This window comes from Vombatus ursinus, unplaced genomic scaffold, assembly GCF_900497805.2.
Source record: "Vombatus ursinus unplaced genomic scaffold, bare-nosed wombat genome assembly UNPS02015175.1, whole genome shotgun sequence".
Lineage (NCBI taxonomy): Eukaryota > Metazoa > Chordata > Mammalia > Diprotodontia > Vombatidae > Vombatus > Vombatus ursinus.
Genome location: NW_020954953.1, coordinates 970,148 through 1,042,236, shown reverse-complemented (window position 1 = coordinate 1,042,236; position 72,089 = coordinate 970,148).

Genomic DNA, 72,089 nt, shown 5'->3' with positions numbered 1-72,089 from the left:
GATAATCAAATGACAGTGCATGGAATTACAATGAAAGAAACATCATTATTTCTCTTTTTCATTTGGAATAACAGTCACAGGGGAAAAGAAGTCTTATTTTGTCTTATTAATTCAAACACAAGTTAATACAGTGACATTTACACTGAAAGTACTGCTCAGGACAAGAGATCTATTCCTATTGACCCCATGGGAGCCAAAACCCATTGTTTTAAAAAGCATTTGCAAGTGTACATAGAAGGAAATAAGATGCAACGAGTCCAGCAGCAAATTCTTATGAAAAGACAGAACAAAGTCTTCTTGCTTCCTTACTAAGATAAACACAGCCTAAAATCAACTTAAAGTTGATTTACAATTTTTCTCCCTTTAATATAATACAGTAAACATTTAACTTCTCTAGTAATCATCAGTGAATGAGAGTTCCTCATAAATGAACTTCCCAGGTGATTGAAGCTATTAAGCAAAGAAATTCTTTTAGTTTCACCATTTTGGATAACAGCCTTTCTAGAAAGATATTATATGCCCCCTTGCCTTCTCAAACAGGGAATAATAGAAATTATTTTACTCTTTAAAATGTTATTACTGAGTCATTATTGTAAATTAGTATCCTGTCCTATAATATGGTGGAAATATTAAAATACAGTGGAGTCAAGGTCCAGTGAGGTGTACAAAGTTATTTAGCCTTTGACTAAATGGCCCCAGCTTGCTGCACTGTTTAAGGTCTTATGCCTGCTTTTTTGTAGTCCTTCTGTCACTTTTAACTGCTGTCATCATTCCAGTCTCTAGTAGCTACATTTTTATTGCTTGCTTCCTTCTAATCTATGGAGAATAAAATAAGACAGTGCATTAGAATGAAGAGAAATATTAATAAATAGCATCTAAGTAAGAGTTCAAGAGGTTCTAGTAATAGGAAGGTGCATGGATTTAATAACTGAAAGTCTGTTTTTCAGGAAAAGGACCCACATGTACAAAAGCATTTATAGCAGCTCTTTCTTGGGTGGCAAAGAATTGGAAATTGAGGGGATGCCCATCAATTGGGGAATGGCTAAACAAGTTGTGGTATATGAATGTAATGGAATATTATTGCGCAATAAGAAATGATGAGCAGTCAGACTTCAGAAAAACCTGGAAAGACTTATATGGTCTGTTGCTGAGTGAAATGAGCAGAATCAGGAGAACATTGTACATAGAAACAGCCACACTGTGCAATGACTGACTTTGATAGACTTGGACCTTCTCAGCAATGCAAGGATCTAAGACAGCTACAAAGATTCATGATGGAAAATGCTATCCACAACCAGAGAAAGAACTATGAAGTCTGAATGCAGATGGAAGCGTATTACTTGCTCTCCTTTTCCTTTGTTGTTTTGTTTTATTACTTCATTCTCATGGTTCCTCCCATTAGTTCTAATTGTTCTTTAGATCATAACTAATGGGAAAATGTGCTTGATGTGAATGTATAAGTACAGCCTATATCAAATTGCATGCTGTCTTAGGGCTGGGGGAGGATATGGAGGGGAAGAAAATTTAAAACTCAAAATCTTATGGAAGTGAATGTTGGAAGCTAGAAAAAAATAAATTATTATACAAAATAAAACTGATTTACAAAAAAAAAAATGGAGGTCTGTTTTAGCTATTCTAAGACCTTCATGGTTTGCTTTCTGGTTGTTAGCTGCCTTCCAGACTACAGAGTTGTCATATCATGACGCTTTGGGCTCACTGTACCCTGTAACATCACACATTTTTCCTTCCTTAAGAAATCTTGGGTCAGAGAGGTGATGCAGTGGATAGAGCTCTGGCCTTGGAGTCAAGAGGACCTGAGTTCAAGTCCAGTCTCAAACACATAAGACTTACTAGCTGTGTGACCCTGGGCAAGTCACTTAACCCCAAATGCCTCACCAAAAAGAAAAAAAAAGAAATCCCAAGATCTACCTAATTGTTGGTGCTCCCTCTGTATTGTTGATGCTGTACACGCTGTTGTTGTTGTTAAGCTTTTCTTTTGCTCTGACTCTGTGAGGCAGAAACAGTATATCAACTTTCTGATTCTCAGTATGCCTGTTTGAAGGCTTGAAGCTTTAAAACATGTTATAGAGAAACCAAAAAGAAAACAAATTACAAAAGTATTGTATGTTAATACTTGTCTTACAATCTAACTGTAGACAAGTAGTCCTGATTCTGTCTTAGTTGTTTCTTCCTTCCTCACTGAGACCTTTCTCATGTGTCTTCTCATTCCTGTCTGAGCTAAGTGGTAGATCAATTTAAGGGTTCACCCTGCTTGATTCAGTTTGGAAAAAATGTTGGTAATCTCAGCCTGATTAGGATTTATTTCCCCATCTATTGCTTTAAGTAGGACAGTCATATCTATCCTTATCATCTATTCCTTCCCTACTAAGATATACCCTTTCTTTAACTTCACATCCATTCAGCCAACCATTCTGACCATCTTGGCTTATGTTATGCCCCACCACTGATGCAAATATCCACTCTACCCTTCATCTCACCAACTCTCAGTTTCTATCTCTTCTGCTGAGAACTGCAACTAAAGCATTATTACCATTTTTTGCTCAAAAGGCTGTGTCAATTGCCCTGTGAATTAAGTCACTATGCCTGTGAGTCCCCAAATATTCCCTTCCCTAGCTAGTACTCCTATATATGCATTGTCTTTGCGCAAGGGTGGGGAACCTGTGGCCTCAAGGTGACATGTGACCTTCTAGGTCCTTGGGTGCAACCTTTTGACTGAGTCCAAGTTTTATAGAACAAATTCTTTTATTAAGGAGTTTTATTCTATGAAGTTTGGATTCAGTCAGAGGGCCACACTTGAGGACCTAGAGGGCCACAGGTGACCTCGAGGCCAGAGGTTCTCCACCCCTGATCTTGCCTTATTACAATATAAACTCCTAGAGGATTAAGAATAGTTTTATTTCTTAATTCAGCTCCCTGGCAAATAGTAAGAATTTAGTAATTAAGACATATAGCTAATATAATGAATGGAGTGCTGAGCCTGGAGTCAGGAAGTTGTTGTTGGTGTTCAGTCATTTCAGTCATGTCTGAGTCTTCGTGACCCCATTTGGGGTTTTCTTGGCAAAGATACTGGAATGATTTGCCATTTCTTTCTCCAGCTCATTTTACAAAGAGGAAACTAAGATGAACAAAGTTAAGTGGCTTGCCCAGGGTCACACAGCTAGCAAATGTCTGAGGCCAGATTTGAACTCAAGTCTTCCTGACTCCAGAACTGACACTCTGTCCACTATACCACCTAGCTGTCCATGGAGCCAGAAGACCTGAGTTCTCAGATACTTATTACCTGTGTGACCCTGAGTAAGTCATTTAACCTCTGTCTTAGTTTCCCATCTGCAAAATGGGGATAATAATAACACCTCCCTCCCTTGGTTGTTGTGAGGATTAAATGAGACTTTTTATAGTGAAGTTTTTCCTATACCTCTTTCTTTCCCTATAATGATATCTGGATATTCCCATCTCTAGACATTATATGATTGGAAATATAGGAAAGGAAGCCAGCCTTCATGATTCCCTCCCCTGGATCAGGCATTCCATAGGCCCTCAGCTCAGAGCCCCTTAATAGACTTACTTATTTCTCTACTCTGACCATACACCTTTTCACTGACTTCCTTTGACTCCCATTTCACTGATACAGCTAAAATGACAGATGTCTTGAACACTTTCCCTAGACTGGTTATTACATCCATCTACTTCTCAGATATCAAGTTGCTCCATATAAACCACTTGTGCCCCACCTGTGGTAGAGCCTTTTGAGCTTATATTGGTCTGATCAGCCACAGTCAGAAACATTATATTTTGACCCCCAATATAGTGATGTCATTCTGGTCCTTTTGAGAATGAAGGACAACAACCAACCAATCAAGCTGCTAAGTGAACATGTCTCATAGCCTCCTTCCCCAGGGGAATAGGTGTCTATAAAATTCAGACTTGAAACATGAAAAAAGTACTAAGATAGTAGATATTAATGGAAAATCCTTTCTTTTCTCCTAATTTCAATAAAAGCCGCATGTGACACGATGCATATAAAAAGAGTAGGTAACTGATTTATCAATCATTATGATTATAGACCAGTGTAATTGAAATACTGGACTAAAATGGATTCTACCCTAATGAACCATTCAATAATTATAGCAGGATTCTTTGTTACTGAGTCAATTAATAACCATAATAGCTATTTTACTTTAATGGAACAATAAAATAATTATAGTAGAAAGTTAAAATTTTGATCTATGTCATTGAATCCATCAAAGATTACTGAAATATAGAATTTTAAGAGATCTGTGAAGTACATACATATATACATACATATATGCATATGCATACACACATTGTTTCTTATTGTGGTCTGTATGTATATATCTATGGAAGGTGCCAAGGAAGAAAGAAAAAGACCAAAGCCAGCACATTAAGCAATCCAATACATCAGGCTATTTGCTATCTGGACATTTATTGGCAGATAGATAAAGAGAAGAAACTACACTGGGAGATAGATAGAACTTCAAATGGGGAAGGGAAGATTGTGGTGGAGGTTGATTGACCCAAATGAAGTAGAACACAGATAAAGCATTTAACATGACACAGAAGAATATTTTACCTGCCAAGGCTCAAAGTAAACCCTTGGCAATAGTTACCTGAAAGGACCAGGCAAGTAGAATTACTATTCAGGGTTATATCATAACTATAAAAGTAGTCAAAGTGAGAAGTAATGAGGTTGAAGTTTGGGGAGTAAATATGGGACTAAAAAAGAAATTGACGTAGAATATTAGTCCTGGAAGGGGGTCTCAGTCTGACCTGTTAAATTTACAGATGAAGAAATCTAGCCCTAGAATTGCTCAAAGTCATATTAAATTCACACAACTTTTACCTTTTATAGAGTGTATACAATTAAACTTTGATAATATCAATCATCTCAATTTCACTGTATCTCATCATTAGAAGGGAAAACAATTTTATGAGTTCTTGGGAAATGTTTTTAAAACATAGGTGGGGGAAGAAAATAGAAATAATATATAAATGAAATATTGTAAATATCACCCAAGCAGCCACTGCATGGTGAGGTTTGGCAATACACTAAAAGGAGGGACTTTTCTATTCTATTTCCATTACAGAAGGAGGAAAGAGTATTTTGTGTTTGCTTTGTTGGGGGTCCAAAATTGAAGCTCTTAACATTAATTGTATGTGTGAGGGAGATTATTTCTCCAGTGCAAAATTTGGGACCATTCAGTTTCAGAAATTGACTCCCAAGTGGCTTTAAAATACTGACCCTTTCTAAGAATATGATATAAACTACCTTTACATTTCTTCTTTTTTATTTATTTTAAATATATTTATTTCATTAAATATTTCCCAATTACATGAAAAAATTTAACAATCATTTTAAAAATTTTGAATTCCAAATTCCCTTCCTTCTCCTCACCCCTCCTCTCTCCTTGAGAAAGCAAACATTATAATGTTATACATATGAAATCATGCAGCCGTTGACCTCAGAATGGTAGAATAGACAGTGTTTCCCTATAAAAGCACTCAGCTGTGCCTGTGAAGCACCAAGTCAGAAAACTGAATTGGAAGAGGTAAGATTTCAGATCTAGTTAGAAGCAACAGTATTCTTCTTCTGGGAAAGTTTAATGTCGTTATTGTCCATTTCATATTCATGATGGTAAAGAGACTGGAGGAGTTGAGATACTATGTCCTGGATTTCTATTTTGTTCATTTCTATTCTGCTTTAATAAAATGCCTTCTAGTCTCATGTGTGAGTAATCATTTTGGGGAAATACAAATTGGGAAGGTTGGAATTTCAATGTGATGGGCATAAATAAGTTATATATTATAGTCAAGAATATGTATACGGAAAATGTTGGCCTCATTCATGCATGGTCTGAGAAACTAAAAGAGGATTTTGGGACATAGAGTAACAGGTCCTATAGGTACCCATGCAGATGAAAGAAATTAGAGTAACTTGAACTTGAAGCATCATCTGGTATTGATTTATGCAAAGATTGTACCCTTATATTTTAGCTCTATACCAGTGTAAAGGATAGGGGCTCCCATCAACATGAGCAACACCCTTAGAAGGTACATGAAGAACTAGTTGTCCCTGTCTGGGTATACATATTCTTTGCCTCTTGCTCTTTATACACAGAGAATAGGAATCCTTTGAGGGCCTTTTAACAGAGATTAACATGATTAGAGCCATAACTAGACTTTTCTTTCTTGGAAGAAAAACAGCTGGGGTAGGATAACAGGGAATGGGTCAATTCCACCATTGGTTTGATCATACAAGAAGAAAAGAAGGTCTGTTCCTTCTGACTCTACCAAATCACCTCCCTCCACTCTTCCCCATTCCCATATTAGGAGAGAGGTTGGGTTCAGGAGAGGGACCCTGAGGAGTGCTGTCTATACCATGTATAAGTTGATGCAGGGTGGTTGTTACTGTGGGAAGGAAAGTCCCTCTCTCCTCCCCCCAACAAGAAAACATAACCTCCCTACCCCCTGGAAATAGCCTTTGTTCACCAAAATGGCTCTGGACATCATCACAATTGTGCATTAGGAGCATTAATCTGGTAGTGGAATAAAGGATGAATTGGAGAGGAGAGATGCTGAAGATAAAGAGCACATTTAGAAGACTATTGTAAGAATCTAGGTGTGAGGCAATAAAGACCTGAACTAGAGCATTGGAACTGGAATGAAAGGGAAAGGAAGGAGGAGAAACTGCAAAGGAATAATTAAAAAGACTTGGCAGCTAATTAGGCAGAAGAGATTACTCATCTGTTATCATAATTTGTAAGGTATAATTGTCACTCCTATTTCAAAGGATAACCATCTGTACTATTTGTACCTATCCTATTTTATCACATTTTCTATCTTTATAGTCCATTTTTATAAACATTAAACAAATTAAAATGAATTCCCCACAAACCTGATTTCTGGCAATTAAGAAAAATTACGGAACAGTGAAATTTTATTTGAGCAATCAGCTTCACTGAGCTGACTGGAAGAGTTGAAAAGGGAATGCATACTTTACCTAAATAAATCATTTGTCATTTTGAAATAGTATATTGACTGTTAAACTGAAAAGTCATAAACAAACAAAAGAAAAGAAAGTCAGCATTTTGAAAAGACATGTAGTTCTTGCTCCAGAGGGGAAAAAAAGCAATAACACTTGGCCTTCAATAGCAAGTTCAATAACACTCCAATAGTTCTTGCTATATTATTGTTTATTATTTGTTAAGACTCAAGCTATGAAATGTTTTTTTCATTATTCATAACATTTATTATTGGCATAGGATGCAAGAAATACAACATCAAAGGCAAGTTCTAAAATCTGTTTAAAAGTAAAAGGCAGTAGAGCAAAATGGGCATTTTTTAGGTGTTTCATTACATTTTGTGTTTAACTTGAAAATTGTTATTTATAGCCTTACCAATTATGTTCTAAATTAGAATAAAATATAATAGAGTGTCCTGGATGACCTCCTCAAATTCAAAGATTCATGCAATTTGTCCAAATGCCCAATTTTGTTTCCAAAATAACCACAAGAAAAAGTAATGGCCAACTTTATTAAAGGGCCAGCACTTATGTTGCATGGCTTCAAGAACAGGGGAAATATGACATTTAGAAACAGGAGAGGGAGAGTCTACAGAGAAAAATGACACAAAATTGATTTGAAAGTGAAGAGTTCCAAATCAGAGTGTTTTTATAGAAAGTTTCAAATAAGGAAAGGTTTGTTTATTTTTATTTTTTCCTTGATATTATTCCATGAATCTGCTATTAAAGTGATATTTCTGAATATATATTACATGAAATGTATATATTTATAATAACAATATTACACTTTGGGGAGATATATTTCAGGAGTTAATACTTATTTAAATGTTCTTCATGCATAGTTCAAATGAATCATATAAGTGACTGAAGAGTCATCTTTAATTATGCTTTAAGTTTTGTGAAATTACTAATTTTTGGACAGATCTAGACAAACCAAAAATATTCATCAGGACATATAAATGAGTGAAGTTAATCAACATGGGCTTAGGCACACAGAAGAGGTTCTCAGCACTTCTATCTAATCATTCACCTAATTGATCAAAGTAGAAAGAGTTATTATAGAGGAAAACAAATGAATAATTCACTCTGCATATGTTTAAAAAGAAAAATCATTTCAAAAATAAATTTCTTCTGCCAAAATAAATCAAAAGGAAAAGGACTGCTTTTATTCATGAATAAAAGCAATATAAGCAATCTTCAAAATGTATTAGCTGCTTATGAAAAATATTTCTCTAAAATTTAGCCATGGTGGTTAAGTCAAATAGCTGTTTCAAAGTTATACAGAGAGATCTGGAAGGATACTTAGAGGTCATCTGATTCAACACCTTCATTTTACAAATGCAGAAACTAGGGCCCAAGTCTTGAGTAGCTTACCAAAGGTCACACAGGTAGTAAGTGCAAATCTGGGATTTGAATCCTTGTTCTCTGACCCCAAATACAGTGGAATGGAAAACTTACTACCCCTAAATGTCATTTTGGTTAAACATTTTTTTTTAATTTAAACTTTAAAAAGCAAGGTGGTTCCCTGCCTTTTTCAAAGAGATGGGGGACTTTTTGTTTGGAGTCTTGCACATAATCTCAGACTCAGTTGCTCTTTGGGTTCATTTTGATGAACTGCTTTTTATCTTGCTTTTTTTATTCTTTATGACTCAATAAGCATGAGGTTGGGAAGGGATACATACAGAAATGAAGCTAACATGAAAACAAAATATTTCAACAAAATGTCAACATAAAAATTATTTTAATCATTTTTTATATCAACACTAGGATAGTAGCAAATATTTCTTTCAATACGTTTGTCACTCAGAGAAGTTTATAAGTTTGACTAGATCACCTTTCACTGTTTGGACTGGTAATCTTATTAGAGCTTTATGAAAGTCTCTCGATTACCTCTGGGCAATACACACACACACACACACACACGTATGTATGTATGTATATATATGTATATATGCCCATATAGGTTTTCTTTATTCAACAAATGCTTTAAGTGGCTCAGTCAAATCTCTAAAATTATAAATAACAAATGAATTGCCCATATGCATTTTTAGAGAGAAGTTCTTTCTAGGACGTTCTCAATACCAATGAAATAATAGGTTGAGACCAAATAGGTATGCACGTGTGTGTGTGTGTGCAAGCATACATATGAGCTATATTAATAAACCTTCACATTTTAAGTTTATAAAGAATTTTATAGGGATCATTTCATTTAAGCCTCACATCAACCTTTTAAGATACATGAAAATTATTATTATATGCATTTTACAAATGAGGAAACTGAGGTTCAGAGAAGTTAAGTGACTCACTCAAGGTCACATTGCTAATATATGTCAAAAGGCAGGATTGAAATATAGGTCTTCCCAATTCCAAGTGTATTATTTTATATATTTGGTTATTAACTTTGACTGTGATGCTCCCTTTACAGGAAAGAATGTGAATCAGTTTTTAGGATGACTTTTTCTTAATAAGTGGCTTGCCTTGAATATTTCGTTGAAAATGTCTGCTTCTCCATATTTGAGACACATCTATGGTTGCAGCTATAGACAAGCCACCTTTGGGGCCCTTTCTCCATTGATGAGTTCATCCTGAAATGTCCATTTTGAGGAAAGATCCAGATTAGCCATCCCTCATTCTCTAGAATTCATCACAATGACTCAATCACCTCCTTTCTGCTAGACACTTCTCCTATTGGTGAGCTTTGCCCAGAACCTCAATTTTGAAGAAGGGTTCAGACTAGCCATCTTTCTCTCCTTCATTCTCCTCCCTTCCATCTCCCACCCTCCCTTTAACTCACCTTTTATGCACTGTCTTCTTTTATTTGAATATATGTTCATTGAGGACAATGACCGTCTTTCTTCTATCTTATATTTGTGTCCCCAGAGTTTAGTATAGTGACTGACACTTAGTAAGCATTTAATAAATGCTGGCTGGTTGATTGATTGAATGAATTAATATGACTCATAAAGAGGCTGAAAGACAAATTATTAATTTGATAAAGGTTCAGGACTCATCTGGTTAGGAAGCAACATAAAAGTCTGTAGCCTAGCATAGGTCTCTTGACCAACACACCAGCAATATTTCAAAGGGCACCAAATGAAATGGTTACGGATAAATCACTGTTGAACTCCTTTACTCAGACAAAGACTTTACAAGACATGGCCAACAACCTGTGGGCACTCTAAATGATGATACACCAGAAAGTCATAAAGCCAGTTTGATGTCTTGGGACCTGTAGCCACAATAAGGGGGGAAAAAACAAATTTCTGGATAGGCCACTAAGAGGAAGACAAAAGCCACTCTGCCTCTAAGAAGGCATTCATGCCCCAAAAACCTCTAAGCAGCCTAAAACCAGCATGGCTCCTAGTAGGGTGATGGCCTAAGGAAAAGAAAAGGACAGAACCAAAGCATCTCACTCTTGGGTTGCCCTCCATGAAGCCTGAAACCAGCACATTCTCTGATATTCAGTGATTGTACCAAGGGATCATGAAGATAAAGATTAGAGTTGACTAGAGTCTTCCACAAGGAGTGAAAGAAGATTGATCTCTGATATCTAATTGGGACCAATCAAAGCTAAAATAAAAAAAACTTCTACTTGATGATTATGCAAAGAGAAGGAGACAAATGGGACCAAGACCAGAACCAGCATTGAGCCACTAGGTGACAGAAGCAGAAGAAGTCAAAGTTACAGCAGATAGTGGGAACTGGTACTGTCCATCCTTTCTTTCTTTTTTTTTTTTTTTGGTGTGGCATTTAGGGTTAAGTGACTTTCCCAGTTACACAGCTAGTGAGTATTGTGTGTCTAAGACTGGATTTGAACTCACCTGCCCCTATCCATCCCTTCTTGAAATGAGGTGGTATGATACAGTGGCATCCAGACAAGGCTAGTCAGGGCCTGCTTAGTCTATTCAAGAGATCGGTAAGGGGTGGAACTTACTCATAACACAAAATCCCAATTCAAGAACTGAGGCTGAAAGAAGTAAATAAAAGAAAATTCAAGTATACAATAAAGAAATACTACTAATTGAGAGAAGTCCAAGAACAAAACTCAGATTAAGAGAGTAACACTGCAATACTCACAAATAGAGCAGCCTTGGGGAAAATAATGGCTTGGTCAAAAATATTTCCAGAATGAATGGAACATGTGAAATAAGGGAAAAAATTAAAGTACTTATAGTACTTGTATAGAAATAATGTACTTAGAGGATGAATAGCATTGAACAAAGGGTAGAAAAGATTACCTGATTAGTAGACTCCCTAAAAAATTAGAATGGAACAAATAGAGTTCAGTGCTTTAATGAATTAAAAAGAAATATTAAAATAAAGTTAAAAGACTGAGAAATTACAAAAATATATGTGGTATGTATTGTCCTTCAGTATATAGCCAGAGTCCAGTTTGATTTTTTGTCTTCCTCAGTTTTCCTGTTTTTCATTTTTCAGCTTGCTTCATCAACAAGTGATGTAGAAGGGGGGGGTAGAGAAAGAAAGAGGTAGAGAAAGAGAGAGGCAGAGAAAGAGAGAGTAGAGAGAGGGAGAGGTAGAGAGAGAACTAAATTTGGAGTCAGAATACTTGAATTTGAACCTCTGACATTTACTATCCATGTGACAAAGGCACAAACTCTACAGGACCTGGTTTCCTCAACTACAAAATAAACACTATATTCTAGGATCCAATGTGTTTTTTCTCCAAGTTCTATTCCAGCTCTCTCCATTGTCTCCTGGATTCTGATGCCTGGTGTCCAAAGAATAGGTATTTCTAAATATTTGCCACCTTGCTGTAAGCTCCTGCCTGGTAAACAATGACATGTTGAATCTAAGACCGACTAGAATATTAAATTAAATTGTGGTTTGGTGACTTGATTAGAGGCTCATCCACATTTTAGATTTTAATTTTGGCTCAGTCACTGAGTGACATTAAGTTATTTAACCTCTCTGGGTCTCAGTTTCCTCTCCTGTAAAACTGGGAGCAAGGAAATGTGGACAGATGATTTCTAGTGTCCATTTTAGGTCAAACATTGCATAACTCTTTTATTTCCTATAGGAGTTTCTGTTTACTATTAGGATTCAGTGTATCATATTTCCCCTCCATTAGGACTATGGAATTATCCCTATTAATGAAGTACTTTAAGGTTTGCAAAATACCATCCTCACAACAATGCTGTGAAACAGGTAAGGTCATTATTGTTAACTCTATTTTACAGAAAAGGAAACTGAGGTTCAGAGATACAAAGCATTTGTCAAATTCACAGAGCTAGTAAGTGCTAGGAATCATGACTTAAACTTGGATTAACTAACTCTAAACCTGCTACTCTTTCTACCATATCATAGTTCTCATACAAAAAGAAGATTAATGTCCCCTACCTTAGGAGACCTTAAACTCTTTGAAGGTAGAAGTTATCATAGTTTTGTCTTTTCATGCCCAGTGCCCACCATACTGTATTTTATATACTAGGTGCTTAATAACTGCTTGTGAATGGAACTGTTAAAATAATATTTTCCAGAAGCAATTTATCTTAAACTCTTCACACAGCAATGTACACATCCTTAAGTCCTAAGGTTTAATTTTTTAAATAGATATAACCAATAAATTGCCAAAGACAGCTATGTAATACCTAATTTGTGTACTTTAGAACAAGAAAATGAGAAAATTAATTTTCATTATGAAGGAACAACATTCCCATGCATAGTATCAATTTTCTCAGAAACAATTAGTATACAATCCCTGATGATTTTTAAATCTCAAGATATAGACTCATATAGTGACTACAAACAATGTAACAATTCTAATGTTATTAAGAAATTGCCCACAATCTCCAACCAGGTGAACGAGGACCAATTCTACATCTCAATTTAATTTCTGTCACTCTTTGAAAGGATTAAATTACCATATTGTTACCAAAATCCAATTGCCTTACACAAAGGCCAAAATTGATATTAAAATCCATTTGTTTCTAGCATAAACAGGAAAGAAAAACAACATATTCCCTTGGCTCTCTCACCATCTGCATGAGAAGCCTAATAGGAGAGGACTTGTCTTTCAAAATCAATCTCCTAACATTAGAGATGAAATTAAGAAACTTCTGTCAGATCACAGCTGTTTGCATTTGATGAGAGTTGTTGTGATAAGGCATGAAATTAAAAGTAGTCAATACTGTCTAGAATTATGGTTCAAATACTGCCATTGAGACTGACAATAAGGGTTTGATGATGAAAATATTTGTTAGAGTGGATACTCCTGACAAAGTAGAACAGACCTGTAGACATGCATTTACTAGGTGAATTCATGTAAATATTAGCTATTTTTATTGTTATTTTTGCTATTCTTGTTCTTTCTCAGTCTAAGCCTGGGCTTGACAGTATATAAAACAATATAACAAGATAATAATAAAATGTCAACTAAATGTCCAAAGATAGATGTAAACTTATTAAATAGATATAAATCTACCAACTAGGCATAGATATCAATTTGTCAAATAGACATAGATATAAATCTATCAAATGAATATCAATATAAATCTAATCTAGGTGTTGTCCTCTGGAGATATAATAGCATACTTTATATATGTGTCAGGATACTGATCTCAGATGTTAGGGTGAGAGATAGATAGCACCCAACCTCTTCATACTTTCCATAAAAACAACCACCAGAAGGAAGACAACATCAACAACAATAATAATAAACATAAAAGAAAATAGAAATGGCCTAATACATAGATAAGAAAAACTTTTAAACAAACATAATTTAAAATGAGCAAATGGGAAAAAGAGTATATAATTTTAAAATATGAAGAGAAAGGAAATCAGCCAAAGTGTTAAAAACAATGGAAATTGAAAAAGAAAGTTCACAAGATATTCCAAAAGGTCCTAAATGAATAAATGAAACATTAAAAAGAATTAAGCAAAAATTAACAGAACTAAGAAAGTAAGAAGAAATAAAAGCACTCAAAGAGTAAAAAAAAAAAGATCAAATTAGGCAATCAAGGCAAAATGTAAAACTATGAAAAAGAGCAAAAAGAAATAGCCAAAAAAAGTGACCATGACAAATACAATAGAAAATAAAAAAGAAGATATCAATTCAACAAACATTAATAAAACACTTACAATGTGTCAGGCACTGTGCTCAACACTGCAGATACAAAGACAAACAAAAACCATTTACCCTAAAAATTACATTTTCCTAGAAAGAAGGTATAGGTGTATCGATAAATGCATACCAAATATATAGAAAACAAATTCAAAGTAATCTTGGGAGGTGAGGGCACCAGCTTCTAGGACAAATGGGAAAGGTATTGTCTAGAAAGCAGAACTTGATCTGAACCTTGAGGCTATTTTGGAGGTTCCAAGATGTAAAGATGGAGACAGAGGCATGGGAGATATCCTGAGCAAAGGCAAGGTGAGAGGACATGGGTGCCCTGTATGGGGAAGAGCAAGCAGGGCCAGTATGCATAAAATACAGCGTATGTGAGGAAGAGTAAGGGGAAATTAGTCTTAAAGATAGGTTAGATTGTGAAAAGTAATACATGACAAACACAGGACTTTTTACTGTATTCTAGAGACACTAGGCCAGATTAAAGCTTTTTGATTAAAGTCCTGACATCATCAGACCTATGTTTTAGGAATATAAATTTGACACTTGTGTAGAGGATGGATTGAAGGACAGAGAAACCAAATGAAGGAAGATCAATTAGGAAGGCATTTTAATAGCATGGGCAAAAGGTAATGAGTCTTGAACTAGGGTGTATGACATGTGAGTGAAGTGGCAATGATGAAATTTGGCAAATGATTAGATGTGAGGGATAAAAGAAAGTAAAAATTCAAAGGTAACTCCAAAGTAACAAGCCTAAGTTACATGTAACAGTGGTGGCCTTGATGTAATAAAAGGGAAGTTAGGGAAAGGGGTGGGTTTAGAATGAAATAAAATTAATTCACTTTTTGAGCCACTGAGTTTGAGATGAGTATGGGACATCCAGGTGTTGTTCATCAGGAAGTTGTCAATCCAGGAGTGGAACTCAAGAGATTAGAAGGAATGTGGAAAAATTGGGATATTAATTCATTGTTGGTGGAATTATGAACTGATCCAACCCTTTTGGAAATCAGCCTGGAATTATAACCAAGGAGTTATTAAACTGCCTATATCCTTTGCCTAAGCAATACCACTCCTAGGTCTATTCCCAAATGTGATTGAGAAAAAAAGAAAAGGACCTATATGTTCGAAAATATTTATAGCAGCTTTCTTTGTGGTAGCAAAGAACTGGAAATTATGGGGATACGTATCAATTAGTAAATGACTGAACAAGTAGTGGTATATGATTGTGATGGAATACTACTGTGCTATAATAAATGATGAGTTCGATGATCTTAGAAAAACATGAACAGACTTGCATGAAATAATGAAAAGCAAAGTGAGCAGAACCATGAGAATGCTGTATAGAGTAACAGCAGTATTGTTTTAAAAACAACTTTGAGCAAATAAGTACTTTTGAAATAATACCAAAATCATCTACAAAAGATATATGATACCTGGATACCTGTATCCAGAGAAAGAACTGAAAATAGATATGTAGAGAATGATTTTACACACACACACACACATTTATGTCTAATGATAGCAATCTCTAGGGAAGGGTAGGGAAGAAAAAAGGAAAAAAAGAAATTTACATGATTACTTCATTATATATTTAAAAGGAATAGCAAGTTTTACATAATAGATTTGCAGTTTCATATGCAATCATCTTTTTAAATTATACTATGTTATGGAAATGCTTGTTTTATTTCATAAATTAAAATGAGATAAGTGAAAATTGTCTTAAAAGAGATCAGGGACTGGATTTATAGGTTTAGGAATCACCTGCATAGTGACAACTGAACCCTTAGGAGAGTAGGAAATTACCAAAAGAGAGAGTATAGAGTGAGAAGAGATTACAAGACATAAGAGACAGTACCTGAATGGTGATTCAGCAAGGAGGACTGAGAAGGAGCAGTCAGACAGTTAAAAGAAACCCAGTATTTGACATTGTAGAGAGGTTAAGAAATATGGAAAGTGAAGAAAAGTCTTTGGATTAGAAACAACAAAAAGAAAATTAACTAAAAACTGAAATAGAATTGCATGCATTTCAGCTTAGCAGGAAGTTCAGTATCAAAAGATAAATGAACTACAGAAACTATTGAAAAAATATAAATTTAAATGACAGACTTGGAAGCTAGATCAAAATGCAGCAATTTCAGTTTTGCTGAAATTCCAAAGAACTTAGAAAAACAAAAGAATCTGAACATTACATTTAATGAAATCTTCAAATAAAATTTCCCAGATTTGGTGAAAACAACTGGAAAATGAAAACAGAAAGATTATAAAGGATTTCTACAACAATTCAAGATTTAACAAACCTAGACACTTCAGAGTTAAATGTCAATGCAAAAAGAGTAAGGAAAAAAAGTATGATGTGCCACCAAAGAAATACTGAAATCATATCTCAAGGATAAGTAGGATCACAGCCAACTTTTCAAAGAGAATAAGAAAGGGTAACAGACGTCATAATAAAATTTTAAAATGAAGAATCATTGTTCATGAATTCAGAATTATCTTCCTGCAAAACTCAACATTTTAATGATGACAAGAGATAGAATGTAAGGGGAAAGAAATAAGCATTATGTTTTAACCCACTATGTGCCAGGCACTGAGCTAAATGCTTTTTAAAATTATATTTTTATTTCTTTCATTAAATATTTCCCAATTAATGTTTTTCGAATTTTAACATTCTTTTTTTCAAAATTGAGTTCCAAATTCTCTCCCTTCTGCTTACCACTCCCCCACCTATTGAAAAACAAGCAATATATCAAGTATACACGTGAAGTTATATAGCACATAATTCCATATTGGCCATGTTGCAAAACACATACACACACACACAGACATACACATACACACATGCAAGAAAAATAAAGTGAAGAAAGCATACTTCAACCTACACTCAGAGTTCATCAGTTCTTTCTCTGGAAGTGGATAGCAATTTTCATCATGGGCCACTTGGAATTGTCTTGATCTCTTCACCTTGCATGAGGTCATTTAAGTTTTCCTGAGATTTTTCTGAGAGCATTCTGCTCAACATTCTTATAGTACAACAGTATTCCATTACAATTATATACCACAGCTCATTCAGCCACTTCCCAATTTATGGGCATCCCCTCAATTTTCAATTCTTTGGAAATGGAACACAAAAACAGCTGCTATGAACATATTTTGTATAGACATGTCATTTTTCCTTTTCTTTGATCTCTTTGGCATACAGACCCAGTAGTGGTATTGTTGGGTCAAAGTGTATACACAGTTTTCCAATTCTTTGGCAGAGTTCCAAATTGTTCTCCAAAACGGTTAAGCCAATTCACAACTCCACCAACAGTACCTTAGTGCACTTTTCTTTTTCACATTCCCTCCAGCATTTTGTGCTAAGTGCTTTTAATAAATATTATCTCATTTGATGCTCACAACAACCCTACTAGGTAGATTCTATTATTACCCCTGTTTTCACAGTTGAAGAAATTGAGGCAAAGAGAGGTTGTAATTTACTCCAAGTCACTCATCTAGTATATGTCTAAGGCTGAATTTGAAGTGAGGTCTTCCTGACACCAGGGCCAGTGCTAAAAGAAGAAGAACAAGTTGGGGGGGGGGACAAAAAGAGAGAGAGAGAGAGAGAGAAAGAGAGAGAGCGAGAGAGAGAGAGAGGAGAAATGGTATATATTGAATTCTGATATTTTATTGAAGCTATTAAATGTTTAATTTTTCATTAAATTTCTGGAATTCTCTAAATAAACAATAAAATAATGTTTGTTTGGCTATGTTTATTACCTCAGTCTATTACTTCTTATTTTAATGCAATAGATAAGATCTAACATACTAATAAATAGTTTCACATCCACACAATAACCTCTAATCACTTGATCTCTCAGTTTTATCCCAGGCCATTTTCTTTGCACTAGCCACTCTTTGCACTCTTCTCCATCTTGACCTCTTGATGAACCACTTCAACTCTATGATGTCATCTTGAGTCCTTGGCCCCCTGATCATATCACCTACTGCACCTTGTCAAGCCTCAGACTTGGACCACTCCCATCATCTGCCACCTTTGCTACTACATATACGCTACTGTACATAGAAAAAATTGCCCTACCATTCTGACTCAGTCTACTACAAATGTATGTTTTCCAACCTCAACTGGGCCCTCACCACCACTAGACAATCTGTCTATACCTCCCTTATCAACTCACTATCTTACTCTACAGTGGTTTTTCTAAATATTTTCAACTCTCCTCAAGCCTCTTATGATTTCCTCCCAGCTGAGAAGGTTGCCTCATATTTCACAGAAAAATACTGTAACCATTTGCTGCTAACTCACTTTTCCTCCTCTTCCTCATCTCATGTCATTCAGATGCCTTCAGCTACTAACTTCCCCTTTACACATGTCTCACATGAAGAAATGGCCTTACTCCTTACCAAAGCTAATGCCTGTATCCCATTCCATTCTGTCTCTTCCAACAGATTGTTCCCTCTGCCATCAGCACTCTTATTTTTAATTTCTCCCTGTATAATGTCTCCTTCCCTACTGCCTTCAAATACATTCACATCTCTCCCATCCTGAAAAAAACCCTCAATTCATCCTTCCATCACAATCAACTATCATCCTATATCTCTTCTGCCTTTTGTGACTCAGTTCTTTAAAAAGGCCATCTAAAATAGGTATCACCACTTTCTATCTTCTCACTCATTTTTAAACTCTTCAGTATGCCTTGTGACAACATCATTCTACCAAAATTGCCCTTTCCAAAATTATCAATGATCTTTTAAATGCTCAATACAATTGTCTTTTCTCTATCTTTTCTCTTCTTGAACTCTCCTCAACCTTTGACCTTGTTGATCATCCATTCCTTCCTTAATACTCTCCTCTATAGGTTTTAAGAACACATTCTCACCTGGTTCTCCTACATAACAGGCTGCTTCTTTTCAGTCTCCTTTGCTGAATCCTCATCCAGAACTCACACTCTAACCCTAAGTGTCCAACAGGATTCTGTCCTGGGTCCTCTTCTTCTCCCACTATACTACTTCACTTGGTGACCTCACTGCATGAATCTAATTACCATATCTCTATATTGATGATGATTCTCACATCTACCTATTCTACTCTGACTCCTCACAGACCTTCAGTCTTGCATCTCCGACTGCCTTTCAGATGTCTTGAACTGAAATCTGATCTAAAACTGAACTCATTAAACTCTACATTTTGCTAAAGGCCTGTCTAATGATCTAAACTTGATTATTATAATTTATTATTATTTTTATGTTTAGAGTTTTTAAGTTTATGCCTTAATTGTATTCCTGGTATAACTAGTAACTAGCCAAAGTGAATATTTTTAAATGTAGTGCTAGATTCTCTTTTATAATGTATCATTCAGAATTTTATAATAATATTCATTAGTGATAATAATGTAAAATTTTCTTTCTCTGCTTTATCTCTGCTTTATCTTGGTTATTCCATCCATATTTGCCATATAAAATAATTTCACAAGGGGCCTTTTTTCTATTATTTTTTGCAAAGAATTTATGTAGTATATAAGCTAATTATTCTGTTAATATTTGCTAGAATTCACTTTTAAGAACATGTATATTTGGGATATTTTTTTCCTTTGGAAGAACATATATAACTTGCTTAACATCCCTTTATGAGGCTAGATTAATTAGATTACCTGTTTCTTATTAATTCAGGGTATCTTAGGGTTTTTTTTTATAAATATTCAAACATTGTATTTAAATGTTTGGCTTTGTTGAAACACAATTATGATAATTTCTCACATTTTCCATCTTCTCTAAATTTATTATGTATTTTCACTTTTTAAAAATTATTCATTTAATTTCTCTTTCTCATTTTCTTTATTTATTAAGAACTTAACAAGGGTCAACAATTATGATCATTCCCATATATAATGAAGAACAGCTAAAAGATTGCATATGAAAACATGACTCTCAGTACATATGGCTTTTTAAAAAAAATGTTTAAATTATCATTACAGTAACAACAACACCTTTCTTGTATGTCTACTGAATTTCTTTTTACTTATTTCTGTGTATTTTAACATGTTTTATTAAAATTATTTTGTTTCTTAATTTCCATCATTATCACAAAATACCAACTGTCCTCCACAGTTCTCCTCTATCCTTCAAAAAAAGTCCTCCCTTATCATAAATATGTACAATCAATCACAAAGAAAATCCATATATTCACTGAAACTGTATATGTCATTCTCCATTTCTCATTTATCACCTCTCTATCAAAAAGTGAGAAGCATGTTTCATTATCAGTCTTGATTGGCCATTTCATTGATGAGATTCTTAAGTTTTCAAAGCTGTTTTCCTTAACATTATTGTAGCCATTATACAAATTCTCCTTCTTCTGGTCACTTTGCTTTGAATCAGTATATATAAATCTTCCCCAGTTTATTTCTAAATTCATCCTTTATTTTTATGACCCAATAATATTCTGTTAATTCATATACCATAATTTATTCAGCCATTCTCCAATTTATAGGTCCCAACTTTGTTTCTAGTTCTTTCCTACTACAAAATATGCTGCTGTAAATATTTGTATATATGGATCATTTTATTCTGGTTTTGACTTCAGGTCAAAAACATTATGTACATTATGAAATAAAGGCCTTGTATAAATGTAATCACTTCAGAGAATGTCTAGAAGGGCAAGGCTGGGGAGTACTCAGCAGAAAAGGATTGTTTGCTTTATGATATGCTGTACTCAAAGATTTACAATATCTCTATCACATTCTAAAATTACAGAACTGCTGAATTAAAGGGCTAGAAAGGTAAAATAAAGTTGTGCTATTTCTAGGTCTAAAGTTTTGTATAGTTTAGTGACACAGCACAAGAGTTCCAGTGGTGCATTAGTAAGCCTGTCTTCCCATAACCTCTCCAACAAAAGTAATTTTCTCTTTTTGTTTTCACTGCCAATGTGATGGGTGTGAAGCAGATATTTCTTTGAAAAAAAATTTAAATCACTTTTATTTATCTTGGTTTTTTTGTTTTCAATTTTGTTTGTCTTTCAAGATTTTATAGATTTGTTTCTTTGGAACTTATTGATTTGTCCATTTTCTAGTCATTTTTAAATTCTCAATTAATGGGCCTTTTCTTTCTCTCATTTTTTTTTAATGTAAGCATTTAAAGATACATAATTTTCTTCTAAGTACTATCTTATCTGCACACCACAATTTTCTAAATATTTTTTCATTGCTAATACTTTCATTAATAGGATTCTATTTAGTCTCCATTTAAATCTTTAATTTTCTTCATATTTTCACTATCAATTACCATTTTATAATATTGTAGTCTATAAAGCGTGCATTTAATATTTCTAGCTTCTGATATTTATTTATGAGTTCTTTATGCTCTAACATATGGTCATTGTTTCTAAATGTTTCAGGCAATGTTGAAAAAATATGCATACTCCAAAATATACTAAAGAAAATAACTGTAAGAGTTCTAATATATCTAATATTCTGTTCAGATGCTTGGCTTCTTTTTTATCTTTCTGTTTCACTTGTTGACATCTGAAGGAGGAATGTTATGATTATTTTTAACTATAAGTCTTCCAACAGTATACCTTGCTTTCTCCTTAAATACTTAGATATTGTATCATTTGATGTATTTTCATCTTTCGTATTATTTCACTATTTGTGGTGTCTGTAAGAACAATGTAGTTTTCTCAGTATCAGAAAAATGTACATTTTTTAATGGTTGGTCTTCCTAACTCCAAGTCTAAAACTCTCTCTACTATGCCATCTAGCTTCCAGAGAACTAGTAATTAAATGTATTTCCTTTCTCATGCTAAAGGGATCAGAATTACAGGTGTAAAATACTATATACTTTGCCACATGCAGCTTTTTGTTGGTTACTTTCTCCTTAGCTGTTTTTCTTTGCTATGAGGGAGATTTCAATGTAGCAGGGGCAGTATACTAGGAATAGCTAGTATTTAAAAAAAAACTCATTGATAAAATTAAAAAAAATAGTGACAATGACTCAACAATTACATTCAGCAGTTGTTTTAGTAAAGTACTGGTATTTAGTTTGTCTGGATTTGGTGAGTTGAACTCATCCTAATCTTGGGGTTCAATTTCCTACTATTTATTTGTTTTAGTAAATTCTAGTCTATTTCACTTAGACCATAATTCAAATGAGAAACTGAACACCTCTAAAATGGTTAATTAATCAACAATTGTTTTTTTGGATAACCACTTTGTGTCATTCACTGCACTGAGCATTGGAGATACAGAGACGCAAAACAGTCCTTGCCCTTGAAGAATTTATATTCTAAAATAAATGAAATCTTACTTTCACTGACCCTTTCCTCTTAATGCTATCTTGACATCATGTACTTATTTCTCTTTTCCTTTATGATATAATGGCAAGTGTTACATGAGTGGTCATAGAACGTCTGAAAGATTACACAATAAAAACAGTGGAGACACTGACCTATTGAGCAAACATTAATCAGATTTAGTTTAAGAATCTAGAGCCTTTTCTTGGAGTTTTTGTCTTTAAAGTGATATAATGATCTTGGAAAGGATTCAGGGAAAAAAAGAGTAAATAATAAGGAAACTTTTAAAAAGCATATTATGATTGGTTTAGCATATATAACTATATATATACATGTATATATGTGTGTGTATACAGACAAACATGTATATGTATACTATATATATATACATATATATGAATAAAAATTGAGGATATTAACTGTCTTTGAGTATATGAAGGAATATTGCTGTATATTATCTTATCTTTTCCCCCACAAAAAATAACATAAAATAATCATCTGAAAAAACAAGGATTGTAGCAATGTTAAATTCTATGTATGACCTCTACTATTCGTATAAGTAATTGTAATATTTTATTGCCTGCTAAAAGTGATTATAATACAAATAAATACCATTTTAGTGGTGCATAACTGAAGGTGACCATCTCAAGAATACTGTAAAACAAACAGGACATTAATTTTTAAATAGTTTCTGTCAGATTGCTTCTATAGGCTCAGATTTCCCAAATCTGATTTATTCCCATAGGCAGAGCTCTGATTTAATCTGCTCCCTCTCTCCTCTGCTACAAAATCCTCATAACAGAACAGCGTGACTCCCTTGAAGATTCTCATTAAAAATCCATTAACAGCTGTTCAAGGACCCATTGCTCAAAAGTAGGCCCTGATACTACTGGTAGTTACCATGTACGGGTCACAGCTGTATTCTGGATGTGGATTAACAAAGTAGCAACTTGAAGGCTACACTCACTCTCTCTAACTGTAAAAACAGAAAGTTAGACAAGATCTGGGAGCTGTAGCCTTTTCTAAGAAGAAAGCTACTTTTCATTACTGTGAAATTTTAAGATGAGAATGAGCAGAAGAGGGGAATGTTGACCCTGTAAACACTATGAAGTAGGGAAAGATTAAGATGGTACCCAAAACTCTTCAGGAGGAGGATATAGTCATTGATTTTAGCTATGCCTTCTCAATATATGTCCACCATCATCACTAAGTGAGCATGACAATGGCTATGAACCTAAAGATTGATCAAATGTGCTTTCAGGATTGAATCATTAGAATACAGCATTAGACGACCCTATAATTCCCTTACAGATGCAAAATTCTATGGTTTATGTTTCTGCAAAATAAAGAAATCTCAGAATAGTTGTTATCTTTTGCTACTTTTCTTAGAGTCACTTGAAATGGTATGGAATTTTAATTCCAATTGGGTTCACATAATGAAGACAATCTATCCTTCCCAAGAATGAGGATCAGCTAGACATGATTAGTTTCTGGCCCATAGAGTTAGATTTTCTTTTAATTTGGCCTTTCAAAAAAATTGTCAAAATTATACAGAACAGCTTCATTTTATTTTTTGTTGGGTTGCATTGTTGCAGTCATTGAGCATATTGTTTTCCAAGTTCTGCTTATGTCTTCTGCATTACTTCATATGTCTTCCTGCATTTCTCCAAACTCCTTATAGCCATCATTTCTTATGGTATAATATTCCATTATATTTACATGCCACATTTTTAGCTATTCCCAAATCAATGGATGCCCACTTTATTTTCAGTTGATTACTAGACAGAGGACATGAGTTGGAATCCTGGTTCAGACATTTCCTAGCTATATGACTCTGAGCAAGTCACTAAACTTTACCTCAGCTTACTTATCTGTAAAGTAAGAGTAAAAATAGCATCTACTTCAGAGATAAATATGAGATACCATATGTATAGCACTTGATAAACTTTAAAACATTACATAAATACATATATATATATATATATTAGCTTATTGTTATTATCATTTCTACCAAAATTGCTAACATAAATATTTTGGTTGATATGAAGCCTTTATGTTCTGACTATGTTTCTGGTATTTAAGGAAGGAGCCTGAGGCATTCACCTCATTTTTTCCTACCTGGTTTCTCTTCTGGACATCATATGGAAGTTTTGCTCCACACCAACTTTTCTCTTCCTTCAGGGAATAGCCATAGCAAAAGATGTAAAGGCCCAATGTCAGAGGGAAGGTCACCCCTCTTCCATCAAAGGGAAGGTCACTACTCCTCTTCACACTAGAGGCTTCCCACGTTGCAGGAGACAGGAGATAAACTTGGACAATGCAACAGTAGGTGAAAATTCCCTCGTGCAGGAGGCAAGACTTGAATCCAGATCCACCTGTTTTTGAAGGCATCCACTTCACCACGCTGCCTAGCACATAGTAGTAAGTCCTTAATAAATGACTGTTTGGTTACATTGAATTCCCAATAATTCATATGGCTTAATACCACCACTATCCTAAACAGTAACATTAATGGAGAGCCCACTTAATCATCTACCTATGCTTTAGCTTATGGCTGCTCTTTGTGGCCAGTCAATCAGTATTTCTTAAATAATTCCTATTCAACCAGGGGTTACAAAGCCAAAGTGAAAAAGTGTATTTCTTCAAGAGCAAACAGTCTAGAAGAGGAAACAACAAAAAAGGAGGAAAAGGAGGATTGGAAAAAGGACAAGACTTCTGCTTGAGGTGGATGGGATGATGATAGCTCACAGCAGAGAGGAGACAGAGATGCTCTATTTTTTTTTTCTGTTTTCTCTATGAAAGAGAATGACTCTTACACTGGAAATGTCAGGGAGCTGATACCCAAGATACATAAGGAGAGAGTAAGAGAGCACCCGGGTGCCCTTAATGAATTCAAGTCACCTGGCCCAGATGAACTTTCTTAGTTACTGAAAGAATTGGTAGAGGTAATTGCTAAGTGGCAATATTTGAAAGATCATGGAAAATGGGAAAGGAGCCACAAGATTGAAAGAGGGTTATTGTTGTCCCAATTTCCAAAAAAGAAAAGATAACAAGGGTCTGCAAATTATAGTCTTGTGTACTTGACTTGGATTCTTGGGAAAATTCTAGAACAGATCAATAAAGAGATGATTTGTAAACATCTCAAATGGGAAATCATTCCAAAGAGCCAGCATGGCTTCACCAATAAAAGTCCAGGCCAAATTAACATCATTGTTTTAAAAAAAATTACTGTTCAAATAGATGAGAAAAAAATGTAGTGTATATAGTTTACCTAGAAAAAAGTTTCTGATCAAGTATCTCATACTGTTCTTGTTAAGAAGATAGATATGAAATAGATATATAATATAGTCAAATGGTTTTAGAAATAACTAGATGGCCAGACTTACAGAATTGTTATTGATAGTTCTATGTCAAAATGGCAGGAGCTCTCCTGCAGGGTAACTCAGGGATTTGCCTTTGTGCTCATTTCTATCAATGACTTGGAAAAGGCCCAGGTGGTATACTCATTACATTTACAAATAACACAGAGCTAGGAGGGATAGCTAATTTAGGATGATAGATTCAAGATCTAAAAGAATTTTAACAGGCCCAGAGCATTGGGCTGAATCTAACAAAATGAAATGAATGGGGAGAAATGTACAGTTTTGCACTTGAATACAAAAAAATTTATTTCACAAATCTAGGATGGGAGGGGGCATATCTAGGCAGTAATTGTTCTCATAAGGATCAGGGGTTTTTTAGGGCACTGTAATTTCAATGTGAGTCAATAGTTTGATGTAATAGACAACAAAGCTAATCTAGTGTTGAGGGGTGTATCTTCTAGGAGTAGGGCAGTGTAATCCAGCTGTGCCCTGCCATTGGCAAACCTCATCAAGAGTACTGTGTTCTCTTCAGCACCAGACAGTTGTAGAAAGACATTGATAAACTGAAGAGTATCCAGAGAAGGACACCCAGAAAAGTGAAGGTCCATATCATATGTAGGTCAGGTGAAGGAACTGGGCATGTTTAGCCTGGAAAAGAGAAGACTTGAGTGGGGGTTGAATAAGGAGGGAAGGGAGATAATATTCTTCAACTATTTAAAGAGCTATGATCCAGGGAAGTGATTAGACTGTTTTTCCTCTTTGGCAGAGGGCAGAATCAGGAATAAGGTGGTCTTTCTGGCCACCCTATTCATATCCATAAGAAACTTGATTTAATACTGTATTTTATTCTACAATGGGCAGCTGACTGAACAAAATACCAGGCCTCTATTTCCCTCAATCTCCCAATATTATGTTTGTCTATTTCTTCCACTGTAACTTCTGAACCAGTAGACCCATAATGGTATCATATGATATAAGGGCTATCCCAATACATGAAAAATGTATTTGGTATTTAGTTCACCATCCTGAAACAACATGGGGACCAATAAATTTTCCAATAAACATATATCCTTTAATTATACTGGGTGTGGTCTGTAGTCCATAGAACCATTCATATTACTGAGAAGTTAACATGGATTTCTTTTGAGTCATTGTTACTCTGGTTCACTAGCTAATAAACCCAGAACATGCTCATTTCCCCGCTACTTCCTTTTATCATTCTGAAGTATTTCAAGATCATCATTCTTCCTGTTTAACTAAAAAGGAATCTTATTAATAATGGATTGTTCTGTGTTTTCTTTTCCCTCAACATCATCTCTCCACTCAGCCTTACATTTTCTAATTATTAAATTTAGAAAAAAAATCTAAATGACAGTTTGGTGCATCTGAGCTTGTAGAGCCCAAAACCTTATTTCTTCTCCTGGTATAGCTTGTAAATGAAAGAAGCTGATTGCTCATCTTCCTCACATTTTCATACATTCACAGGAAAGAGCTTCACTTTTTAAAAGTTTGTTTAAAACTTCAGTAGTCAAAAAGACAGTGAAGTGTTTCTGGAAATATTTAAAAGTCTCTAGAGTTTCCATTTTAAAATAATAAATAATTAAATTGTTAAAGGTTTTCAGTATGAATTGGGAAAATTTATTTTGACTAAAATAGAAAATGAAAAAAAATGAGCTATTTAAAAGTTAAAAGAAATTCTAAAGTCTTTTAGAAGGAAATGCAACACAAAAACATGAAAGGCTTTGCCTTTGTGTCTCAGCCACGGTATTTAAAAAAAAAAAAACTGGCAAAGATGAAAATAATTCTGTCTTAAACTGTGTCCTTAACTAAGGCTTCCAAAAATTCCTGTCAGCAGCACAATGCAAATACCTTTAGTAATGAGAGACTGTCATGTCGAGTTGCCTACAATGAGTCCAATACAAGAAGGCTAAAGTGTGGTTGTTCAAGAAAGGAAGAGGGGGTAAGGGAAAATAATAAGCATTTATATACCACCTACTGTGTGCCAGGGATTGTGCTATGTGTTTTATAATTATCTCATTTGATCCTTCTAGGCAGGTGCTTTTATTATTTCCATTTCATGAGGAAACTGAGGCAGATAGAAGTTAAGTAACTTGTCCATGGTCATACAAATTATAAGTACCTGGGGCTGGATTTGAGCCAAGTTTTCCTGAATTATGGTCTAGTTCTCAAGAAGTTTGCTTGACTTTTATTCATTGAATAAGATTTAGACATCATAGCTAAAAAGACCATTTACAGGGTATCAATGGAGCAAATTTACCTATGGCAGTGTCTATGTTCTTGACAATCTATACCTTTTCTTTTTTTTTGTCTCATCCTTTCCAAATGTCTAATTGTGATTGGGTTTGATTTAAAAAGAAAATAAATCCTACTGTTCTCTGAATGTAAGCTTTTCTAGTAGAATATTAATTCCTTGAGGTCAGGGACTATTTTGTTTTTGTCTTGGTATCCTCAGCACCTACTACGATGCCTTGCACATAATAGGGGTTTAATAAATGTTTATTGAATTGAATTTAGGTGAATTGAAATGAAAAGGAAAATGTTGATCAGTGGAGAGACTTCTCCCACTGGAATCCAGTAGCTCCCAGATTCTGTCCTAGATTAAAGTCTACTTTAAATATTGTAATTTACCCAAAATTTATAGAAAAGATATCCTACCTTGATATTCTATTTATTTATTTTCTTGCTTATTATATTGTCTTCTCAAAGTTATCCACATTAGATGGACTATGTTGAGAGCTATATTAATCAATCAACAATCATTTAAGATTGATTCATTCACTCATTCTTCTTTCATTCATTTATTGATTTAGTCATCATAACTGTATTTGTATCATACGAGAAATCTGCTAGGATCTACTCTTTTACTATTTTCATAAACATTTTGTGTAATATTGTATTAATACTTGATAGAATTCATTTATAAATCCATCAGGTCCTGTGTTTTCCCCCTTTCAGGAGTGCATTTATAACTCATCAAATTTCTGTCCTCAGATTGGGTTAATTGTTCTCACTCATGCTCTGTTAATCTGGGTATTTCACATTTTATAAAAATTCATCTACTTCATTTAAGTTATTGTTTTGTGGACATATAGTTCAACAAAATAGCTTCTTTTAGTATCTCCTATTTCTTCATTTGTTGTGAATTCTTTTGCATTTTTGATACTAGTAATTTTCTTCCTCTTTCTTTTTCTGTCAAATTAGCTAATGGTCTATGTATTTTATATTTTAAACAACCCTTAGGCTTATTTATTAATTCAATTAATTTTTTTCCTTTCAATTTTGTTAATATCTTCTTTGATTTTGGGTATTCCTATTTTGATGTTTAATTGCAGTTTTTTTTTTAATTGTTGGCTTTCTAGGTTTTTTATATGTATGTCCAGTTTGTTGATTTATTATTTCTCTCTTCCTTAGTCAATGAAGAATTTATATATATATGTATATATATATATAAATTTTCTACTGAGGATTAATTTGGTTGTATCCCAAATACTTTGTCATGTTGCCTCATCATTAGCTTTAATGAAAATCTCAAACATTTCTTTGATTTGTTCTTTTGCCCAGCAATTATTTTGGATTAATGTGTTTAGTCTCCATATTTTAATAGATTCTTCAGTTGCCCTTAATTGAACATAATTTTATTGCATTTTAATCAGTAAAGGACATGTTTAATATTATCACTATTCTGTGTTTATTTGTGATGATTTTATGCCCTAGTACTTGGTTCCTTTTTATAAATGTGTCATGCAAAGCTGAAAAATATGAATATCCCTATTAAAATGGGAATGTTAACATTCAATTATCTCTAGTGTGCTATCATATATAACTTTTATGAAGTTCTATTTAGGTCCACAACTTTCCTTTAAAAATAGATTAGTTTAGGGGCAGCTAGCTGGTGCAGTGAATAGAGCACCAGCCTTGAAGTCAGGAGGACCTGAGTTTAAATTCAGACTCAGACCAAACACTTGACACTTACTAGCTGTGTGACCCTGGGCAAGTCACTTAACCCCAAATGCCTAAAAAAAAAACAGATTTTAGCTCTGAAAGAGGTATGCTGAAGTCCTTTATTATTCTAGTTTTACTATTTCCATCTGTTAACTAGTTTAGTTTTCCTTTATGTAGTTAGATGCCATACCACTCAATGCCTAAATGTTGTGTTGAAATTAATACATTGTTTATGGTATCTTCCAGAGAAAAGTGGTTTCCTTATCTCTTTTAGTTTTCTGTTTTTGTTGTTTTATTATCTGTTATTCTGATTGATCCCTTCTCCTTTTTTTTAACTCTGTTAAAACATAATAGATTTTACTACAGCCACCTAATTTTGTGTTTTTATGTTTCAAGTATGTTGCTTATAAATAACTCATTGTTAGAGTCTGCTTTCTAATCCATTCTGCTATTTCCATCTGTTTTATGAATAAGTTCATATCATTCAAATTTATGGTTATGAACATTAAATATCTACTTCTCTCTATTTTATTATATTTATACTTTATTCCTCTCTGCTCCAAGACACCTTTTTACAAAGAAGATTTTCATGGGATAGGAATATATTCATTACTTGATGCTCTATGCTTGATGCAATCAGTTTCCACTCTCCAGCTAGTGCTCTCACCCAAACCCAAATCACAGATTTTTACTCTTTCTTCTTTTTCTTTTTAAATGCCTCTTCTTTATCAGCTCACCCAAAGTTAGGGTTTATTTTGTTTATGACTAATGTTTGCCTGAAACTATCTTTCTATTATTTCCCTTTCCCCTTTCCTTCCCTCCTATTTCTTTGTTAAGTACAAAATATTTCTACACCAAATTCTAATATTGATGTATGTTCTATCATCCTTTGACTATAGTTGAGAGGAAATAGGTTAAAGTAACACCCACTTCTCCCACTCCTTCCTTGATCGTACAGACTTTTACTTGTACCCCTCCATTATGAGGTAATAAGTTCTTCTAACTTTCTTCCTCTTTGCTTCCTTAGTGTATCCTATTTCTCCAACTCTTTCATTCCTTCTTTTGAGATCATCAAAAGGTAATAAAGTATTTCTAGTCCTTGAGTTATTTGACTCCCTCTATGACTCCTGATGACATTATGATTCTGAGAGGAAATATGTATCATGTCCCTCATTAGAAAATAAACAGTCAGCCATCATAAAGTCCATTCTGATTTCTCACTTGTATTTGCATTTTAACACACATACACACACACACATACACATATGTATAACTTAATGCCTATGTTTGTATTTCAAACATCCTATTCAGGCCTGATCTTTTCATTGCAAATACTTGAAAAATTTGCTATTTCATTAAAGGTTCATTTTTCCCCTTTAAGATTACACTTGGGGGCACTAGGTGGTGCAGTGAATAGAGCTCTGGCTTTGGAGTCAGGAGCACCTGAGTTCAAATCCAGCCTCTGACACTTAACACTAGCTGTGTGACCTTGGACAAGTCACTTAACCCTGATTGCCTCACCAAAAAAGCAAAAAAAAAAAAAAGATTATACTCAGTTTTGATGAGTAAATTAGACAGTAATTTACATAGTAAGTAAAGGACACTCTCAAGGTCTCTCTAAAGAACTTTGGAATTGATTGTGAGACATGGGAGACACTGACTCAGGACCACTTAGCATGGTGTGCCTAAATAAAAAAAGGCACTATGCTCTATGAGCAAAGCAGAATTGCAGTAGCTCAAAAGAAACATGAAATGTGAAAATTTAGAGACATCTCCACTCCAAATGTCCAAATGGACTATTTATTCTCACCTGTACTAAAGCCTTCCAAGCTTATATTGGTTTGATCAGATAGATCAGACACATTTTACCCTGACCCTGACATAATTATGTCATTTGGTCCTCTTCAAGCAGGAAGGACAACAACCAACAACTCTTGGTTGTAAGCCTCTATCTTTTTCCTTTTGAATTATTATGTTCTATGTTCTTTATCCATTATAGTAGAAATTGATAAATGATGTGCAATTCTTAGCATGGTTTTTCAGGACTTGGCTTCTTTTTATATTAAAATGTAAGCTCCAGGAAGGCAAGGAATATATTTTTGCCTATATTAATATTCTAGTCCTTAGCATAGTGTGTAGCATATAGGAAACATTTAGCAAATCCATACTGATTTCATTTTTTCACTTTCTTTTCCCTGCTTATCATATTTTTTCTTTGATCTGGAAGTTCTAGATTTTTGCTGTGACATTGCTGACAGTTTTCATTTTGGGGCGTCTTTCAGGAGGTAGATTCTTTTTGTGTTTATTTTGCTCTCTAGTTCTAGTAGATTTCGGTGGATTTCTTTCATGAGTTTTTGAAATATAATGTCCAGACTCTTTTTTGTCATGACTTTCAAGTAGTCCAATAATTCCTAAATTCTTTCTCCTTTTTCTGTTTTCAAGGTGAGGTGATACCCTAGATTTTCTTCATTTTTTTTAGTCTTTTGACTTTGTTTTAATATTTCTTGTTTTCTCATGATTTGGTTCATTTCCATTTTCAAGGAGTCTGTTGTTTGAGCCATTGTTAAGTCCTCTTCTGAAGTTCTCATTTTCCCCCAATTCTTTCCCCCACTGCTTATTCCATTATTACTATTTTTAAATACTTGTTTCATTGCTTTTAGGAATTCTAACTTAATTTTATGGTCAAAGTGTATTTTTCTTTGAGACTTTGCTTATAAATGTTTTAAAATTACTCTCATGAGTCTGTCTTGAGGTAAAAAGAACATATGAAACTAAAGGTAATTTCCAAAACTTTTCTATGGTTGTATCTTATCTGTGGATTATCTGGCCTACTTTTTCTCTAGTCAAAAAACTACATGCCCTTGACACATCCTTTCCTATTAGCTTATGCCTATTCCTTTCTCCCTGGTCCTTTCTCTGGAGCCCTTTTCTTCTTCAGATGAGATCGGCAATCTCATCTTATAGGTTACTAACTTCCAACTTCTGAAGTGATTGTTGTTTCTTCCCTATGACCTCAGGAGAGGGACAACAGACCTGTCTCTGTGAAAACCCACCCTTCCCTGTAAAACACTTGAATCAATGATCCAAAAGCTTTCCTGATACCATAACTGCCAGAGCTGCCCTGAGGGAAGGAGAGAAGACCAATTCAGATGCCCTATTGAGAGCTTGCTGTAGCCATGAAACATGTTCTGGGTACAATCTCTCATAAGACCACCATTGACTTTCTCCAATTATGACTAAGGGTAGTGAGAAAAAGAAAGTTTCTTTGAAGCCAGGTATAGATACTGCTGCCATAGTTTATCCTTGTTTTGTTCATGAAGATTAAGAATAGTATGTTTTTCACCTTAAGGCACTAATTAATATTGAGGAAAATAAAAGATATTAGCATGTATGATAGTTCATGGGATACATAGTAATTCATTGAGGCAAATATAGACAATTAGTAGAAAATAAAGCAACCTTACATTTGTGTGATATGCATAGGATGTGGATACTTTACCTTGATTTCAATTACTGATAAGATACTACTGTATATAATTAGAAAGTGTGAACTCTTGGAACAGGAAGCAATGGTCAGAACAATCTAGCATGAATTCATAAAGAACAGGTCAGATTAAATCTTTAAACAAGATTACTAGGCTGGTATATAAAGGAGATGTTGTAAAAATAATCAATGTAGATTTTAATAACGCATTTGACAGTGTCTCATGCTATTCTTGAGGAAGTGATGGAGAGATGTGGCCTAGGTAATGATATACATACATACATATATACATACATACATACATACATACATACATACATATGAAGGAAGAGAGAGAGAGAGAGAGAGAGAGAGAAAGAGAATCCATACTGGTTGAATGACTAGGTACAAGGAACAGTAAATAATAGTTCAGTGTCAGGTTTGAAAGAGGTCTCCAGTGGAGTGTCCCAGAAATTGGTGCTATATAAGATACAGAAATAAATGAAGGCTAGCATGCTTAAAATACTCACAGATAGCACATGAAGCTAGGAGATGTGACATTAAATAAAATAATGAGGATCCAAAAAAGAAAGATTTTCATATGTAGAATATTGGGTAGAATCTAGTAACATTTAATATGAATAAATGTTAAATTGTAGAAGTATAAGATGAGGTAGCTATGGTTAAACCACATTTCATCTGAACTGGGAGTTTTAGGGGACTAGAGCTCTATATTATTCAAGCACATAATATAGTAGCCAGAAAAAGCTAATTTGATATTAGGCTACATTGAGAAGATTTCAGACAAAATATACTCTGCCCTGACCATGCTATGTATGGAGCACTGTAATCAGTTCTATACACCTGACTCTTTTGATTTATCTTCAGCCAATGACATCATCAATGACCCTATTCTCCTTGTTATTCTTTTCTCACTAGGTTTTCATGATACTTCTCTTCTGATTCTTTATCTATCTGACCACCCCTCAGTATCCTTTGATGAATCTCTTCTAGGTCAAACCTGCTAATAATGGGTGTCCCTCAGGGCTCCGTCCTTAGTCCACACTCTGTACTATTTCACTTGATGATCTCATAAACTCCCATTAATTGAGTTATCTCTATGCTGATTGTTCTCAGATCTACTTACTTTCAGCTTTAAGCTGTCTGTTGGCCTCAATTCTCACATCTCAAACCACATTTCAAACTGGATGTCCAATAGACATTTAAATTCCATGCTCCCTCCACCCTCACTTAATAAACTCCAGTGGCTCCCTATTACCTCCTAGATCAAATAGAAAATCATCTGTCATTCAAAGACTTTCATAATCTGTCCCCCACCACACACACAGAGACAATGACACACAGACACACAGAAACACAGACAGACAGACAAACAGACAGACAGACAGACACAGACACACACACACACACACACACACACACACACACACCTCCACTGTTCTTACTGTCCATCTAATTCTGAACATTTTCACCTGGAATGTTCTCTCTTACACCTACAATGCTCTCCCTCCTTATCCCTACTGCCTGCTTCAGAAAAACCCTTACCTTCTAGATATCCCAGTCCTCCTTAATTTTGATGCCTTCCCTCTGTTATTTACAACTTCTCCTGTAATCACTTATTTGTACATAACTGTTCACATGTTGTATCCTTCATTAGATTGTGATCTCCTTGAGAATAGGGCAAATCTTTCACCTTTCTTTTTATCCCCTGCACTTAGCATAGTACCTGACACATAGTAGGGGCTTGTTAATATGCATTGACTGCACCACATGTTAAGTACACTGCTAAAATAAAGAATACATAGAAAAGATGAATAAGAATTCACAACTTTGTTTTCTCACCATTTACTTCATTGTCCATACCATCTAGTCTTCCACTACTGATTGGTCCTATGAAATCCAATCTGTTTGTCTGTCAGGTAAGGTCTTGTCCACCATTCTTGCTACATATTGCTATCCAGCAACTTTTTGCATAATAGACTATCTCTAATGTGTCTGTCATGAATGATCCTTTCTGGAGTTCCTCATTGGTCATGTGGACCCTGTAGGTAGACTCTGCACATCATTTATTCGCTGAATCCTGGATGATAGCAAACCATCAAAGGACATTCTACTCCATTAATTATTACAGTGACTCACCTGGCAATTTCATGATTTGTATTCTTGCTTCTTTTGAAAACAGTGGTTACAACATGAGTAGCTTTTACATTTTATAATTCTGCTTGTTCTTCTGGAGATCATTCAATTTTGCAGCATTACTAAGAAGAAAATTAATCCAAAAGTGCACATTTCTTGCAGTAGTATGTGCATAGTTGTCTATTATGATCTTCTAGGCTGATTTCATTTTACCTGTATGTAAATTGGGCAATCTTTTTTGATACTGTTGATGTTATAAAAGTAGCCACAAAAGAACAAATTCTATATTGGCAATTCTGTAACCTGTCTTTTCTTCAGCAGATCCACCTCATTCATACCTGTCCCAGATTTTTAAATATCTGCAAGACATTACTTACAGACAAAATGTGTTTGGTCAATTTAAATGCTACTGCATTTAGAAATATATATGCAGGCTCACATTTAGTTTTAGCAGGGACCATCAAAATCATCTAGTCCAATACCATTATTTTATAGATGAGGAAACTACAGCAAAGAAAGACTAAGTGACATTGTCAAAGTGAAACAGGTAATAATAGGCAAAGACACTTAGTTTACCAAAATTATCAAAACTACAGTGAGGATAAAGGAAAAGCATATAAAATGTATTTTAGCAATTAGCTTGAATATAAACATTAAGTTATACCATGCCAAAGTTTCAAAATTCTCATATTTATATATTCATTATTAATAATTTTAGTATTTTAAATTGTTAATAATTTTCCAATCTTGAGGGACTCAGTGCATTGCCAAGGTTGGGAAAGAAAATGGATGTTGTAGAAAATTTCATATTTGAAGAAATTTAATTATAATATCTATTATTGTTAATATTGACAGATGCTATTCTCCTTTGCCCTTAAACAGTTTTTTCATCCTATACTTCAATCTCTAAACTATCTCAAATATTTCATAAGTGGTATAGGCTGCAAAAAGTAAATGAATAAAAAAGAACAGTTATAATCCCAGTCTGGTATAATGGACAAAGGATTAGTCTTATAGTTATGAAGACCTTAGTTCAAAGCTCACCTCTTGAGGAAAGTAATTTAAATGATTAAGGTAATAATAATAATAATAATAAATAGTAATACATTTTAAAGCTTATAAAGGAGTTTACCAATATTATCACAATTTATCCTCACAACAACCGAAAAAGGTATAATTATTACCCCCTTTTTTCAGATAAGTGAACTGAGACAACAGAGGTTGTGACTTCTCTTGGACCACACAGCTGGTAAATGTCTGAGATGGGATTTGAACTCAAAACTTCCTAAGTTCAGGTGCTATACTCTGAACCCTGTGCCATTTAGATGCTTTGAAATAACTCTGGGGCTTCTTAGAGGTCAGCGGGCCATAGGTTGGAACCCATTGCTCTACAGCAGCAGTTCCTGTTTAGGAGTCTGCAACATTGGCCCAATGAATAGCATCTAAAGTAGTAAATCATTTCTGAATTATATTTCAAATATAATTCTTCCCTTTGTGACAAACATGTGCAGTTTTTCAAGCATGGGAATTTTTTATTTTTTCTCTAGTACTTCTAAAACTTCATGACTATACATACAATTATTTTGATGTTTCTACAGCAATTACATCAAACTCTGTTTCTGACAAAGTACAGTGTATTTTTGCAATTTCTCATCCTATTATCAAACTGTTTCCAAACCGCCATAAGTGTTTGACATTCAAAAGTCAATTTGACTTCTGGGTCATCGTGTGAGCAGTAACATGGAGACCTAGACATTTTCTCTGATCCTCAAGATCTCTAAACCTTCCCCAAAATAGAAAGTTCACCTGTCTCCTTAGTCTAGGAGAGGAGTGGGGAACCTGTGGCCTTGAGGCCATATGTGGCCTTCTAGATCCTTAGGTATAGCCTTTTGACTGAGTCCAAGTTGTATAAAACAAATCCTTTTTATTAAGGGGATTTGTTCTGTGAAGTCCTAGACTTCTAGGACAACCAGAATTCAAAAAGAAGTTAAGAAACAAAAAAAATTTATAAACTGATATTTACTGGCCCTAAGATAATAGTACTCCTCTCCTACCTATTCCCACGCTACTGGCAGGGAGTGTGCACTAATAGACCCAATGACTTGACACAGGCTTACAACAAAACTCATCCCCATACCTTAGACCTCTCTACCTCCCTCCAATGCTGTTGAGGCTCCAGACAGCAAAAATATGTTTGGGCTGCAAGAGACAGCCCACAATCACAACCTTAAAGCACCAGTTCTATAAAGCTGGTAGTGGGGTAAATAGCCCAATAGCATCATTATAGCAGATCTCTGAATTGAATGTGTGAGGTAAGAGAACTAAGGGACCAAAGGAGGAGGACATAACACCAGGACAGCACATGGTGTTTGTGGGGTTTTGGGGGGTGAGGAATGCAGTGCTCTACTAAACCTGAGAAAAAGAGCATAGCATCTATCTGGAGCCAATTCTGACTACCCAAAGATTATTTGGAGAAGAATCCTATACTGATGAACCATGAAATGCCAATTATGGGAGGTGGCTAAGATATTTTGATATCCAGCCCCTAAAGAAACTACCGTCAAAGGGCACAGAGACAGAAAGTGACTAGGGGAAAATAATGGGGGAAGGAAGATTGAAATTACCAAAGATCTCAGGAAGAAGAAAACTCAAATACATTGAATATAAGCAGATAAAGCAACAGGGAAAATATTAACAAGAGAATGAAATACAGCCTGCAGATCTAGTAAACAAGACCAAGAATCTATTTAAAAAAATACTATAAAACAAAGGAAAATTACCCAGCACAATAAGACAGAGAATCCTGTGAAATGTGAAGGAAAAAAGCAGTGACAAATGGGGGGAAAGTGGTAACTAGGAAATGGTATAAATCAGTGGTGGGCTGCATAATCAGGGATATGGTATAAGAGAGACCCTACCACAGGGCAGTTTCTTCCTGACCTCTGCAATATTTGACATTTTTATTGGATTGAAGTACAATGGAAAAGAGAATTCCATGAAGCAAGCTCTATAAAGCAGTGGCAGAAATTGCCTCAAAGAGAAAGCCTAAAATGAATACCTTGGAACCTTTGACTATATAAGGAATAAAGAGAAAAGAGACATATCAGATAATTATAGGCATCGTGAATCAGAGAATGAGGATCTGTAATAGACAGAAAGAGAAGGTGTATTATGAAAAGATTGAGAGAAGTCTTTTTGGGAAAGGGGAAAGTCACACAAAATTAAGTTCTAAAAACTAATAAGCAGGACTAGTGGAAGAAAATGAGAGGAAGGGGGAAATCCATTTGAGTAACCGTAAGGGAAAAAATGGGAAGAACAATTATATAACCAGATAAAAGCAGGGGAGGAAAAGGAACTAAGGAGAAAACCCCAAAGGAAAAAGGATAGCATGTGAGAGATAGGGATCAGGGTGAGGGGAAAAGAGCCATTGGGAACAGGGTCATGTTTAAAATAAGATTAAGGTAAAGGAAGGAACATAGTACTGGGTTTATAGTAGGAGAAAAAAAGCCATAACCTAAAAACAATATTAGAGATGGAAAAATATATAAACCTAATTCTCACAACTTTAAATGTAAATGCATTAAAGAATTCAATTAAAAGAAAAAAATGGACAGATTTGATAAGAAAACAAAACCCTATAATATATTGTTTACAAGAAACATTGTAAAAACAAAGACACACAAAATAAAACTGAGAGGATGGGGGGAAAAGTTACCCTTCTTTAAGTGAATACAATAAATCAAGAGTTAAAATCATGCTACCTAACAAAGCAAAAACAGAAAAAGGGACAAACAAGGAAAGAATATTATGTTGAAAGAAATCATAAACAACAAACCAATGTCAGTGATAAACTTACATTTCACAAATGGCATAGCATCCAAATTCATAAAAGAAAAATTATCTGAGCTACAACAAAACACAAATAGTACCACAATTGTAAATGGAGACTTCAATATCCCTCTCTCTATTCTGGATAAGGATAACAGAAAGATGAACAAATGGGAGAATATAGAATTGGACAAAATGTTGGAGAAACTAGAGTTAAAAGACATATATTCTAAGTGGGAAAACAAAATAATATACATATTTCTCAGCACCACATGAAACTTTTACAAAAATTGGCCATATCCTAGATACAGAGATATTGCAAACAAATGTAAAAGGACAGAAATATTTAATATATCCTTTACAATGTACAATGCAATAAAAATGGTAGTCCATGGACCACAAACAAAAGAAATAGAACTAAATGAAGACTTAACAATGAAATCCTAAATGGTCAAAAGTAAATTGTTGAAACAATTATTTAAAGAAAATTATAATTATGAAACAACATACCAAAATTTCTGGGATGCAGTTAAAGCAGTCCTCGGGGGAAAAAATCACACCCTTATGAGCATACAATAAAAAAAAGTAGAAAAAGAGAGAATTGAAATAAGTACAAAAAGGGGATATTAAAAATTAAAAGAGAAATAGATAAACTGAAATAAAAATATTGAAACCATAAAAAACTAAAAGCTGATTCTTTGAAAAGACTAATAAAATTATTAAACCATTAGTTAATCTGATTAAAAAGGGAGCAGTCAAATCAATAACATAGTCAAATGAATAAAATAGCAAATGAGCAAGGTAAAATCACAACAAAATCAGAGAAATAAAAATAATAAGAACTTATGCACATTTATATGATTACAAAAGGGAAAACATGAAAGAAATAGAGGAATCCATCAAAAATACAAAATATACAAACTTAGAGAAAACCAAATAAAGATCTTAAATAATACAATTTCATAAAAGGAAATTGATCTAACTATGAAAATACTACCAAAGAAAAAGCACTTGGTCCTGATAGATTCACCATATAATTCTACCAAACTTTCAAAGAACAATTAGTATCTACACTTCCCAATTTATTCTCGAAAATTCAGAAAGAAAGCAACCAGAAACCTTTTATAAGACCAATAGTCATAATAACTAAACCATGAAAAGATAAAACTGTAAGCCAGTTTCACTAATAAACATTAAAAATTTCAAACAAAATTCTATCAAGCCAAAATGAAATGTCCTAGAAATCATTCATTTTGGCCAAGTGGGATTTATACCATGGATGTAAGGATGTAGCAACATTAGGAAAACAATAAACATAATTAACCGTATGAAAAGCCAAAACACCTAAAAGTATATGATCATCTCAATAGATTTAAAAAAATAATCCTTTGACAAAGTACGACACTCTTTTATGTTAACAACAGTATAAAAGCATTGACATAGAGGAATTATTTAAAGATAACATAAAGAATCAACATAAACCAAAAGCAAGTACCATATGCAATATACTAGAACCTTTTTCAATAAATATGGGATTGAAGCAAGAAAGTCCACTCTCCCCTCAACTATCTTTCCACTCAAATATCTTATTTGATGTAGTTTGGGAAATGCTAGCAACAGCAATAAGATAAGAGAGAGAAATTGAATAGATAAAGAAGGGACAAAACTATTTCTGTTTGCCAATATGATAGTTTTCTTGGAAAAGCCTAGGGAATCAACAAAGATACTAACTGAAACAATTAATAGCTTCAGGAAAGTTGTAGAGTGCAAAATAAATCCTCAAAGATCATCAACACTTCTATATAATAATAACAAAAACAAAAAAGCAATAATAAAAAGGGAAATTCCATTTGAAATAACTAAAAATTACAAAATTTCTGAGAGATTAACCTACTAAAACATACAGAAGACTTATATAAATTCAATTTCAAATTTCCTTAAATAAATAACAAACAACATAAGTAGGTGGAAAATGTTCTGTGCTTGGGGCAGAGGCAAGATGGCAGAGTAAAAGCAGTGACTTGCTTGAGCTCTCCCCCTAAACCCTCCAAATACCTGTAAAAAATGGCTCTAAACAAATTCTAAAGCAGCAGAACACACAAAAAGACAGAGTGAAACAAATTTCCAGCCCAAGACAACCTGGATGGTTGATTGGAAAGGTATATCATGCCAGGCTGGGAGAGGAGCACAGTTTGGCATGGGCACACAGGCCTCAGTGAACCTGGAGCAGGCCTCAGAGGACTGAATCACAGGCAGCTATGGCAGTTTCCAGACTTCTCAACCCACAAACACCAAAGATAACTTAGAAGGTCAGTAGGAAAAGTCTGTGTCTGCGGGGAGAGAGAAGCACGGGGTCCCAGGCCCATTCCCCGAGTGTGGCCCAAGGGCAGCAACTGCCTCCTGAACTTCTGGCCCACAAACTGAGGGGAAATCCAGTGACTGATCAGAGGAAGATTGCAGGGATCTCTCTGCTAGTGCAGGATTCTCTTGCTTTGCCAGTGCTTGGATCTGGGTCACAGTTCTACATGGCAGTCGTGGGACAAGGAGGAGTGCTAGCATGGTGCTAGCTTGTAGTGGCTGTGGAGAGAGAATCCTCCTCACAATTCCAACATAGAAAAAAGTGCTTGTGGTCACTCAGAGAACAGAGCACAGTCCAGGAAAGGAGTAAACACGTCGCTCTTGATCATAGCACCTTGGAAGAACTGAAAATTTAAAGGTGCCTAGAAGTATCTCTCAAAACAGCTGCACAAAAGCCCCAAAGCTTGGGACAGTACATTTGCTACACTGGAAGCAAACCCCACTACCTTAACAAAGAGTTTATAACTCAAGTAATTGGCTGGGATCATGAGCAAGCAGCACAAAAAGAGTCAGACCGTAGAATTTTACTTTGGTGACAAAGAAGATCAAAACATATAACCAGAAGACAACAAAATCAAAGCTTCTACATCCAAGCCTCCAAGAAAAATACGAATTGGTCCCAGGCCATGGAAAAGCTCAAAAAGGATTTTGAGAAAAATGTTCAGTGCTCATGGCTAAACCATGCCAACATAATAAAACTGATAATATTACCAAAATTAGTCTATACTTTTAATGCTATACCAATCATTACAGAGGTGATATTTTCTAGAACTTAATTAAATACAAACAAAATTCATTTGGAAAAACAAAAGGTCTAGAACATCAAGGGAAATGATGAAAAGAAGTGGGAATGAAGGTGCAATAATGGTTCTGTACATCACACTATACTATAAAGTAGCAGTTATTTTTAAAAATCTAGTGTTGCTTTAAAAATAAACAGATAGAATAATGGCAAAGACTAGACAAGGGAGAATCAGAAACAATAGAACTCAACTAAACCAGAATTTGATAAGGTCAAAAACATGAATTACCTAGAGGGAAAAAAACTATTTGATAAAAACTACTGGGAAAACCAGAATGCAGACCAGCAGAAATTAGATGGACAATCCTTTATACAGTATTCCACAATGCATTCTAAATGGCTACTTGACCTTAATATTAAAGATCATACTATAAAAAGTTAGAAAACTTTTTCCCCAAAATGGTGCTGAAGATGAAGAAGGAAGTGGTTGTCCTCCCTCCCCAAGACAGAAGCCAAGTCCAAGGCCTTGAAGGCCAACAAGGCAGTGTTGAAGGGTGTCCATAGCCACAAAAAGAAAAAGATTCAAACATCCTACACCTTCCAGTGACCCAAGACATTAAGACTTTGAAGGCAGCCTAAATACCCTGAAAAAAGTGCCCCTCAGAGAAACAAGCTTGACCACTATGTCATCATTAAGTTTCCCTTGACAACTAAGTGTGCTATGAAGAAGACTGAGGACAACCCCACCGTCATCTTCATTGTGGATGTCAAGGGCAACAAGCATCAGATCAAGCAGGTAGTAAAGAAGCTGTATGACATTGACATGGCCAAAGTCAATGTACTGATCTGGCCTGATGGAGAGAAGAAGGCTTATGTCTGACTTGTTCCAGACCATGATACTTAGATGTTGCAAACAAAATTGGAATCATCTAAACTGTGTCCAGCTATCCCACTCCACCTACAATAAAAAGTTTTCCAGTATACAAAAAAAATTAGAAAAGAAACATCATATATCTCTCACAGCTATAGGTGGGAGATGTATTTTTAACCAGACAAAAGATAGAGGCAATTTCAAAAGATAAAATGGATAGCTTTGATTTCTTGAAACTGAAAAGCTTGTGCACAGAAGAAATCAATGCACGTATGAGAAGAAAAGAAGTGACTAAATGGAGAAAAAAATCTTTGTATCAAATTTCTGTGGTGAGCATTATAAATATATGTGAAAGCTACGTATAACTACCAGCCATGGCCTAATAGTTGTGTTCAAAAGTTATGAGCAAATAGTTCTCAAAAGAAGAATTGCAAAGTATTCACAACCACATGAAAGGATATTCCAAATCACGTATAATAATAGAAATGCAAATTAAAACAACTCTGATGTTTTAACTTGCACTCTGCAAATTGGCAAAAATGACCAAAAAAAATGGCAGGGATCAGTGGTGGAGGTGCTATGACATGTTAGGCAACTTTTGTTGGTCATATATTGTTGGTCAAGCTCTGAAATGGTACAACCATTTTATGTTTGGAATTTGGAATTATGCAAATAAAGGACTAAAATTTCCATACCCTAAAGAATCTAATGATAAGAAAAAAGTTCAGATACTCAAAAATATTTATAACAGTGTTTTTTGTGTTAGCTAAGAATTATAAATGAACTAGATGTCCATCAATTGAGGAATGTCTAAAGAAATTGTGGTACATGAATATAATGGAATATTATTGTGCTGGAAGAAATAAATGAAAAGCATGATGAATGCAGAGAACTATGGAAAGATCTATATGAACTGATACAGACTGGGGTAAGCAAAGCCAAGAAAATAATACATCCAATAACTACAACAATTTAAGTGGAAAGAACTATATGCCAAAAAAAAGAGTAAATGTAATCAAATTACAAATATCAAGCAAGACTCAAATCAAGATATATGAAAAGATACTCTCAATCCATCTCTGCATGAGGGTAGAAGGTCCACAGGTATTACTTTGTACATGTTTTTGGATTTGTTAAATATGTTGATCAATTATGATGATTTTTCCCCTGTCTAAAACATACTGTTTGTAATACTGTATGGCTCTCTGGGAGGGAGAGAATGAAAGATAGTTGGGATAATTACAGTGGTATAAGAAAAGAATATAACAATTTTTTTAAAAGAACAAATCAATTCCCACTGGATGATCAGATATATATGTGTGTGTATGTGTATGTATATGTGTGTGTGTGTGTGTATTCTTCATTATTGTTCTGTATACTGCATCAGAGTCACTTCCTAGTTCAATTATGTTATCGTGTAGTCATACCTGATCACTTGTATAATTATGTGATAAAGATATTAGAGACATTTGCCTTTTTACTACATAAAAATCAAGCTCTTTGAAAATCATGTTTGGTAAACATGCACATTATAAGCCATCCTGGTCATCATAGTTTATCACAAACATTGTAAAAGAAAAGGAAAATCTTATATTACCTCTCATTGTATTATCAAGACAATTTAAACATATCCTTTGCTTATACTCCTATTCTTCTGACTTCCTAGTGAAGTGGTGTATAACACTAGTCAGTAATTCAATAGAATTTCAATGAGAGTGTAATTAGTGTGCAAATGGTAGAACAGAAGGAAGTCACGTGTAAAGAGACTTGTTCCTTATGAAGGTCAGTTTGTGTATGAACACTGATATAAATGTTGTGATATATGTGGTTGAATTTAAGTATTTTTTTGTTGTTGAGTTGTTTTTCAGTCATGTCTGACTCTGTTACCACATTTGGGGTTTTCTTGGCAACAGTATTGGAGTGGTTTGCCATTTTCTTTTCTAGTTCATTTTGCAGATGAGAAATGGAGATAAATAGGGTTAAGGGACTTGCCCAAAGTAAGACAGCTAGTAAGTGTCTAAAGCTGGATTTGGACTCACAAAGAGGAGTCTTTGTGACTCCAGGCTCAGCATTCTACTCACCACACTACCTAACTGCCTTGAATTTTAAGTATATTTATCATTTAATACAGCACTTATCATTAACCAGTATTGAAGTAAAATTTTATATTGTAAGTAGGTATTCATTTTCATTAATTTGTTAGATGGCAAAAATTAAAAATTAATTTCCATCTCTCAGCAAGAGATCCTGTAAAATTTTCATACCATTTCCTACCACATATTTGTGTGAGCAAGCATTTCATTTTAGTCTTGTTTTAAATCAAAATATAGCTTTAAACTCAATGTGGAACAAAATTCAAAACTGTTCATCTAGTGTTGAACCAAATATAACAAATCTTTGTTCAAAAATAAAGTCTAATATCCAAATTAGGAATATACATTTATATATACATACATATATGACCATGTATGCATACATGTGTATGTATATGTTATATGATGTTTCACACTTTTAAAGTAGTAACTTATTTTATTAAAATATAATTTATATACAACAAAATGTGTAAAGGAAAGAAATACCATGTGAAGTCTTGCACAAAATAGCAAGTATATAAGGTTTTGCTAGATTATTTATTTTAATTCTTATAGAATGTCCTACATAAAATATCCATAATTACTTTAGATTTACTTTTATAATTTTGCTTGTTTTTTAAAATTAGTAGGTAGAATAAAATTTAATAAGTACAACTATTTATAATGTAAATATGGTCAAAAAGTTATCATTGTATTTATTATAATGATTTAATGAATAAATCAGAAATAATATAAGGTGTAGCATATTAAATTGTTTTGGCAATTTACTTTGCTTTTGGGGTAGTTTAAAGGAGTTCATGGAACAAAAAATGTTGGGAACCACTATTCTTTAGGAATAAATAAAAATTACTTTTGTTATACATTCTACTTGCAGGCCTTTGGGAACTAGTTAGGTGGAAAACTACATATCTACCAATCATATATATCTACCAATCAGAATGTCTGGTCATACACAAATACAGTAGGCCCTGAAAGATTCCTTCTATTTTGAAAATACAATAACAAATTCCTCAGAGGTAGTCAGTATTTTCTCTCCAAATGTTTCTTCCTCCTTTCACCTTTCTACCTTTAACATATGTAAACTTGCCCAGACATATAGGCTAGGAATTCTGGTCTCCTGAAATCTGGTTCACAATCACATTTTTTTGTTGTTGTTGTTGTTCATGGAATTATGTTTAAAATGTACTCTGGGAATTTTCTTTCTGAAAATATCCTGTGATTAATCTTTTGATGAAACAAAGATATTGGTTTGTAATGCAAACTAATCCTCTAATTTATGTTTCCTTATTTTTAAATTCAGTCCACATCTTTATCTATCAGATCTTCTTAAAGGAAATTATATCTTCTTGATATATTCTTAATAATTCCCATTCTTTGATCAAGGACAAAATTTATTTTATAAAATTGTGAAAAGTTAACAGATTTAATAAAATGATACACTGGTACTTAGCAACATTAAAGGAGCAACAGGAATTAATGCCTTAAAATGACGGAATATTCATGTACCCAATGGGATCTAATTCAAACATTATTATATTATTATAATAGATTAGAGAGTTATATCCCTGCAGTAATCATCACAATCCAGTCCATTAGGCTTCAATCAAAAGCATTTGTATCACTAAGAACAAGATTACTGTATATTAGTTCTCTCTCTTCCAACTGCTTATTATTCAGAGATTATGAAAATGTTCGATTTAATTCAACAAACTTTTAAAAGTTGCTACTATATGTTTAGCACTAAGGATGCAAAGGTAAATTAAGATGGTTACTATCCTCAATGAGTTACCATTTAATGAAGGACTTATGACTACACAAAAAACTCAAAAAATCACTATTTGATACAATTCAATATAATTATGTAAAGGAGGGAAACTAAGAAAAAAGATAAGAAAGATGTGGAAGACTTGAAATAGGAAAGCTCCCTTACAGCTGACTGAAAAGAGGAGGATATGTCAAGGAAGAAGTCATGAAAGAAGTGTCACATAGGCTGGGGTTAAAAGAAACAAGGAGGTTACTACAGGCAGACATATAAAAAGAGATCGTTTCAAGTATAGGGTACACATATAAAAGTACGTGGAGTCAGGCTAGGCAACAGTCAGATGGGGAATAGTTTGGAATGTAGCCTTGCAAAGAACACAAGCACATGATAAATCCAGAAAGTTTGGTTGGAATCAGACTGTGGAGGTATTTCAGCCATTCTAAAAATTTTTATGTTGTATGTCGGAAAGAATGGGAAGTCACTGAAGATTTGGGGGCAGGGGAATAACATAATAAAATAGATAGATTAAGGTTATTTCAGCAGGTTTTTGAGGGATTGATTGGATGGGAGAAAGATTGAAAGCAGAAACTAAGCAAGTAAGAGTTTAGGTCTAAAATAGGATGGTATCAGAAATAATAGAATGGAGAAGAAATGTAATACATTGAAATAGTGGCTATGAACATCTTCCCAAAATCTGTCTTGTGAATCACATTGTCAGATACTTCATTTGCATTTTTTCAATAAAGTAATTTAATATTTTAAAGTCATCTATTAATAACAAGAGAAATTACATCAACCCCCTTTGTTCAATATGTCAACACTACCAATTAACAACTTCTATTTTCATTGCTTCATACATCAATTATAATTAACTGCCAATTGAGGTTTCCAAAAGACAAATTAAATTACCAAGGAAATATTAAGAAAAGTGTTCACTGTAACTCTGTGATTGAAATATCAGATATTCACCAGCAAAAATACAAGTATAGATATTACAAACTGTAAGGGTAATATCTAAAGTACTGAGTTATACATTTTTTTTTTACTACAGTACTCAGACCTAGAGAAGACCATGATCAGTGTGTCTTAGCCAAGTGATACTAAACTTCAGGATGAAGGACTGTTCAGATAGTTAAGTTCTTTTTAGTTTAAAATACCTCTCAAAATTCAAGATCATTGTTAAAATGATATCAGTGGTGAATTTGGCTTAAAATTTCCAAACAGAACATTGATAATTGATCGAACCAGGCCTTCTGGTTTTCTTAGAGAGTATTTTGGATTCATCAAGACCTTCCATGCTACTCTCATTGTATTTGTATGTGGATTTTTTGTAGAAGTAGTAGTGGTTAAAGAACTATGTATGGATAACTCTGCTACCTTTTCTTCATTATGGTGATATGCAGATATATTTAAGTGATTTTTTTCATGTCTAAAGGCCAATGCTTTAGGCCTCTTAATGACTGAAAAGGATAGTAGAATCCATCTAATTATCACATGATTATATTATATCATAACAACATTACATTATCATAATACAGTAATATATCAAAAGATAATTCACATCCTCAACTCACCAATGGACAAGGGGCCAAAGGATAAGAAAAAACTGTCCTCAAATAATTGTAAACCAGTATTAGAAATGACTAATTATATGACTACAATCAAAATCACTGAGTTTTCTCCTCACACCAAGCTATACATGCACACATATACACACAGAGAGATGTATTTGTATGTATATACAAATATACATGTGTGTATAAACATATACATGTAGATGCCAGTTAATTGGGAAGTAGCTAGAAAAATTGTACATAAATACAATTGACTATTATTGAAATATTAAAAAGCAATGGATATGAAGAATTCAGAGAATCATAGGAATACATGGAAAATAAATGAACATATATAGAGTGGTTAGCAGAAAATAATATATAAAATTACTATAAAAACATAAATGTAAAAAATAATAAAATGAAACTAAATGGTGGATAATTACAATGACCAAGTCTTGCCCTGGAAAAAGAGTTAGAAAAATGCACCTCTCTCATTTCATTCAGATGTGAGGAAATATGAGTATGAATTATTGCATATTCTCTATACCCTCTTATTCTTATACCCTCACAACTGGACTCCAGATCCTGACCTGCAGCCACGCTAACTGGGGAGAACCCACTTCTTGCTTTTTAACTCATTTTAGGAATGGTGACCAAATCAACACTACTCTTGTTTCTTGATAGCTCCATTCATCATCATTTTGATTTCACCCTCTACTCAACACTTTTCTTTTTGTGTTTCCTCCATTTATTGGAATGTAAACTCCTTGAGGGCAAGGATTGTTTCTCTTTTGTTTTTAAATCACCAGCATTAAACATAGTGTTAGGGCATAGTAAAAGCTTAATAAATGTTTTTTTTTTTATTTATTCATTCAGACATTTTATTTATTCATTCAGACAATTATTAATTCATGTTGTCAGATACAGTACATATGTTAATTAACTTAGGTGAATTGCTTTTTTTCCCCATTTAAAAATTTATTAAGGATAACTCATTAGGTATGCTGGGGAAAGCATATATTTGGAAATCAATACAATATAAAAACAAAAGTCATGAAGAGAAAACACACAATAACTACAGACAATTAAAGCATTTATCCCACCAAATTAATATACATCTAGTATTTGTTACAAAAAGGTTCAATCATCTCATTAATTAAATTGAAAACAAAATTAAAAAAAGATTTTTCATTACTCCATAGAAGACTCATAAATTAATTCTGGGACCATCCCTTTCTGTATTCAAAAATTAATTTTTAATTTGTGATTTTGCTGAGTTAAATGATCTTGCTTTTTCTTAATGATGAGCATTTTCTGTTCATATGGACTTTGCCACTCAATTTATGAAGGGCATATTTGGATGACACTCATTCTTATTAGTTTTGATCTGAAAACCACAAGCTAACATAAGAGGATTCTTTGAACAGATCTGCAGTGAATATATCAGTTTAAATGAATTTTTGTATTGTGGCAATACAGAATTGCAAATGCCAAAAGAAAAGTATCTATGTGTACCTCTTATGTTTGTATGTATTTTAAATATTTAATAATAATAAAATACATGTTTAATTTGAAATGATGCTCAAGCTCTATTTTTATCATGCCTCTCTTGATTCTTAATTTATTTCTCCTTGATCTATTTTATTTTTGTTAATTTTTCTATTTTTAATTTATGGAATAAAACAAATATTTCTATAATGTACAACAAAAAGATGATTGTGCATGAAACTGCAAATCTACTATGCACTACTTGCTATTCCTTTCAAATGTACCACAAAATTATCATATAAATTTATTTTTTTCTTCTAGTTTCAAGGTTAGTTGATACCTTACATTTTCTTCTTCATTTTTTCAGTCTTTTGATTTTAATTTTGTTTTACTTTCTCATAGAGTAATTAACTTCTATTTAGTGCATTCTAATTTTTAAGAAATCTATTGCTTGGGTAAGTGTTTGTATATCTTGTGCTAAATTGCCAGTTTTTCTAATCTTTCCGCTATATTGTTTCTTTTCTATTTCTTACCTCTAGTGCTCTCATCCCACTTGTAAAATGATTTTTTTTATTCTTAAAAAAATTAATTCCTTCCAGGAATACTAGTTGAACTTGTGTTCAATCTATTTTTAAGCTTAGTTTGTATTTTTGTTTTTTGATTCATTTCTCCCCTTCTGAGTTTAAGTTTTGAGCATTCACTCGATCTATCAATCAATAAAAATTTATTAGACCCCTACTATATACCAGGTACCATGAAGCCTGTACTGTACAATAGGACAAAAAGAAGTCCCAAAGCCAGCAGGGATAACACTGGTGCTCTGAAAAGAGCAGGAACAAGAACAGAAAGTAGCAACACTCTTGTAGAACAAAGTTGAGTTGTAGATAGAGTGAACTTCACAACCTAGGAGTGATGGACAATGGCAAGAACTGGTCACAATACCGAGTTCATATACTGCTCAAAGGGCAGAAACAAAAGCTAGTAGCAGCTTCATGGAGGCACCTGGTGGCCATATGGATAGAGTGCTGGTCCTGAAGTCAGGAAGATCTGAGTTCAAATATGGCCTCAGACTCTTACCAGCTGTGTGATCTTGAGTAAGTCACTTAACCTCTGTCTCAATTTCTTCAACTGTAAAATTAGGACAGTAATAGCACCTATCTTGCAAGATTGTTGTGAAAATCAAACGAGACAACATTTAATTGAAAATGCTTATCACAGTGCCTGGCACATAAATGTTAATTTCCTTTCTTCCTTTCTTTCCTCCCTTCCATTCTTTCCCTTCCTTCCCTCCCTCAAGCTTGTTCTTAGATTCAGCTCTCAGATCTGTGTGAATCTGCAGCTAAGTAACCTCAGTAGGGAGCTCAGAAAAGGCAGAGACAGTGGTTCCTTTGTTCAGGCTGCCAGGAGCAGCAGTTCACTGGCAGTCCAACCTGGAGCAAATCATCTAGATCCATACTGGAGTCAGGAACTTGAAAAACTCAGATATGTAGAGCAGTGATCAGACATTAGACTTGATCAGATGACTTTGGGCACAGATCCATAACTCTAGATAGACCTGAAGTCCTTGAATAACAAAGTGTTCAGTAACTAGAGAAAGCAGTATAAGGACTCAAGAGAATTAAAAACATGACCAAGCAAAGAAGAAACATTTCTTTTGCAAGTGTATAAAGCTTCCTCCTAACACAAAGTCACAGTTCTGGAAGTAAGGCTAGAAAAATGGGCAAACCCTCCTCCCACCTCCCCCCAAAAAAATTTTTAAAAAATCCAAATTAAAGGGCTACTATGGTGTCAGGAATGCACCATATGTGGCACATAGTAGGGGCTTAATAAATATTATTGATGGATGGGTTGATTGAATGCCCAAAACACAAATCCAGAAGGAGAAAGTGAGTAAAAAAAATACATACTACACTCAGAAAAATAGATTGAACACAAGTTAAACTAGTATTCCTGGAAGAAATTAAACTGGAAAGCCTTGTGTAATGCCCTTCTGGCCAGATTCTATTCCTAGTATCCTAATCAATAAACATTTATTAGGCACCTATTATGTGCCAGGCATTGTGCTAAGTGCTTTTTTATACAACTATGAAAAAGTTTATACAACTATGAAAGCTCCCTGCTTTCAAGGAGCTTACAATATAATGGGGGATATAATACATAAAAGAAAACTAAAAAGCAGAGGAAGGGGGAGAAAGAGGCGGTGTGGTGGAGATGGTGGAAAATGCAAGTAAGTCCAAAATGAGTACTTCCCAATGGGAAATGAGGAGACATCTGAAGAGCCGTAAGTCTTGTTCCCTTTCCTTAAATGGAGTCTCCATATTCCAATGGCTGATTTGATCTTTCAGGATGATGAGTGGTTCCAATAATGAGTTTGCTGGGGGCATAGTAGAGAAACCAAAGAAGTTCAAAATGAATGAAGGCAGATAGGAAATATCTGAAGAGACCTCTCTGTCCTAAGTACTAAGACCTCTGGTTCACCCTGGGTAGACCTGAGCTAGAAAAATAACTCAGGATTTTCTTTGGATTTCTTCATCAAGACAAATATGTTGCTCTTTCTAGGTGTCAACTGGAGTAGATAGGGTGGGGTAGAGTTAAAGCTGATTTATACTGCTTTCTTGCTATCTTGGCTACTCTCATTTTATCAGCCCTTGCAGAACCTAACAGACTAGAGAAACTTTGAGTATGGACTTAGTAATTTTCTTTGTGTTTGTCATTCAGATACCAGTGCCACTAAGTTCATGGAGATTCAGCATCAAAGTGTTGACCTTCAGGATATGAATAATTTTGGCCACGATTCTTTTCAAAGTCCGGTTGGAATTGTGTTCTGTGCTAGTGGAGGCAATACCCACATTGATGAAATCATGGATCTTTTGAAGTCAAGAAGTCAGAAGAAATAATAAAGCAAAGCGGTAAACATTATGTTCATTGATTATCTACCCTTTCCTATTCCTAATTCAAATTAAAACATAAGAGCATAATAATCAATGCATCCATTGACTTATTTTTTCTAATTCAACCATTCTCACATTCTCCTGTGGAGTTCTAATGTTCCCCCCACCCCCCAACCATTTGGCCCAAAGCCTATAAACCAAACTCAAATCTTTTTTCCCTTTTTTTTTTCTACCTGATAACCTCATTTCTTCCTCTACTTTCTACTGAAGGCTGCCAAAGAACTTGAAAGAGACTTTTCTGGCAACTAGAGTTATCAAAGGATACCTATCCTCCTCCACCTCAACCCTTCATTTCTTATTCTGCCTGAAGCCAGGGTATTAGTTATTTCTTATTAAATATTGATCCCAGATCAAAAACAAATCAGCATCCAATTCCACATTCTCCCCCATGTAGTACTTCATTCTGAGGCCTACTCTGTACCCCTGAATAATGTGATCATAGCTGCCATATGTTAACAAATATTTCTAAGGGTCATGCATGTACAACTCAGTTTTGAACTGAACTCTCATTTTCATGATTAGTAGAAAGTTGGGCTCTGATGAGAAAAGGGCTTTCCTCTTCAACCCTACCAAATATCACCACTATCTAATATTGAAGATGATCTATTTCTTTTGGGTATAGGAAACAAGTTTTGCTCCATGTGTTTTAGTCTTCCAATTTCTCATGACAATATGTCAGTTTCTCAAAAATTATGTTTTATTACAAAGCCCTCCTTACTTCTTTAAGAAGGCAATGAATAGGTCATTTTTTGGGTTAGCATTCCAAAAGCAGAGCTGATGAGTAATCATCTCCTGCCTCATTAATTTTTACTTGCTGAGCTCCCACTGGATACATTACACTGTACAATTATTAAATTGATAGAGTACCATCTCTAATGGAGTTCAAGATGCCTTACTCATGGCCTTTAAAGTGGGGATCCTTATCCTGGGATCCATGAACTTCATTTTTAGTATGTTCATAACCCTATTTCAATATAATTGGTTTCCTTTTATTTCTTTGAAATATTGGGGGAAATACCAAAATGTGACACAGAGACATGATGTGAGTACATGTTGTTTGAAAAATGGTGCTGACAGACTTGTTCAATGCAGAGTTGCTACAAACCTTCAATTTGTAAAAAATAACCCAAAATATCTGCAAAGCACAATAAAGCAAAGCATAATAAAATGAAGTGTGCCTGTATATTAATTTGTGGGGTCTCTGTTCCCCAAATTAAAAGTAGGTGTTATCCCCAGATAATGTTAGTTAATTTGTTTGAACTGAAGATATATTTCTCCATTGTTTTAGTAAGATTAAGGTTTCAAAGAATATAAAGCTTTAAATTGCTCTGACCTCAACACATTTATTGAATAACACGCAAACCACATGGACATGCTTACTCCTGTAGATGGAATACCAAAGGAGATGTACATTCCTTGGTCCATTCCTTTGCCACCCAGTAGGTGTCCATCTTTGGGTGACTTTGTAAAATGATGCCATACCCTCAACTTTTCCCAAAAAGAATCATTTGGTTAGACAATAACCAGGTAGCTCACAGGACTCAATAGGTTCATGCTGAAGTCATGAAAAGGAGCTGGATGCTCTAATTTAGAATAAGCTGCCTTTCAAAACTCTTATGGTAATTAGGTCAGGTGAAGCCAGATACAGAGGTTGATAGGATAAGTGCCTGTAACTCACTAATATTCACTAGTCACTCTAACTGTCTCAATCTGCATAGCCTTCTCTCACCTTCTAAGTAAAGAGGCCTGATCTACCTGATTTGTTTCATAATTATAAATAACTTTTTAAAATAAGTAGTCAGGTTTATGAATTAACTTACAGTCTTAAGAAAATTCTTAAAATTTAGATGCCATGAATGAATACAATAGAAATACAATTAAAATGGAATGAATATAATGGCAAGTCAAAAAATGAAAAAATTAATTGATTGGCATCATATTTTGAGTTATTTTCATTAACTTTCATCAATTCAATCAAATTTGATGAACATTTATTAAGCACCTACTTTCTACAATATATTGGATTAAATGCTGGGGACACAAAGATGAAAAAAGAAACATTTTGGATTAATAAAGTCTACAAGGGCTCAATGATACAAATATGAAATAGAAAGGCACCATGGGAAGAACGCTAAACTTGGAGTTTGGAGGCCCTGGGTTTGAATCCTTCTCCTGATATTTATGAGTTAAATGATCCTGGGCAAGTCATTTAACCTCTCTGAGCGTCAGATTCCTCAGCAACAAAGATAATAATAGTATTTACCTTCCAAGGTTGTTGTAGATAATTATCAAAAAAGAAAATGCATGTAAAATGCTTTACAAACTTTAGATCACTTTATAAATATGGTGGTGGTGGTGGCGGCAGCAATGGTGGTGGTGGTGGTGGTGGTTGTGGTAGTAGTAGTACCACCAGCAGCAGCAACAGTAGCAGTAGTAATACTGACACGAACAAAGTATATTGCAAAGTGTACATGAGGATGAAGGAAAAATCCGAAGATATGCTCTATGGAAATCTGAGCAGGGAAAGGATGAATGCTGTTGAGATTTCAACAATCATTTCTTTCTATGGTACAAGAAAAAATATTTCAAAAATACAAAGAAATCTTATATGAAATCTATTTTCCCCCTTTTTTTCCCAATAGGCTAGAGGGAGAAAGGGAGAAAAAAAGATTTCCATTAATTTTTTTAATAGAAAGGGGTGGTGCTACAAATGTGGAATGTTGTTTTTACTTTCAAATGTAATCACTATATTATTAGTTTTGCTTATTTTTTAATTTCTTACAAGAAGTTTCTCATGGAGTGGAGGTAATCTGTAAATATTTTTGCAAAAACAAAATTCATTAATAATTTTTTAAACATTCTTTTGTCTAAAATATTGCTTTGGTAATAACTAACAACTTTATTTAAAAAATCTTATTGATATAACAAATTAATATGTTTTTTGAAAAAAAACCTTTTAACAACTTAATCATCCATCTACATGTTCATCTAGCTCCAGGATAGTTGACCTTAAAATGAAAGTGAAGCTAATTTTAAAGTGTTTTTAATTTGACCATTTAGATGACTAATCCTTTTCTAATGGATGTTTTTTTTTCATAGATAACGTGTTGTTAAAAGGCTAGACTTTTGCTTTCTGACCTGGCCTTTAAGACTTGGGATGCTCTATGACTCAAATGCAGTTAATGGAATATTTAATAAAGAATTGCATATTGAAAAGTTTTATAAAATGGAAATTTTTGTTTCATTTTGACAGATTTCTATCATGAACAATTTAGGCAAAAATAATATTATGTCCATTCTCCCTGGGGAAGATTCATTAACACAGATACTTCAAAGCATTACCACAACTTCAGTATAGTACCAATACCTCAGAAATAACATCATTCTAACAAAAGAAAAAAGAAAAAAAAGAAAATTATTATTTTTCCTGTTAAATGGTAGATATGAGTTCCTATCTCATTTAATTCAGTAAACATCTGCTATGTATGAGGCCCTATGTTAGACATGGAAGATGAAAAGAAAAATGTCACAATTCCTGACTTCAAGGAGTTTATAATATAGTAGAGAAGTGGAATACAGGAGGTCCATGAGGTCAAAACTGGGGACCATCTCCAGTTGTTCTGATATATATCTTGCCACTGGAATCAGATGACTCTAGAAGAGAGAATGAAGCTGGTAACTTTGCACAGCCCTCTCTCACTTAAATTCAATTCACTTGCAAGTCATGGCATCACTTTCCTGATGTCATGGTCCTCTTTGAGAATGAAGGACAAACAAACAAGGTCAAAACTATTTTCATAATACTAAGATATTGTTGGGATCCTCAATAATTTATGAAAGTATAAAGGGCACCTTGGAGCAAAAAGTTTGAAAATTGTTATAATAGAGGGAAGCAAGTAACTATAGCATGAGTTAGAATACTAATAAAATCAAAGAAAAGGTTAGATAAAAAGGTTTGAAAGACTGATTAATAGATGTTAGGATCACTTCTGACTGGGCTGATAGAGTGATATTCATGGAAGAATTTGAATCTAAACTGAATAAAAGCATTTATTAAGTGTTTACCAAGTGTTTTATCTGGGATTGCAAAAAGAAAATCTTTTCTACTGAGAGCAGACTCTCAATGAACTCACATTCTAACAGGGGAAGATGGCCCAAATGGGATAGGTCAGCTTCAGGTCAGAAAGAACCAATGGTCACTAGGATTAAGCAAGGTGGATGGCAAGGTGGAGGGGGTCCAGAGTAAAGCAGCAGGGTGAATGTTGAAGAATCACTGGATAAGTGCAAAAGCACAGAAGGGGTAGAGGGAAGGACAGTACTGAAAACAGGGTAATCCTGTTTTCTTGGAGCACAGAGTGCATGAAAGGGTATAGTATGAAATAAGGTTAGAAATGTAGACTGAACAGACTGTGGAAGACTTAGATTGTCACACAAGCGGTTCATATGTTATTTTTTATTTAAATATTTTATTTTTATAATAAACAAATATTTCTTTTCCTTTCCTCTTGCCTTCTCCTCTTTCCAAAAAAAAAAGAGAAATTTAACATGTCCAAAAAATATTTTTGCATCTTGAGTCCATCATATCTCTGTCAGAAGGTAGAGGAAATCCAGTTACAAGTTGTCTCTGAACTGCCACAACTTAATGGTCTTTTCTCAATCATTCTTCTTGAACTCTCTGCAGTCTTTGGTCCTGTTGTTTACCCTCTCCTCCTTGATATTATTTTCTCTTTAGGTTTTTGTGACTACTGGATCCTGGGTCTCCTACTACCTGGCTGACTACTCCTTTCTAATCTCCTTTGTTGGGTTTTGATTCAGATCATGTCTGCTAATTGTGGGTGCCCTCCAATGCTCTGTCCTGGATATTCTCCTGTTCTCCTGTAATATTTTTCTTGGGAATGATGGGATCATCAGCTCACATAGATTTAACTATCATCTCTATGAAGATAATTCTCCAATCTATTTGTATTTCTATTCTGACCTCCAGGCTTCAACTTCAATTGCTTATTGAACATCTCAAATTGGATATCCTATAGACACTTCAAATTCAATATGTCCAACATTGAACTCACTATTTTTCCTCCCAAACTCTCTCCTCTTCTTGACTTTCTTATTAATGTTGTGGATACCACCATCATTCTAGGCACCAAGGCTCATAAACTGTATTATTCTCAATTCCTCACTCTTTCTTCCTCTTGCCCTTATCCAAACTGTTGTCATGTTCTATCTATTTTACTTTCATAATATCTCTCATATTACCTCTTCTATCCTATGACACTGGTACCACTCTAGTATAGTCCCTCATCATTTATTTGGACTATTACAACAGCCTACTGATTGGTCTTTCTGATACATAACTCTTTCTACTGCAATCTGTCCTCCACTCTGATTTTAAATTAATCTTCCCAAAGTTCGCCATCTCCCTATCCAATAAACTCAAGTAGTTCTCTATCATGTATTTCTAGGATCAAATGTAAAATCTTCTGTTCAGTGTTTAAGGCCTTGGTAATCCAGTCCCTTCCTACACTGCCAGTCTAGTACCTAATTCCCTTCAAATAATCTGTGGAGGCAAAACTGGCCTCCTTACTATTCCTCATATAAGATACTCTATCTCAAGACACTGAGAATTTTCCCTGGCTGTCCCCCATGCCTAGAATCCTCTCCCTTCTTATGTTTATCTCATGGCTTTCCTTAATTCTTTCTGGTCCTGGATAATTGCCCATCTTTTACATGAAGCCTTTCTCAATCCCCCTTAATATTAATAAGTTTTATCTAAGATTATCCCCACTTTTGTGTGTGTGTGTGGTTTGTGTATTGCTCACATATTGTCTTCCCCATTAGTGTAGACTCCTTGAGAACAAGGACTTTTTTTTAACCTTCCTTTGTATCCCTAATACTTAGCACAGTGACCTTTCCAATATTCTTATAGTTTACTCCCATCCATCTTCTCTGCAATCCAGTGACAATGTCCTCCTTCATGCTCCTCAAATACAACCCTCCATCACCCAACTTTGAATATTTTTTGTGAGGCAATCAAGGTTAAGTGACCTGCCCAGGGTCACATGGCTAGTGAGTATCACTAGCTAGACACATGTCTGAGGTTGGATTTGAACACAGGTCCTCCTGACTGCAAGGCCAGTGCTCTATGCACTATGCCACCTAGCTGCTCCCCCAACTTTGAATATTTTCACTGGCTATCCCCCACACCTGAAATGCTCTTCCTCCTCATCTCCACTTTCCAACTTCCCTGGCTTCCCTAATGTCTCAACTAACTTCCCATCTCCTAAAGAAGCCCTTCCTAGTCCTCCTACTTCCTTCCCCTCTGAGACTATCCCTTCTTTATCCAGTATGTACCTTATTTGTACATAGTCATTTGTATGTTGTCTCCTCCAATAGGCTATGTGTTCTCTATTCTATTTATCACCTTTTTTTCTTTGTTTTCATCTCCAGTAGTAAACACAGAGTCTGGCACATAGTAGGTACTTAATAAATGACTGATCAGTTTTTAAGTCTTTCAAAGTATTTACCTTTACAATGGTATAGTTATTGTAGTCAGATTTAAACATTAGGAAGATTACTTTGGCAGTTGCATGAAGAATGGATTGGTGTGAGAAGGAACTAGTACCAGAGAGACCACCTAGGAGGATAGAAAAAGTCTAGATGACCTAATGAGGATCTAAACAAAAATAGATTCATTGGGATATAAAATGGAAAGTAGATTTCAGATATATATTAGAGGTAGAATCAACAGTAGCTGGAAATAAAAAACTAGTTAGAGGGGTATAAATGGATAGATTAGAATGAGGAATTGTCAAGATTTTGATCATAGGTATTTATGAGAATGATAGTATTAGAAACAGAAATAGTGAAGTTAGGAGGAAAAGCAAGCTTGAGGAGAAAATGAGTTTAGTGTTTTAATATAATCTCCATGGAAATGCCTAAAAGGAATTTGAAAATATAGGGCTAAATATCTGTGAGTTCTCAACATCAGATAATAATTAAAGCCTTGGAAGTTTAATACCGTAAAGGAGAAGAATATATACAGAAAAGAAAAGGAAGATAAGAACAGAATTTTGGGAGATGAGTAGCCAATAGATTAGAAAAAAGTAGGAGTACCAGGATAAAGCTGAGTCAGAAGACAAGGCAGAAAAAGTATCAAGGAAGAGAAGGTGATCAAACTGAGATGTCATTGGATGTGGCAATTAATATGTCTGATGTCCTCAGATAAATTAGTTTTAATATGCTATTGTGAGCAAAAGCTAAATTGGAGGGAGTCGAGGAAGTAGATGGAATGAGTGTAGTATACTTTTGTAAAAGTTTGCCAGTATAGAGGAAGAGAAACATAGAACCAAAACTTGTGGGCTAACTGGATTAAGGGATTTTTTTAAGAATAGGGAATTCTTGAGCATGTTTGTAGGTAGAGAGGGAGGAACCAGTGTAAATGAAGACACTTACATTGATGGAGAGGGAATGATAGCTGAAGCAGATTCCCAGACAACATAGAAGATGAGATCAAGGGGATAGGTAGAGGAATTAACTTTGATAAGAAAGAGCACCTCAACTTCTAGGACTGAAGGGAAGAAGAAGAGGATAGAAGACAAAATGACATTTTAAGGTATAGAGGAGAGATCATGGAGCTCAAATTTGATAGCCTCAATCACCTCAATAAAATAGAAAGTGAGGTCACATGATAAAATGTATGATGTTAAGAGTGATGTGGGAGACTTGAAGAAAGACAAGAAAATTTGAATAGCTTCTATGAAAAAAATTATGAGAAGACAATAGAAGATGAATAAGATTGTTGTGAGCAACGAGGACACAGTTAAATTTAGTGAAATTTATGTGTAGAGAATCTCGTCTGAATGGTTTGGTGAATACATTGCGGCACTCTCCTACTGAAAAAGCAGAGAAGACAAATGGTAGAAGTTGTTTAATGCAGGGGATAAGCAAAACAGACAAAATAGAAAGCAAAGTTCAAAAGTGATTTAGAGAGAGAAAATGGTCTACTACCATTGAATTGTTTGATCAGGATTTTGAAAAGAGGGCACTTGAACACAAAATAGTGGCAATGGTGTGGAGAAACAAGGGAAATCAAAGGACAGAAAACTGTGATGCTGAAGAAAAGATTCAAAAAAATGTATCATGGGAGAGAGAGAAGGATGGAACTTTGTAGTCAGAAAGAGGAACTTTCTAAGGCAGCTAGATGTTGCAGTGGATAGAGCACCAGCCCAGGAGTCAGGGACATCTGAACTCAAATCCAACCTCAAGCACTTCCTAACTGTATGACCCTGGGCAAGTCACTCAATCCTGATTGCTTCCAAAAAGAAGAAGAATTAGAAGAAGAAGAAGACAAAGTAGAAGAAGAAGAAGAAGAAGAAGATGATGATGACAAAGAAGAAGAAGAAAAGAAGAAGAAAGGAAGGAAGAAAGGAAGGAAGGAAGGAAGAAAGGAAGGAAAGAAAGAAAGAAAGAAAGAAAGAAAGAAAGAAAGAAAGAGAGAGAGAGAGAAAGAAAGAAAGAAAGAAAGAAAGAAAGAAAGAAAGAAAGAAAGAAAGAAAGAAAGAAAGAAAGAAAGAAAGAAAGGAAGGAAGGAAGGAAGGAAGGAAGGAAGAAAGAAAGAAAGAAAGAAACTCCAGAGTTCATGATCTTGAAGAGCAGTTGTGAGTGGGTGACAGTGAAATTTAAGATGTGACTACTCTTATGAATGATGAAGGTTAGAGAGCTAGTGCCCCCATTGCTAATGCTTTTTCTTTCTCAATTATAATCTTTACTTCTTGTATGTATAGAGTTGTCTTCTCCATTAAAATGTGAGTTCCTTGAGAGCAGTGATGTACTCAGAAGAAAGTACTTTCTTTGTAACCCCAGCTCATAGCAGAGTTACATAGTGGGTACTTAATAAATGCTTGTTGATGATGATGAGAGTAGTTAAAGCTCAGCTGCAGACTGAGGCTGGAAAACTGAGTGGTCAAGGTACTAAAAAGCTTATCATATCCTCAAGAATATTGACATGGGATAAGATTAAAAAAAATTAGGCTGTATGCCAAGTGCCAAAATTATTAAGCAAGGCAGATGAGTGCAATACAGGAAAGTAACCAGGATCAGAAGAGGGTAATCTAGTGTGAACATCAAAGGAAGAAAGATTGTTGAGTGATGGTAGCAGCACAAGGGGCTGGAGGTAAAAGTGGGAATCCAGGAAGGAATGTCCAACATTGGATGAGTTTACAAAGTTCAAAATGTCCTCAGATAATATATAGTTTATGGAATAACATGGAAGTCACCTGAAGCCATCATGAAAGAAAGTGAATACGATAATAAGCTAGATCTCCTAAAGAGGCTGATGGGAAAGCAGAGGGAAACAAAGGACATTGGAGGAATAGATCTGAGATATTCTGTGATAAAAAGAGTACAATGTAGGGTAGCAGAAAAAAGTAATTTGCCTCTAGTAGTGCCTTGGGATAACAAGGATGAGAGGAACTAAAGGTTTCTAAGGGAAGTGGAGCGATTTGCTATCAATAGGGCTGGAAAGATAATGAGTAGGCAGAAGGACATAAAATAAACCAATTCCAAAATTCTAATTATTCATACCTGTGGCTCCCTGCCCAGAACCTGGCACAGTGCTATAGTAGGAACTTGATAAATGTTTGTTGAATTAAAATGTATTGAACCAAAATACTAAAGGTTTATTGTTTTAAAAAAAATCTCAAAATAAAGGTCATAAAATCAGTCATGAAGATAGTGATGAATTTCCTTTACCATACCCTTGAAAGTCAAAATATTTTAACATTTTAAGTTCCATCTTGAATCAAATATTGTTATTATCATCCTCATTTTTATTCCTGCTCTTTTTCTTCCTCAGAAGAAAGGTACTTAATAGGAAGTATTGGGCAGGAAGTGAATCATTCTGTGACCAGGAAAAGAGAAGAAAAGTGTGGGTGGTATTTGAAGCTGTATCACTCCAGTGTCCCCTGTGACCACCCAGGAAGCTCCAAGGCTACTGTGATTCACTAGCTCTGGTATTAATCCACCCCACCTCATTTTCTCTATTTTTATTTTGAGTCAAGCTTAAGAAGCATTTCCTTCCGTGATTATGAGTAGAGTGAAGAAAAAGGGCACTGTCCCAGAGGGATGCTGAAACAAAAAACAACTTAAGACATTTATTTATCCAGTTGAACTTCAAGAAAGAGAAGACATCTTTCAAAATGTTACTCAATGAAATGCTAGATTTCATCAATTTTCCATTTATATAAGCTCAGTTTGAGTTAGCACCTAATACGCTTTTATTGCAAGAGAAGTATCTCTACTCTGAGAACATAAAGGCTAGGGTTTGTGAATGAGCTGGCTGGATGCATTATTTGATATAACAGTGACAGGTATCACACTTGGGCCGTGACTCCATTTTCTGTGATAAGCCTATATTGACCGCATGGCCTTTAGGGAACAAAATCCAAAAGGCACAATTTAGCCATTCCTGGTCATTGCTGTGCTCCTCAGAGTATTAGTTAAGGAACAACAACCTGATTCATCCTTAAGGGGCCAATCCTTTGCCTTCTTGTCTTGGAATTGTGAATAGGCTTTAATATAGTTAAAATGTGCCTTGTTGAAAATAAATGAGTTTTTACTTATCCCAACTGAACTCAGAATGTAGCCAATTTGTGTTCTTTTGCTTTGGAGATAATTTTGCTTTGGCCTAATTAAGAAATGGTGAAAGTAAAACTTCTGTTATGGTGCTACTTGAATTAGATTTGTCTCCCGCCCCCCTCCGAAATCTGGTTTACAGATTACCAGTAGCATAAGCAGTTTACTCTGTAAATGTGTCCTTTTGGGATTTCAGGGAATAGTAATAAGGGTAAGGATAGCTGTATATATGCAATAGCTCTTATTATTATATCTTGGGTAAGTTTCTTATGATATCCAGTTAATCCAACATAAAGACAGAATTTCACTCTTTGAGAAAAATACAGTATATTTAACCAAACAAATTTACATAATCTTCATGAATTTTATCACCAGGATACTTGGATATCTATAAGTAACCAGAGAAAGATAATTAAATATCAGCTGGAAAGATACATGCTCAGGAAAATACCCTGTATGCTTTTTCTATTGACAGGTATTTTTAAAATTTCACAAGCTAATCTGTAATAAAAACAAGGTCTTACCTTAATCCTTTTTGTAACGTAAATAATTTACCTGTAGTGACTGTAAACAGGAAAATAAAAGAGGGATTAATTGTGACTTTCCTTTTGGAAGCATTTAAATGTTCTTTATGCCACTTGAATGGAAATTTTTACTAAAAGTTGGGGACATTCCCCATTCCAATTTTCAAATGTACATTTATATTTTGTACTGCACTTATTCTAGCATTGCATTTACTTGCATAAAATTGATGTTTTCCTTTAAATACATGTGCATAAGAAAATAGGTACTATGAATTCATTTTCCCTAAATTCAAAATTTATGAAATTCTAGCCTAACCTTTGTACTACAGCCAGAGGTGTCAAACTCCTGGCCTCCTATGTACCCAACCAGAGAAAAAATGTAATTTGGAAATGTTTAGCAAAATAAAAATAATGTGATAGATAATGTTAATTTATGGTTTTCTAAGTGAATATACAGCCTGTAGGTATTCATTTCTATTTGAGTTTGACACTATTAATGTGGTTAGGGTGAGAGCTCTAGGCTTCCCAGAGATGGAACTTCAAACACTTGCTGCCTCACTCTGAGCAAATCATTTAACCTTTCTCAGCCTGTTTTTTAACCTATAAAATGGCAATAATAGTAGCACCTATATCATAGGGTTGTTGTAAGGATCACATTAAGATAATATATGAAAAGCACACTGCTAATCTTAAAGTGCTTGCTGTCTAAATGTTATCTATTTCTTTTTTCCCTTTGTAGGGAGTTTGAGAGACGCTCTTGTGTTCATATTACAATAACAATATGAACAAATATGTTTTATATCAAATTCTTTTTCTCTTTTAGTAGATAGTACCTATTCAAGGAGTAACTTGCAAGATAGGAGACAAATTTGTTGTTGAAATATTTTCTGAGAAAAGGGTAGGTATATTTACATAAAATTATTCACATATAGTTCTCCAGATAAAGAGTCATTTCCACTTAGAAAGACAGCCAAAATTCATGAGTTCTGTTAAATATATATTTTGATCTCAAATACTTCTTGAAATTTATCTCAGCTTCTCCTTGGCATTCAGCACTTGGGCTTTGTATTTTAATAACTCCCAAGATGGTTGCCATAATTCCAGTCTCCCTGCTTTATAATTCAACCTTCACAAAGCTGACAAAATGATCTTCCTGAGGTACTATTCTAACCACGTCAAACCTCTATTCAAAGACCTTCTTTGGTTTCCCGTTGACTCTATAATAAAATGTAAACTCCTTTAAGGCCCTTCCAGTCACCTAGCTTATCACATTATTCCATTTGACACACTGTGTAACTTAGCCAACTAGAATAAGAGCCATTTCCTGATTTCATACTGCCCTCTCTTATGTCTGTATGTTTGTGCTGGCCTTCCTGAAATCCTTGAATTCACTCCCTCCAGGTCTCTGCTTTTTGAAAGATTTATCTTCCTTCAAAGTGTAACCCAGATACCACCTTGTCTCCAAAGCCTCCCCAATTGCCCCAGGTGAAATTAATCTCTCTCCTTTATATTTCTTTTAGCAGTTTGTCTAGGTATCTTGTCACATTCTTTGTATCATTCTTATTTTTTGTGTATATGTACATATATACACACACATTGTATATACACATATGTACATGTACATATCATATATACATGTGTGTGTACATGTGTGTATATGCATGTGAACGCTTATATACCTGTATGGTCGTCTATCTATCCATTTATTGGTAGCTATGTGGCTTAATGGATAGAGTGCCCAGCCTGGAGTCAGGAAGCCTTGAGTTCATATCTGGCCTCAGACAATTATTAGCCAAGTGACCTTGGGCAAGTCACTTAAACTCTGCTTCAGTTTCTTCATATATAAAATGAAGATAATAATAGTACCTATATCCCAGGGTTGGTGTGAGACAAATAAAATAATATTTTTAAAGGGCTTAAAGCATAGTACCTGGCACATAGTAGGTGTAGAAATGTTAGATATTATTATCATTATCAGCATCATTATTAGTATTATTATCATTCTCTAATCTCCCCCATTATTAACTAAAGATAAATCAAGAGATGAAATTGATGTGCAATTAAGGCAATTGCTTAAAGCATCTCTGTCTCTGGGTCTATGTGTGTCTCTCTGTCTGTGTGTGTCTATGCCATTCTGTTTGTCTCAGCCCCTCAGCTACACTCTTCTAGTACAGACATTACCAGAGAATCAGATTTGTGTGAACCAGATATCTTGGTTGTTAGGGTATAGTCATCAAGGTCACCAAATACCAGAAACACTGTGTGTAGATTAGTACAAGAACCTGAATTGCCTTAAATCTCACTAGCTGATACATACTATAGTCATCTCCCTCTATGTGTTGCCTTAATCACAATCACTTCCAAGACCCCTAAATGGAGTCATCTAATGAGGTACCCTGTGCCCTCTGGAGCACCTGAAGTCCCACATTGTGCCCAGTATCCCCACTGAAATTCTTTTTTCTCTTCCAATAAGATGTATAATTACAAAGGGCTTCAAATTCAAATTCTGATACATTTTATTACAAATACCCAGAGCTAGGCTTCCAACCATGTCCATAATACTAATTTCCAGTGTCAAGAAGGAGTTCTAAAGTCCTGATGGTTTTATGTAGTCCAGCAGGTGAGCTAAGAAACACAATTGCTTCTTATCAGTGTCTTCCATTATTCCTTCTCTTGATAATTTCACAAGAGGCCTTAGGATGACTCCACTAAGGGAATTAGAATAATCTCTTTCTGTCTCTCTCTTACAAACACACATACACACACACACACAGAGACATACAGACATACACACACACACACACACACACACACACACACACAGAGTAGTGAATTCCACAACGTTCTGTCAACTCTTCTGATTTATTCTAAGCATTGTAATGTTTTCTCTTCATTTACTTTACTGCTTTGCAACTGACTCTCTTTGCAATGGCCCCTTTGCCACTCAGAGTCCTTTTGTATTCTGCTGTGGTTGTTGGGCTTCTGTTCCTTCCTCTAAAAAGTCAAATATTCAGGACTCAATCTCAGTATCTTGAAAAGGTAACACAGGTTACATAATTTATGCTGCCCAGAGGGAACTAGATTTTGTGATAAACAAGTCCCCTAAGGCTTAGAAACACCTGGTGGTTAAAAGGAAGGAGGGGGAGCTCTGCCTCCTTCAGTTTATTATCAGAGACACCTTACAAAAAAGTCCCCCCAAAAATATACTCATTGAGACTTTTAAAAGTTTGAAGTGTTTTTTTTTTCATTTCAGGATTTGAAAGTTTAACAAAGGAGTTATAAAAAAAGCCTATTCATGCAATCTCAGATAAACTTAGGTATCATAATAGAGAGCAGTTGGGTGGTACAGGAGATAGAGTGGTAGACCTAGAGTCATGAGGACTCATCTTCCTGAGTTCAAATGCAGCCTCAGATACTTGCTAGTTGTGTGACCCTGGGCAAATCACTTAACCTTGTTTGTCTCAATTTCCTCTTATAAAATGACCTGGAGAAGGAAATGACAAAGCACTCCAATATCTTTGCTAAGAAAACTCCAGTGGGGTCACATAGAGTCAGACAGAACTGAAAACTACAATCGAGATGAAAATATCATTGGTTCTGTGCTATAAAGGTATACCAAACCACTACAATTCTGGTCAAAATTGAATAATTTGTGTGACATTGAACAAATACTTATGACTAGGTAATTTTCAACAAAGCTGAACATGAAATATGTTCTCACCAAATGTCAGTCTTCCTTCCTTGGAACAAATAAGTTTTAGGAAAGAAAAATTTAAACCTAGACTCAAAGGTATTATTACATTTTCAGTCAATGTGAGCATTTTCATATTGAGTATTGGCAAATGCTACAAATTGAGGTTTGATTTACGTTGTTGTTTCCCAGGTAAATACACATTTGTGGGCAGGAGAACACAGGAGGGCTCCTAACACTATGTTCTAGCACATATTCACTCTTCATCTGGTCTGACAGGAAGACAGCTTTGGAGGGGTTAAATAAGCTTACTTTATTCTAGTCTAGTCTTCTCAATAGGGTTGCTGATAACGGGAGCAGCAACTCCTATAGCATTCATTAATCACACTTCTTACAGGGGCAGGTGAGAATAGGAGTAGAACTCCTCATCCCCTAAGCCTCAATGGGGGCCAATTGAGGCAAACATTTGTGTATTTCCCTTATGTGTATTCCTATTCCCCACCTACTGACCAGTGCCCACTTGATTTATAGGGCAACAGACAAAGAAGGCATATTGCCAGCAATAGCTTCCCAATTTTACATTACTTCATCCCACTACGTGGTGGAGATGTTTACAAGTCACGATCCTGGGAAATATTATCTAACACCTGGAAACTAGAGATTGATATAGTTATGGATCCTAGGAAATTAAACTCTAAGAAAGAATAACAAAAATCCACTTTACACACACTAAAATCCACCTAACGGTTGTGTTAATTGTCTATTAAGAAACTAATGTAGAAAATGTTAATAATGCAAATTAAACTTAAAAGTGCATCTTATGTACATCCTCTCCTCCCTCTTCCCCCCTTCCCCACCATTATTAAATGTTTACCAGAACAACACCACTGGCTAGAGGGGATCTTTGAGGTCATGTAGAATAATCCACTCATTTTATGGATAAGAAAACTGAGGCCCAGAGAGCTAAAAGAGAACTCAGTCATCCAGGTAAAAGGAGCAGAGCCAGTATTCCAATCCAAGTATTCTCATTACAAAGGGATAGAGTTTCAACCCATATCAACATTGGTTTAGGGAACTCCCAGGAGAGCAAATAATCAACACAGGTAAAAGCTTCTCTGCAATATAGAGTCTGAGTACTGCCCAGGGTAATTGGCAGTTAAGTGACTTACCCAAGATCACAAAGCCAGTAGAGAAAAGTGTACTTGAATTGTCTTCTAAGGTTCCAGGGTGGCTCTCTATCCACTGGGCATGCTGCCTAGGTTCTAACTACAAAGCAAGTTCTATTTCCAAAATAACATAGTGTCTCTCTTCCTGATGTTTCTTTTTTTCTTGATTCTTCTCCTTGAAACTTTCATCTTATTTCTTTTCACTGATTCAGCTTTATCCCATTTTGGTTGGTATGAATCCCTACATATGTCCTCTCTATGCCTTTGTCTCTTATAAGTTCAATTTAATCACAATGTGAGGGGAACAGTGAGAGTCAGGGAAGGACTAGTGCTAAAGAAATGTTTTGCATTTCATCTGATTCTTCTTGAGTCCAATTAACTTCCCTTTGTTTTAAGTCTATGTTGGACCTTTAAAACTTGTCCCAATGCATTGAAACAGGTAGGTAATCAACTTTTCAAGAAAGAGGGATTGATTCTTTTGGGATATTATCAATGTTCTAATTTCATATTTTAAATATCCTAATATTTGAAATATTTTATCATGTTTATATTTTACTATTTAATGTTTTTAAATATTCTAATAGTTCTATTTTAAATTCAGTAATAATAGTTAGTCCAGATTTTCTGGATCCCTATTATCATTCTCAGGAATCTATTATCCAATTCTCTCCCCTAGTTCTAAAATCAATAACCACTCTTACTTTTTCAGTAAGATCAGCATTTTCTACAGTGTCTTGATGCTCATTTCTACTTTATGATATTTAAAAGTTGCCATAGGATCATAATATATTTCTCTTTCTGAGGCTTGTGTAGTGGAAATATATTCAGTGGAAGTATTAATGGAAATATTATATATCATGTGTAATGGAAATACAATATATCATGTGTTTCAGATTCAATAAGTAAGAAAGTTTAATTTAATTTGGTTAAAATTTGAACAAGAGACCCAAAATGAACTTGATCATAAATAACCATCATAGTTTCTCAGTACTCCACATTACCTAACTAAAACTACCAACTGCCATACAAGCATAGATGCCAAATTATGTTTAACATTTCAAATTTAATAACCCTCTGTTGTTAAACTATTGACAAATCACAGGATCAACATTAGAGCCAAATGGTCATTTTTTTCCAATCCCAATTCCAAGGAGGAAAATGAAGTTTAGAGAGTGTTATTAACACAGGGGCATACAGGTGGAATCAGAAGTGGAATTCAAACCCAGGGCCTCTGACTAGAGAATCCAGTATTCTTTCCATTATATCATACTCTCTGCTTTTCTTTTGCCTCTGAAATATTTATCAATTAAAGTTCTTATATGAGTTCTGGTCACTTTTAGGGGGGGAAAACTAGAATTTGCCCTCTGGACTATCATTTTTTTTTCAGTTATTCATGGTTGGGTTTCCTTTCAATAATTTTTCTTTTTCCATTGTAGTAAGTGATTGGCTCTGCTTATTTCATTCTGCATCAGTTTTTGCAGATCTCTGTATGTTTCTTTGAATTCCTTATATTTGTCATGTCTTACTGTACAATAATAATGCATTATATTAATATACCATAGTATTTCCAGCCATTCTTCAATTGATGGATACTCACTTTGTTTTCAATCCTTTATTTCCGCAAAGAGGACCGACTCTGGTAAGTATATTGGTATTAAACCTGTGCTTCCATCTTTGATATTTTGGGGGTATATTTTCAGTAAAGTGGTTGCTGGGTCAAAGAGTAAAAACTATTTAGTCACTTTTCTTGCATAATTCCAAACTGATATCTAGAACAATTAGACCAATTCATAGCTTGATATTCATAATATTTCCTGTCTTCCCACATATGGTTTTTCCAACACTAACTACTCCAAATTTGGTCAACTTTAACAATTTTCAGAGTGTGAAGTGACACCTTAGATTTCTGAAAAGGACACTTTATAGTTGTATTTATATAAATTTTGCATTTGTCTTGCTAGGTTAATTTTTAAATAATTTGTGCATTTTGTGGTTCTTTTGAATGCAGTTCCTGTTACTATCTCCTCCTAATTTTTATTAGTAGTACAGAGAAAAGCTGATTATTCTGGTTATTATTTTTATTTATTTCATTATGAACTTGAGAAATAAAACAAGTATTTCCATAATATAGTAGAATAGAAAAAAATAGATGATTGCACATAAAACTGCAAAGCTATTATGTACAACTTGCTATTCCTTTTAAATATATAATGTAACTTTCTTTGTTCCTAATTTTTTTCTTCCCTCCACCCCACCTAGAGAAGGCTACCATTGGACACAAATATGTGAATATGTGTGTGTGTGTGTGTGTGTGTGTGTGTGAAACCATTCTATACATACTTCTATTTATCAGTTCTTTCTCTGCATGCAGATAGCATCTTCCTTCATATGTTCTTTGTAGATAATTTGGGTATTTATAATAGTCAAAATGACAGTCACTCAAAGTTGTTCTTAAAATAATATTGTTTTTACTGTATACAATATTCTCTTGCATATGCTCATTTTGCTCTTTATTATTTCATACAAGTCTATCCATGTTTTTTCTAAGATCATAAAGCTCATCATTTCTTATAGTGCAGTAGTATTTCATCCCAATCATATACCACAACTTGTTCAACCATTCCCCAATTGATGGTCATCTCCTTAATTTCCAGTTCTTTGCCACCACAAAGAGAGTTGCTATAAATATTTTAGAAGATGAAGGTTCTTTTCCTTTTTCCCTAATCGTCTTGGAAAACAGACCTAGTAAAGGTATTTCTGTGACTTTATTTTGTATCCTGCTACTTTAATTAAGGGGCAACTAGATGGCTTAGTAGATAGAGGGCCAGGCCTGAAGTCAGGAACACCTGAGTTCTAATCCAGCCTCAGACACTTACCAGCTGTGTAACCCTGGGCAAGTCATTTAACCCTGTTTGCCTCAGTTTCCTCAACTGTAAAATTTGCCAGAGAAAGAAATGGCAAACCACTCTAGTATCTTTGCCAAGAAAACCCCAAATAGGTACGAAGAGTCAGACATGACCAAACAGCAACTTTACTGAATCTATTAATCATCTC